Raw genomic sequence first — 72,089 nt, 5'->3', positions numbered from 1 at the left:
AAATGAGTGAACATTTACTAGCTAGATCCATCGAATTACACTGTCAAGGACAGTGTGACTGACTCTAAATTCATTTGAACAGGTGGGTGAAGCCTTGGAGATGTTAGGAGCCAGTGAGTAAAGTGGCTCTCAGACTCTATGGCCAGGAGGTTAATATCTGGAAATAAAATAAATGTCAAGATTATACAAACTGCTTGAGGTTTGCAGTTCAAAACAATATGAATAGATTAAGCAAAGCTTAGTTTTGTATTCCAAAGGTAAGAGATACTAAAAATTATATTTAGCAGTGATACAGAGAAGGGTGGATTGGCTGGGACAGTACCAATTATATTTATATACTGGTGCTAGCTACCATTTTCATCTACTTGCACTGCTTTCTATTGTTTTTGTTTGTTGTTGTTGGGTGTTTTGTTTTTGTATTTTGGTTTTGGGGCCATGCTTGGCTGTATTCAGGGCTTCCTCATGGCTCTGTGCTCAGGGACCACTTCTGGCGGTGCTCAGGAGACCATATACAGTGTTAAGGATTGAACCTGGGTCAACCACATGCAAGGTAAGTGCCCCATCCACTGTACTATTGCTCTGGCCCCTACTTAGACCATTAAAAAAAAAAAGAAACTAATGCTTATGTATTAGTCTCCACTGAGCACCAATTCCCCACTACTCTCCTGGTGTCTGAGTGGAAGAGCTTGTGACCAGAATTCTGCACTGGGAAGGGACAAAGCACAAGAAGTTTGCAAGGATTAATAGGAGCTGCTCTCGGGGAGCGGACAGGGGAGCAGGGTAGTCCTGGGAGCTGTCACTCATTTCCGGTTCTGAGCATCAGGAGGGAGGCAATGGGGAAATCAGAAACAGATCAAAGGAAAAATGACAAGATTCCTCTCCTGAGGGAAACATTTCTAAGATTTTTGAAAACAGAGGGGAGAAGAACAAAACTCCCCAAATGAAACCTGATAGCCATTCCTGGAACTAGGCATTAATTTGACAATGCTTAAAGATTGAGGGGGTGGTGTTGGGCTGTTCCTGGCTGTGCCTAGGGTTTATCCCTGGTTCTGTGCTTAGGGATCATACCTGTAATGCTCAGGACTTCATATATGGTGCCGACAGCATATAAAGCAAGTGCCTTACCCCTTGTACTATCTCTCTGGTTCCAAGACTTCAATAGTCTACTGTTGAAGAGGACATTTAAATTGGGAAAAGCCTTAATAAAGAATTTTCTGGGGGCAGGATGACGCTTAAATGGTAGCACGTGCCTTCTATTTATGAGGCTCTGGGTTGGCTTTCCAGCATTCACTGGCCCACAAGGACCCTTGGGTGTAACCTCCTGTCCCCAGGAGCCTCAAAAGGGAAGTTGATTGAGTTGCTGAGGGGTGAATTTGTCTACTGAGCTTTGGGGTTCCACATGACCCATATATATTTTGTATTTTTCCTTTCTAACTTTAACCTCATGATCCATACTAGCAGAGGAATCAGAGGATAAGGGGAATGGTTTTGTCTTTTGGGAGTGGATGTTGGATGACAATTGGCAGTGCTCAGGGGCTGCTCCTGACTCTGTGCTCAAAAGTGACCCTGGTGGCACCATGTGTGTTGCCAGAAATTCAAACCAGAATACAGGCTCAGCAGGATTCAAGGTGAGAGTTGTAATCCCTGTACCATCTCTGGGTGACTACAATGGTCTCGGCTTAGTCTCTATAACCTACCCTGTGAACTGACCAAATTAGTTGCTTAGTAGTAGATTATTAAAAAATAAAGTATGGTTCAGAGAGACAATATAGTGGGCAAGGCACTAGCCTCACATGTGGATGGCTCAAGTTTGATCTTTGACACCCGATTTGGTCCCCCAAGCTCTGCTAGGAATGATCCCTGAGCACAGAACCAGCAGTAAGCCCTGAATACCACTGGATGTAACACCCCAAACAAAACAAAACAGGTCTTAGTTGTTGGGTTGCAATGAACCCTCCAAGGTAATTTTCCTCTCCTTCCCTACCCACAAATTTCCCACCCTTGTTCCAGACAAATTTGTTGGCAAAGCAATTGGGAGGAAACTTTTCCTCGCATTGCCTTTTACCAGATGGATCTCACCCTTAGTTGTAAACAATTTTAGGGAAACCAAAGTCTTAAATATCTTAAAGTTTCATCAAAATAGGATGAACAATACAGCAACCCTGTTAGGAAGGAAATGACTTAAAAGAGAAGGGAGAGACCAAATAATCAAAGACCTCTGATTGGTCCCTTCTTTACATATACATCAAGATTGGGCTTGTTGGTCCTATAAATCCTCATTTGCATAAGGCATAACCAATTAGATGACTGAAACGGATAAGCTGTGGGATACAGTGATGCATATAAGCTCAGATCAAGGTGCACCAGGGTCGGTTGCTGGGAGGGTTACTGATGACCGATTACCATTGCTGCTGATTCCTTTAAAGCGATAGAGGAGATTTGCTCTTTCAAAACTGTGTCCTTTCTCTCTCCTTTCACTTTTTTCCAGTTGGAGAAGCCTGTATTCTCTCTTGAACGTGTATTCCTCTCTCACTCTTGCCTCATGTCTAAGTATCTTTTGTTCAGTAAAAACTCTCTGAGGGGCTGGAGCCATAGTACAGCGGGTAGGGCATTTGCCTTGCATGTGACTGACCAAGGTTCAATCCAGCATCTTATATCGTTCCCCAAGCACCACCAGGAGTAATTCCTGAGTGCAGAGCCAGGAGTAACACCTGAGCATCACTGGGCATGGCCCCCAAAGCAAAAAAAAAAAAAAAAAAAACCTCTGAGAGAGAGAGAAAGAGGAGCCATGGGGTATCTGTGTTGATTGCTGATTTACAGTTCCTAGGTTCAATATTTTCATGGATACAAATAATAAAAAAGTATATTCAGACTCAGAAGTAAAAACAGAAATGCTTATTGAAAAGTAGAAGAAAAACTTCCTAATGGGTGGACTAAGTTAAATACCAGCTCCTTGTTAAGGTTTCTATAAGAAAATTGAGTGTTTCTTGTCAAGCAACAGAGAAATTACAAAGCATCCGAGAGAGGATTCCCAATTGCTTCTCAGGAATGTTTTGTTAATTTAGGGGCCCTTTTGTGTTGTTAAAATAAGATTAACATCTTGTATTTCCACTCGGACTGGCGGCAGCATTTGATTATTTAAGACGTTGTGGTTATTTAAACATTTGCCTTGGTACAGCTTGTTATCTCTGGTCCAAAGCCTGGGGTATAATTTATGGCCCAGAGAAATGTGGGCTCTGAACAGTGCAGTAATGCTTAGAATGCAGGATGGTGACAGCTAAAATGGCTCCACTCTACAGCTGGAGAGGGGAAACGAGGGTTCCTCTTCAGACCTGCAATCCCAGAGCTCTTGTGGCTGCTTGTGGCCCATCTTTCTGTGCGCAGGGACCTGCAGCCAGTCAGCTCTGCGGCAACCTCCCTCGCCTTCCCTGCTTTCCTGCTGCCTCTCTCAGCCTATTAGCAGAAGCGACCCCTTATTGGATTCCATGGAGTACTTTTGCTTTGTGTATGAGCCACACCTGATGGTGCTTCAAGGGCCACTTGCTTGCTTGGTGCTAGAGGTGTGGGGAGGGTCACCCCGGGAAGTCCTCAGGGGACCATGTGGTTCCAGGGACTGAATCAAGGCCTCCTGCATACACTGTAACCCTCTGAGCCATCTCCCCTGTCCCCGATTATTTTTGAAAAGGTATCAGAGCCCCATCTGGAGGTTTCCACAGGGATGTAAGAAAGAGGTTCTTGGATGCTATTGGTTCACTCGTTCCTATGGTATCATGGGGCATTTTTCTTTTCTTTTTTTTTTTAATCACAGGACCAAGAGCTTTTACTTATAGAACAAAATGTTCCAGCACCAGAAACATTTTTTTAGTGAGGAATTGCTGACAAGTGCAAAATTATTTTTGTATTCTTTAAACAGACTTGTGGAACTTATTCATCGGCCCTAAGGCACGGTTTGCTCTGACAACTCCACTTGTCTTCGCCTGGCTGTTCTCACGAGCAGAAGCCCTCTGCTTGCCCAATTCCTTTATTTCCCTCAATTACTACCCCAGGAAACTCAAGGCAGCAGGACTTTCACAGGATGTTCCAGGTACCATCTTAATTGTGTGATCAAGATACTCAGTTCACTAGCCTTCGGGGAACCTGGTTAACATTTAGAAAAGGAACAAAAACAGTAGTTCCCAAACCTGGATTCTTCATGCTGAGTCAGGCCTTCTCTCAGAAAGGCTGAATCACGACCTCCCAGGGTGGAAGCCAAGATAACTTTATTTTTAATGAGCTGAGGAGTTGATTCTGATGCTCAGCCCCATTTGGGGGCCGCTAAGACAGATTTACATTAGGACCTAAGATGCATGTTTATTTATTTATTTATTTATTTATTTTTCTTTTTGGGTCACACCTGGTGATGCCCAGGGGTTACTCCTGTCTGCACTCAGGAGTTACTCCTGGCGGTGTTCAAGGGACCATATAGGATGCTGGGAATCGAACCCAGGTTGGCTGCATGCAAGGCAAACGTCCTACCCGCTGTGCTATCTCTCCAGCCCCTAAGATGCATGCTTATATGATTCCATGTGACCTTTACTTTTGAGGCCTGCAAGGCTAACACCAAGTCAGCAAAAATAATTTCAGAGACTGACTTTATTATTTTATGTCCATTGTTTATTAGTAATACGGTGTTTGAGCCACCCTGGTGGTGCTCAGGGGACCTTGTAGTGCTGGGGATCGAATTTGAGCCTCCCCCACACAAAGCATGTGCTCAGCCCGTTGAACTCTCTCCAGCCCTGGCCTGTCTGATCTAATCCTTATCATACTATGGATGATTTAACTATTCTCCTACTCTCATCTATGAATTTCTCAACCTACTGTTAAATTTCAGTATGTATTCAGATCCCCCAAGTGCATGAAGCAGCATTGCTCCAACTTCAGTGTACATAATAATCACCTACTAGAGGGGGGTTAGCACTGTAGCACTGTCCTCCCGTTGTTCATCAATTTGCTCGAGCGGGCACCAGTAACATCTCCATTGTGAGACTTGTTGTTACTGTTTTTGGCATATCGAATACGCCATGGGGAGCTTGCCAGGCTTTGCTGTGCCGGCAGAATACTCTTGGTAGCTTGCCGGGATCTCCGAGAGGGGTAAAAGAATCGTACCCGGGTCAACTGTGTGAAAGGCAAATGCCCTATCCGCTGTGCTATAGATCTGGCCCAGAGGGGGATTAACTTTGACAAATGTAAATCCTAGATCTGCAACCTATAAACTGATTACGTTTATATGGGATTAACCTCAGGACTCTCTCTCCTAAAAATCCGCCCCTATAATTGTGTAATCTTTGTGTACTGAATGCCGAGTATTATTTGCATTCTAGTTCTTTCCTCAAGTAATTCTGAGATGATCCGCATACCACCCACTGAAAAATAAGAATACTTTTGTAAGAAATGTTAAGTAGAAATTTTCACACATCTCAAGATAAGATTTTACACAATGCTGAGAGCCATTACCCAGGAAAATAGTACGTGGGCTGACCTACCTGCATGATTACTTGCATTCTTGGCTGTTTTGGTAGCTGGACAAGTCACATGTATACCCAGTTCTTTCTGTTTTGGGATGTTTTTGCCTCGGGATCACGATCACGATCACGACCATCCTGTTGTTCGTCGATTGCCTCGAACAGGCCCAGGTAACGTCTCCTTCGTCCTAGCCCTGAGATTTTTTTAAAAAGTGCCATATTCAAAGCTCTTGCAGGGTTAGGAGAATGAGACCCATCATTGTTACTGGTATTTGGCATATTGGGTATGCCAGACTCTGCCGTGTGGGCAGGTTACATTCGGTAGCCTGTCAGTTTGTCTAAAGTGGAATGAGATAATAAGATGTCATAATAAGATGTCATGTGGCCGCGAATGCAGCCACGCACTTCCGGGAGCTGGGTTTTATAGTCTCTGAGTCTTGGCCATTGATGGGATTACACTGCGCCAGGGGCCAGTTGGTGGGTGTGACCCCTGCCTACTGGAATTTGGAGGATCTGGGTGGAGAATGCTCAGCCCCGATCTGAGCAGGCTCGGAGATCTCCGCCCCGGGACCTGCATGCCTTTGTTCCTCTGCCGGTACCTTCATGCGTGTGGAGAGTGGATTGCCTTGGGATATTCCATGGTTTCTCCTTCTTTTCAACTCCTATCATTGCCGCTTCACAAACAGAATTTTATGGAGACTCCCCTTACAGATAAAGCTCTTATTTCAGTTCCATTTAGCCTAGTGGTATACCTTGTTTCTAACATGTACTTGTTTGCTTGTTTGTTTGGGGGCAATACCCAGCAATCAAGAGCTATTCCTGGCTCAGTGGTCAGGAGTAGCTCCTGGTGGTTCTCAGGGGAACATATGATGCCTAGGATCAAAGCATGCACTCAGCCAGCTGGGCTATATCTCAGGCCCATGTGTAATTTTATTATAGGCTTTTAAGTTATTATTTTATTTGATTTTGAGTTGGGGACCTATTACGTGGTGCTTAGGGCTTGAACCTGGCTCTGTGCTCAGGGATCACTCCTGGCGATGCTCAAGTGACTATATACGATATCAAGGATTGAACTGGGTCAAGTGTGTGCTAGAATAGTGTCTTGTCCTCTATACTATTTCTCTGAGCCTATTATGAGTTCGTTTAAGGTTCTAGGTACGCATGTTTGTTAAAATGTTTGTGGAAAGCATCTCATGGCACCTTTCTAGGAGTTTCTCTCCTGCGTGTCTGTATCCTGAAGTTTGAGCCTATGGGATTTTCCTAATTAAAATCCACAGCACACTTCCAGCATCTTTCTTTTGTGTGGATTCTCTAGTGAATGATTTTCAGTTGAGCCCAGATGATTTACAACAGCACTAACATTTAGGTTTCAGGAATACAGTGTTGCATTGGGATGTAGTTCAGGTGTCAATCTGTAACTACAGCATCAGGATGGAGAACTGCTCGGTCACAAGCCTCCCTACCCACTGAGCTCAGCCCACTTCCTCTGCCTTAATCCCTGCCAATTGCTGATCTGTTCTGCAGCGCTCTGGTTTTGTCATTTCAAGAATGTGCAGTAAAACCTTATCTGATGTTCCCCCGACATTCTTCAGAAATAATTTTCACAGCAATGATGTTTATACAGAAGAGACTGCACAGGTAGAATATTATCAAGAGAAATTTTTCTTCAGAAATAATGAATGATGGTCCTGTTGCATGGGTCAGAGGTGATGGAGATCACTCCCTTCTCTAATTCGCTTTCTTCAGAAATAAGTTTTGCACAGACAGATGGTTACCAAGAGGGACTTTCTCAAGGGAATAGCCGGGAACCCCTGGTCACCACTGCCAGGTACAGATGCTCTCTCATCATCAGATCACCCTTGAGAAGATGGAAATGTTTCCTCTGAAGACACACCCCTGCATCGGAGAGCTAGAACAGTGGGTAGGGTATTTTCCTTATGTGCAGTGCACCTTGTTTGATCCCTGGGTCCTGTAGGGTCCCAGGGTCCTGCTAGGAGTGACTCCTGAATGCAAGCCCAGGAGCAAGCCCTGAGCACTGCCAGGTGTGGCCTTCAAAAAAACAAAAACCAGTCAACCAAAAACTGTCCCTGCCACCTTTCCCCCACAGCACACTCAGAGAAATCTGTCTTTTGTTTCTGACTTGAGTCCATTTTTTTGCCAACTTGCGCAGTACTGTTGACAATATGTATGTAACCTTTCAAGAGTGACTTTTTCTTCGATTTTTTTGTTCTTTCAGAGAGCACAATTCCCTCCAGGTCTATCCAAACTGTTTTTATGATTGAATTGTTCCTTTTTTATTGCTGAGTAGTTTCCACAGGATGGCTATCCCCTGGTTTGTTTAACTATTCACCCGCTGAAACAGATCCCTCAAGGAAGTTTTGACTTAACACTGTAAAGTCTCAGGAGCACTGCCGCCTGAAAAATGGGTTGGGATGAGGGTAGGTGGGGAGGCTGCTCAGTATGGGCCAGCAGTGATGCTGATGTAGCACAGGGTAGCAGTAGTGGAGGTGGGGAGAGAGACATGATGCTGAAAACAGCTGATACACTTGCTGAGGTAATTTGGGGTGAGAGAGAGAGAAAGGACTCAGGGAAATGCCAAGGGATTGGCCTCAGAAGCTGAGAAAATAGTTCCTATTTTACCAGTGAGGAAGAGAAGACTGGAGAAAAAGCAGGTCTGGAGGGGACTAGATCAGAAGATGGTATTTACCACTTTCCAGACAAGCAAAGAGATAAAAACTAGGAGTTAGAGGGAGTGAGATGAATGGGAGCTTCACAATGACAAGTTGATTCAACCTTCTGGGGCAATTTAACAGTAAAGTTAAATATATCATTTCTGGTGCATCAATTCCTTTTGGAGAAGCTGTTTGTTTTTGACCACCCCTGGCTGCATTCAGGGGTCTCTCTTGGTGGGCATGAGGGACCATATTGGGAAGCCAGGGATTGAACCTGGGTCAGCCTCGTGCAAGGCTAGTGCCCTACTCACTGTACTATAGTTCTGGCCCCCTAGAAGTATCCAAACGTACAAGTAAAGAGAACATTTATTTTAGTTATTTGTAATAGAAATTTTTAATTTATTTATTAGTTATTTGTAATAGAAAAACATATCTGACATATCCATCAAAAAGTCACAAGATACAAATTAATTTTAGTAATCAATAGGATTATACAATGGGACGTGATACCTACATTAACAAGATTGGCATGGTTTAAATATTTTGACATGTAAAAAGCTATAACATTAGGGGCATGTGCTGCCCGAGTCCATGTGCTGCCTGTGCCCATGTGTTACTGCCGAGTGCACTTGGTGGCCGCGTACATGTCACCTTCATGTCACGTACATATTCCCTCTTGAGATGTGTGCTTACATATCTAATGCTGGGATGTGCTGAGCTCCCTCTTCACTCTGGAGAAGTTTTTATTCTCTCCTGAACATGAGATCTCTCTCTCTCTCTCTCTCTCTCTCTCTCTCTCTCTCTCTCTCTCTCTCACACACACACACATTGTGCCTCACCCCTTTCTAAACTTCCAAATGAAACCTGTTTTAATTTTTAAAAAAGATATAACACTAACTGAAAACAAAGTTGTAGAGCTAATTTTCATAAGATAAAAAAACTCACACAGATTCAATATATACATATGGGGGCTAGAGATAAAATAGGGATTAAAGCACGTGTCTTGTTTGCAGCTGGGCCTGGTTCAATTTCCTATGTTCCCCCAAGCATAAGCAGGAGTGATACCTGAGGACAGAGACAGGACTGGCTCCAACCACCCCAGGTATGGCCCAAAACTACTCTCCACCAAAAACAACCTCAACAATATGAAATGTGAGTTTATATATTTCTATTTTCATTTTCCGTTTTGGGTTTGGGGCCACACCTGGTTACCTGGTTCTGTTCAGGACTTACTTCTTTTCTTTTTTTTTGCTTTTTGGGTCACACCCGGCGAAGCACAGGGTTACTCCTGGCTCTGCGCTCAGGAGTTACTCCTGGCGGTGCTCAGGGGACCATATGCGATGCTGGGAATCGAACCTGGGTCGGCCCGGTGCAAGGCAAATGCCCTACTCACTGTGCTGTCTCTCCAGCCCCTCAGGGCTTACTTCTGCCTCTGCAACTCAGTAATCACTCCTGGTGTGGCTTGAGGGACCATGTAGAGTACTGGGGATTTGGTTGGATGCATGCAAGGAAAACAGTCTACCCGTTGTAATACTATCTCTCCAGTCCTAGTCTGTATATATCTGTCTATTGATATGTTAATACAAATAAAAGCCATACCAAAGATACGTTTCACTTTATATGCAGTATAGTGTTTTAATACTTATTTAAGTAGAAATCACTGAGAGGTAATGGGGAGTGAGTGCATAGTGGGTTTTCTTTTGGCATGGGAGCAACCCTATCATCACAAAAATGATGAAGACAAAAGGAGTGGGGAAGTTACTTTTGAGAAGTCTTTATCCTTGTGGACGAGAAGTAGCATTAAGGACAGTCTTGGGCACTTTGTTGATGATGAAGGTGTAATAACTTTGTACATCAAATTCATAAATACTATTGCAACCATATTACCTAAATTAAATGGAAAAAAATCCCAAACTATCACTTCAAGAAATGGACCTTTTCCTTTCACTTTTTCAATGTTATATTTTTGGGGGGTGTTGGGTTATACCTGGCAGTGCTCAGGGGACCAAGTGGTGCCAGAAGTCCAACTGGGGTTGGCAGCATGCAAGGCAAGCACCTCAACCCCTGTACCATCTCACGGCTCTCCCAGCATCATTATATATTCTCTTTCCATCACCTTATTTCTAGCTCTCTTCAAAATGAGTCTTTTAAATTACACTCAACATATTTTCAGATTTAGTAAAATAGCTCCAATTGATTTATTCACCAATATCTTTTACATTTTTCCCTCTCATTCTTGGGTGGCAGATGTTAATGACAGTTTTCTCAGGAGAGAGGAAACAGCCAGATGCTTCTTTCTTTATCAGTGATTTTTGGGGTATTTTTTAATAAGCGGTTTACACAAAAAGTTTACACAAAAACATGAGCAATTGTATTTTTAAATGTATTTGTTTCAACCTCAGACGCATCTGTATGGATTTTTTTTAATAAGTAGGAATTTGTACAAAAGAAATCTATTTTCAATACAAAAACCCCACCTAAACTTGAGTAAACCCCCTTTTTACTAAACAAATAAATAAATAAAGGAAAAGCATATTTGAGTGTTCCTGTTAAAGGAGAACAGGAAAAGTGAAAGCAAAAATGAAGATGTAAATTCAAGATGGGAGATGTGAAAAGGCTCTTCCGCTCACATGATACAACACTATTACAGGTATTTCAGACAAACAGACAAAGGCACAGATTCCAAATAAAGAAAAATGGGCTTCAGAAGATGTAAGGTTATGTTTGAGCTGAGTGTTAAGTACATCTTACTTTTATTCTTACCAAAATGGGTTTGAGGTTTTATGGACCAAGAATGAAGTCAGTCATTGAACAGTCTCCATGTAGAAGTACGTGTCAGTACGGCATGAGATGTCAGCTGAGTCTGGGAGTATAGGGGAATAGTTACCATTTTCTTAAAGATTAATGGTTATGCTTGGTGTGTAAAAGTATTTCATTATAGAAGTACATTTTTACAGATGTGTCTGAGGTTGAACCAAATATATATAAAAGAACCATTGCCTGACTTTTTGTGTAAACTTTTCAAACATCTATTTCATTTTGATTGACATTTCACATTTAACTAATTCTTTTACTCTATAATTCTTATGTTTTAAGAGAGCAGTTTTGCTCATGCAACTCGGATCATAATGCCAAATCAAACTCCCATGCTCCTGATTATCTCTGCCATATTGATATACAAAGCCTCTCTTTTTTTATTTTTTAAAAAATTTTATTTATTTATTTATTTATTTATTGGGCTGGAGCGATAGCACAGCGGCAAGGCGTTTGCCTTGCACGCAGCCAACATGGCCGACTCGAGTTCGAGTCCTCCACCCATCTCAGAGAGCCCGGCAAGCTACCGAGAGTATCTCGCCCGCACGGCAGAGCCTGGCAAGCTCCCCATGACGTATTCGATATGCCAAACTTAGTAACAACAAAGTCTCACAATGCAGACGTTACTGCACCCGCTCGAGAAAATTGATGAACAACGGGAGGATAGTGATAGTGATATTTATTTATTTATTTATTTTGAATACCCATTCCTCCACCAGTAACCATTTCCCACCACCACGGATCCCAGTAACCCTCCCACCCCCCATCCCCCCCATCCCACCCTGTCTCTGTGGCAGGGCATTCCCTTTTGTTCTCTCTTTCCTATTGGGTGTTGTGGTTTGCAAAAGAGTTAAGCCTGATTTTCAGGGAGAAACGTAGGATAATTTACTTTCCATTGATCACTTTATATATAAGGAGATGTCACGTGACCACATAAGCAGCCGCACGGTTTGGAGTAAAAGTCCTGGTTCCTGCATAACCGAGCTATGCTTGTAGAGGCTCATGGTCACCGGGGTTTCATCTGGAGGAGGCAGGATGCAGCACCTACCCCATCTGGGACTTCCCGGTCTCTCTTTGGGACCTGGAGCATTCTCTGGGAGCTGTGGATCCCACCCTCCCAGGGAAGGCCTCTCTTTTTAGAGGGTCTCATATCATTCTGGCAGCAACAAGACGTTTTACTGCCTCCCTTCCTGCCCCACCCCGACCCTCCAAATATCTTCTTACAGTCTTAAATGTTGGATTTTCTCAAATTGCTTGAGACAGGATCCCAAAAAGAATTATGAAGGGAAAAATAAATGTTAAGATAAAATGACAGCTTTGAAAGGAAATGGGGGCTAATGAAATGAGTGGCAGAGCACATGTTTGATTTGTACAAGGCCTGGAGTTGGGCCCCAGCTCGCTAGGCCACTTCCCTGGCACTGCCGGGTGTAGCCATGAGTGATACTCAGGCACTGTCGGGAATGGTTCTGTAGAGAGCTGAGAAGCCTTGAGATGTGACTCAGTGGAACAAAGCCTGCCTTGCATATTACATGTTGGATTCCTGGCACTGCTCCTCATCCCCATATGTGATTCCAGGGTCAGTGCCACAGTGGACATTCCCTGACACACCACCGACAAGTGGGTGACTCCTGGACGCTGCAATATCAGCAACAATATGAAAGGGGGGAAGGGAAAACTTTAAGTAGCACGAGAAGACTCAGTAACAGCCACAACTATTATCATAGTTATCATGAAATGATTCACAGAATAAACTTTATTGTACATAAGTAAAGTAAGTAAGTAAAGGCCCTCCCGTTGATCATCAATTTGCTCGAGCGGGCCCAGTAACGTCTCCATTGGAGACTTTGTTGTTACTGTGTTTGGCATATCAAATACTTCATATTCGATAGCTTGCCAGGCTCTGCCCTGTGGGCGAGATACTCTCGGTAGCTTGCCAGGCTCTCCGAGAGGGGCGGAGGAATCGAACTCGGGTTGGCCATGTTGGCTGCGTGCAAGGCAAATGCCCTACCGCTGTGCTATCGCTCCAGCCCTATTGTACATAAAGGTCTAATTATTTCGCTTGTAACTGGCAATTCTATGTATGGTAAACTTAGCCTTCAAAGAGAAATGATGGGGTTTGTAAAACTGCTATTTTACATTCCATTAATATATTTTATTGTGTTACATGTATATAAAATTTGTTATCCACTTTAAGTTAGCAATTTGTTTACATAAAGTACATTCATAATTTGATGGTAAGAATCACCATAATGGCTTATTTTGTTCAATTTCCTGTACTTTACACTGTACAGTGTAAATTAACGAATAGGAAATTTATCTGTAACTTTAAAATGTTTGCAACCTAGTCAATAAAATTGGTAATGTCACAGATTATTAATTTCACAACATTTCACATTTATTATTTTTCCACATTCACAGGCTCCTTTGATGTTGGCTGCAATGTGTCCTTTGGTTGAAAGATTTCCCACAAGTTTTACATTTACTTTGTTGCTTTGCTTTGTGAGTTAATGTTGAAGGAGGCTTTATTTTCTTGATGAAAGCCTTGATATGTTCAGAAATACCCATGGGGCTTCTCATCTGTATGAATTTTCTATTGATGAATCTTCAAAGGCTTTGCCACATGCTCTACAGGTCTCTCTTAGGGGTGGATTCTAGAATGTTTACAAAGAAAAGAACTCTATCTGAAGGTTTTCCCACATTCCTTATATTCAAATGAGTTCTCTAGTGTATGACATTTCTCTTGTTGAGTAAGAGTGCCAACACTGACAGCGTTCATAATGCTTCTCTCCAGTATGTTGTCCCCTGGTGGACCATGAGTTTTCCTTTATGCAAAAATGCTTTCCCTTATGGGCCATGAAGAAAGGATAGTAGGCAGGGCATTTGCCTTGCATGTGACAGATCTAGGTTCAAACCCTGGCAACTCACATGGTCCCTCAAGCCCACAAGGAATGAGCCCTGATCACAGAGACAGGAGTAAGCCCCAAGTACCACAAGGTGTGGTGCCAAAACAAAAAAATAATACAAACAAAATTAAAAAATAAAAAATCCTTTCCACAATCACTGCACACAGAGGGTCTCTCTCCACTATGACTTCTTAAGAAATGAATTATAAGGTGTCCCTTTCTGTTATAGGCTTTCTCATTCACTACATTCAAAGGGACTTTTTTTTTCTTGTATGCTTTATTTCATGTTAATAAGGTGAGAATTCTGCCAGTCCTCTAAGAGCTCCAGCGGGCACCATTTTCTAGAAGCCAGCGAGAAGCACCAGGTACGAGTTCACGATGATGGCAAATCCCAAGTCTCGCAGGACAGGGGAGGAGTGGGTCCTCCTTCCCCCCGTCCCGTGGGATGCCGAGATGATGTCACATCCGCCCACTGTCTACTTAAGCTCCCAAGTGGCCGCGATCCAGAGACACACAAATGAATTTTGGACTCCAGCAACTTGCTGCAGTGATTAATTCAGATCTTAATTATTAAAATCTTAGAATTCCCTGAGCGAGAGCAACTGCACAACATTATATTATATCCATAACAAGAAATACAAGACACATTGTTTAGCATTACATTTTCGGCAGATATGAGGGGTAGAAGGACTGGTCTTAAAATATTGAAGGTAACTGAAGTGGAGAAAGAATATTTTGCAAATTGTCTCTCATACAGGCAGGGGGAGGTGTGGAATGGCGGGGGAGTATCTGGGGATTTTTGTGGTGGAAAGTGTGCACTAGTGAAGGGATAGGTGTTTGATGACCGTTTGATCAAAGTTCAAACATAACAGTTTTGTTACTGTACCTCACGGTGAATTAATAAACATTTTTTAAAAAGATGAGAATTATTTTGGAATGTTTTTGAACATTTATTGCATCAGAGGCTTTTAAAAAAATTCAATGTTTTCATCATAGGGGGAAATTGTCTGCCATAGAAGCAGGGTCAGCTCCCGACACATGGGCACGCGACCCCCATGTCTTCCCTGTCTCCCAGATCCCACAGCCCTACTAGTAGATACAACCCAAGTCAGATCCTCAATCCGCCTTCCTTAGTTTTAGCTTTAGTCCATCAGCTTTTGCAGTCACTGGCTCCCAGTTCTGCTGCTCTGGGTCGATGTCCATGTCGTGTACCCCTTTCAAATGTGCCGTGCGGATCAAGGCTTTTATGGACCCTTCCATCTTGGCTCCAAGGTTCCCACTTGATGGCATCTGACCCCCACTGGATCACGGGGGCTGAAACCGTGAGGTGTCCCTGGTTTGTCCTTCTCCAGTGCGAGCACGGCTGGGAACACTTTGGGCAGCACTGACCACAGCACCTGCAAGGACTGGAGAACAGCACGAGCACTGATCTCAGCCAGTGTTTCTTCCTGGACTCGGGGCAAAGAGGGGGTGGACGACCCGTGATGTATTTGATATGCCAAAAACAGTAACAATAATGGGTCTCATTGTTCTGACCCTGAAAGAGCCTCCAATACGGCAGCGTTGGGAAAGATGAGTAAGGAGAGGCAACTAAAATCTCAGGTCTTGGATGAATGGAGACGTCACTGGCGCCTGTTCAAGTAAATCGACGAACAATGGGATGACAGTGATACAGGTATGGGGGGAGCACCTTGCCTGGAGCAGGGTGAAGGGAAGGAGATCTCCCCAACCATCACCAGTCTCCAAGGTTAATTTAATCAAGGTCTCTTTTAGGGTCTGGTTCATCCTTTCTACTTGTCCCATGCTCTGAGGCCCATAGGCACCTCTAGGCAATTTCCAATCTGTGCCGGTACCTTTTGCTAGGGCTTGTGAGATTGAACTCACAAAGGCTGGGCCTTTGTCTGAACCTATTGCTAGGGGGAGTCTATATATAGGGCTATTTCCTCCAGGAGCTTCTGAGCTACTATGCCTGCAGTCTCAGGGCAAGTGGGGAAAGCATCCACCCAACCCGAGGTGTCTGTTAGTACCAGTAGATACTTATGCCCATACTTTCCTGGCTTCATTTCTGCAAAGTCCACTTTCCAGAACGTCCCTGTTTCCCCTTTCCCTCACCCCCACCCTGCTGAGATCTTCTTTCCAGGGTTAACAATCTGACATTGCACACGTCCGTTACATCCCTAGCCATCCTTCCTAGACGGAGAATTACACAGTGCCTTCCTAGGAGAGCTGTCGTCACCTTTCACTGTCCCAGATGGGTAATCTCATGTATTTGCTATACCAGCTTCCTTCCCAACCCCACCACTCTCCCTTTCTCATCCTTCACCCAAGGCCCTGCCTATGTCACCCCAGGCAGCTTTTCCAGGAACTCCAGATCTTCTTTCGATTAGATTGGTGATTTAGTTAGAGCAGGGGACAGAAGGGTGACAAGAACCGGTGCTGGGCCCTCGGCAGCATCTCTCACCCCGGTGTCCGCTCCATGGTTTCCCTGTGCAATGAGGTCATCTCCTCTTTAGTGTCCAGGACAACGTATCGCAGATACTTGCTCCGGGTTCCAGATGGCAAGGAACAGGCCCAAAATTTCTTCTTGTTCTTGATGCCTTTTCCTTCTGTGAGAAGTTCATGCTTCTGGTATATGGTCCCATGGGCGTGGATTGTGGCAAAAACATACCTGGTCAGGGTAGATGTTCACCCACCTGCCATTGGACATCCTTAGGGTCAGGGCTACCAGTTCCACCTTTTGCGCCAAGATTCCATGGGGCAAGGCTGCTGCCCATGGTGTTTGATCTTTGGTTACGACCACTGCCCCTGCATATCACTTTCCATCACTCACGAAACTGCTCCTGTCGGTGGACAAGGTCAAATTCAGGTGGTCGAGAGGTGTGTCAGTGAGGTCTGGTCTTACCCCTACCATCTGAGTGAGAACATCCTGGCAGTTGTGCCATGTTTCAACTAGCTCGTTGGACAGGAGAGTAGCAGGGTTCAAGGAAGCTTGATGGTAACCTTTGGCTTACCGAGGACGGGAGCATGGTAGCTAGTCACCCTAGCATTGGTCATCCACCTGTCAGGAGGCATCCTGAGCAGTCCCTCAATGGCGTGGGGGTTAAGATGACTAGTTTTTGTCCTATAGTCAGTTTGCTGGAGTCCTTGACTAAAGTGGCCATAGCCGCCACCATCTGCGAGCAGGGAGGAAACCCCACAGACACTGGGTCTAGCTTCTTGTTTAGGTAAGCAACAGGTCTTAGCCACGGGCCAAGCTTCTGACTCAGGACTCCCTTTGCCATGCTCACACTCTCATCCACACACAGGTGGAAGGGTTTGTTGACATCTGGAATGGCCAGTGCAGAGTCCTGTAGCAAGGCTCCCCTCAGTTCCCAGAAAGCCGGTTCAGCCTCCTCAGTCCACTCAAAATCTTTGCCTTCTTTAGTGAGCTCATATAGGGGCTTCATGATTTCAGTGAATCAGGATAACCAGAGCCTACGCGTAGCCCACTGTCCCCAGGAAGTCCTATACCTGTTCCCTGGCCTTGGGTGTCGGGAGATCACCTGCTTTTGGGAGTTCAAGAGCATCCTCATGCCTTCATGCAGGTCATACCCTAGGTAGGTGACCTTGGTCTGGCATGACTGTGCCTTTTTGACTGAGACTCAGTACCCCTTCCCTGTCTGCAGCAGTGCCCGAGTGCCTTCCAGGCACTCTTCATATGACTCTGCCACAATCAATAGGTCATCCACATACTGGAGAAGGGTGACCTGAGGGTGGGCTACGCGATACTCATGGAGCTCAGCATGCAGAGCCTCATCAAAAATTGGGGGGGAATTCTTAAATCCTTGGGGAAACATGGTCCAAGTTAGTTGTCCCTGGAACCCATCCTGAGGTTCTGACCATTCAAAGGCAAACAGAGGCCGCAATTCTGGAGGAAAGGGAACACAAAAGAAGGCATCCTTTAGGTATAGGATGGTGTAGATCACTTGTCTAGGACCCAGTAATGTCAGTAAAGTGTAGGGGTTAGGTAGGATGGGGTGGATGTCCTCAACCCTTCTGTTTACTTCCCTGAGGTCCTGCACTGGCCTGTATTCCAAAGTCTCTGCATTCTGAACTGGGAGAAGTGTGTGTGTGGGGTCCTAAGGGGACCTGCCTGTCATCAAGATCCCTTCCTGCCTGAGCCAGTTCATGTGTTTCCTGATCCCTTCCTCGGCCTCAAATGGGGGTATTGGTGTACCCAGACAGGCTGTGCCGTTGCCTTCAACTGCACTACTACTGGTGGTGGATCTCTTGCCAGTCCTGTCAGGTTCTCCTCTATCCACAGGTATGGGAAATCAGCTTTCAGAATTTTCAGGAGTGCCTTGGATGGGGACTTCTGGAGAATCTGGCCCTCATGGAGCAGATATTCATCTGTTACGGTTAGTAAAATTTGGATTCCCCAGGGTGGTCCAATTGGGTCGGTTGTCCCTGGGGGGGGGTGGTTCAGAGTCACTTTAATATCAGTCTCTGTAAATTGAATCATCACCCTTAGTTTATGGAGGAGGTCTCATCCCAAAAAGTTGTATGGGCAGTCTGGGAGAACCAGGAACTTAAATATTTTACTGTCCCTGATTCAATTGCATGGGCTCAACATTCTTCCCTATGGAAAAGCTTTAGGGGGAGAGAAGTCTTGTTCAAGGAGCTAACAGAGTAGCAGAAAATAATGGGACAATTGAAAGGACTCTGAACAATGGATGGAGAAGGCCCTAATCCATCAGTATCTGGACACTGTTTGGAGCGAAACACAAATGCTGAACTTTTGCATTTACGTTACACTTGTTCCTTAGATCACGGACCTTAACAGCACTCACCTGTGGAGCTCCAACTCAGGTGCTCTCCCTCTACCATTCATGGTTACCATTCTTGCTTCACTCCAAAGAGCATGTTTGTTCTGGTATCTGGACCCCCCCGTTCATGGAAAATAACACAGAACTAAAGAACTAAGTGCCAGAACACAACCACCGCACAGCTCAGGTCTGCCTCCTGGAGTCTCAGGGCCTGCAAAGAATGACAAACAGACTTTAGACAGAAAAGACCCTTCTCCATGTAGGAGGTATAAGCATAAAGTGACTAACTGATCACTCCCCATATTAAGAATATCTGACCAGTACAGTGCAGTTCCAACTTATTAATGCTTCAGAACATTCCCAGCTGCCTTGAGTCTAAAGAAAGGGCATTATTAATACATTCAGTTGCAGTGAAAAGTGTCCTTACCCACTGAGATGAGGTTTCTATGGTTCTCCAGTATCACACCCAATACATGTCTCTCTGATAACAAGGAAGCACTTGCCTCTCTTCTGGGATCTAGTCCACATCCACATGGTGGAATGCCTCTGATTCCTGTAAGAGCACATTTATCTCCAAACTGAGTATGCATCATTTGGGGTCTTGCAGGAGAATCATGACCTATCACATTCATGGTTGACTTTCCAAAAAGTTACAGATTGTAATCACTGTAGTGAGGTGATCCACTGCAACAAGAAGAGAAAAAAATTGGAGCCATACAATTGGGGTAGTCGAGTGACAAACCTATTTGAGGAGCGTACGATGAACTTGGCAGCTTAAAAGGCTTCTGTAAATTGATAAAAATTCAATACATTCAAAAACATTTTCTTATAATAAGAATATCCAATTAGAAAATGTAATTTAAGAAATCCTTCCCATTCTTAATTCGGTAGCAACTTAAAACATGTTAGAATAAACAGTAGGCAATCTAGAGGCCCAGGATTGAGGCTCTGTGGTAGAGCCTTGCAACGAAGCCCTGAGATCCAAGTCCTGAATCTCCCTCTCTGTGTGTGTGCCTGTGTCTGTGTCTGTCTCTCTACCTCTTTGTGTGTTTCTATATCTCTCTGTGTCTGTGTCTATCTCTACCTATAATCTCTGTCTCTCTGTGTCTGTCTGTCTCACACACACACACACACACACACACACACACACACACACACACACACACCACAAGCATTAAAATGCTAAAATTATAAAACTTAGTAAAGGACCTATAAGAAAATTGAACAGAAGGCTCATTGTTTAAGTTATGATTTAACTAACCTAAAACTTAATACAATCATATCTGTAAAAATGCCTCTTTCCTAACAGACCCTGAGACGTTGATTTTAAAAGTGGCATGGAAGAGGCTAGAGAGATACAGCTTGACGTGCTGAACTGCATGCAGGAGGCCTGGCTTTGCCCCTGTGCTACACGGTCTCCTAAACACTGCCAGAAGTCACTTCCCCCAAGGACATATATGGAGTATATGTCCTTTGAGTATAGCCAGGCACTAGAACCAATATAAATAATAAAATTCACATGGAAGAATAGTTAGAGACACGGAAAACTATGTTTTCTCATCATTCCAAAATTAAAAGGCTATATATGCATTTACATATCAAATTCGTATCATTCTGCTTGACAGTAGTTTCTGCTTGCTCTGGGAACATTCTAAAATAATCAGGAAATCTGCTGTTATGTTTATCTGAGGATCGTTGTTGGGGTGTTATTTCTAACATTATCTCTGTTTTCCTTAGAGAATTTTCAGAAAAAAAATGTTACTTACTTGGAAAATTGCTTTGCTTTATGTTCATGGCTAATGCCGATATTCAGTTTTGATGCCTGCCAAATAGACTGGGTGAACATCTGCAGTTTAAGTTTACTCCAATTTTATGTAAACCCCATGATCTTGATTCCAATTTTATAAATTTCCTTTTGGATCTGAAGTATTCAATATACATTTCCCCTCACTGCACTTTTCCTTTTTATATGAACGTTGTGAGATTTAAATAACTGAATAAATTGATCCCTTACCAGGAAGGTGATTATTTTCCATAACTCTCTTGCTCAGAGATCTATGAAGGTAGAAATGAAGGAGATAAAATGGGCAAAAAGAAACAGAAGACCATGTTCACAATGAAGAGCTCTAGAGTACCAGAAACCTAACTGTAGCCTCAGAATATGCCACATTGGGGCTGGAGTAATAGTATAGTGGTTAGGGCATTTGCCAGGTATGCAGCCAACCTGGGTTCAATCCCCGGCATCCATTTGGTCACCTGAGAACCACCAGGAGTAATTCCTGAGTGCAGGGACAGGAATAACTCCTGAGCATTGTCAGATGACCCAAATATCTTTTTTTAAAAAAAGCCACACAGCAGAATAACACTTTGAGCAAGTCAGCAAAGCCCAATATTTCAGAAGTATCTCTCTATACTTGTGATTTTGCTCCTATGACTAAGCTTCAATGGGTACATTAAACTTAGATAAGGTGTTTCATTTCTGTCCTTCTGGTCTAACAGAAAGTTGTTCATCTTTGAATCAGTGACCTTTTTTTTAATCCCAGAAATTTATTCCAAGAAAATAATAAGGAATTATTTCGAAGACTGCTAACTTAAATATCACTGCATGAATAAAAAGATAACTTCATTTTTCAGTGGCAAAGTTTTGGGCTGAGCAGAGAAAGAAGAGTTCTGTTAAGCCACTTCTCCGGTCCCTGATGCATATTCCAGTTTTATAAACTGTTGTGACAGCAGGCCATCTTCAAAAGAGCATATAGCAAAACATCTCTTTTGATGGGCATATTGCAACTTCCAACATCTTGGTTGAATAAGGGAAAAATGCACTTGAAATCTGAGATGTTTCCAGAGGCAGGAAACACTGTAGGTGAGAAGAAATACAAAGGAAGAGATATCAATTCATCATGTGTTTGGATGAGACTTGGCCTGGTCTATCCTATGTCAGCCAGTCTTACTGATGTAGCACTGTCCTATCGTTGTTCATGGATTTGCTCGAGCAGGCACCAGTAACGTCTCACAACAAATTGTGAGACTTGTTACTGTTTTTGGCATATCGAATACGTCATGGGTAGCTTGCTAGGCTTTGCCGTGCGGGCAAGATACTCTCGGTAGCTTGCCGGGCTCTCCGAGAGGGGTGGAAGAATCGAACCCGGATCGGCCGCGTGCAAGGCAAACGCCCTACCCACTGTGCTATTGCTCCATCAGTCTTACTGATGTAGGCCAGTAGAATAGGAAAGGGCCCCATGGCAGAACCCAAATTCAAGTTGGCTTTCATAGAGAAAACCCCACGAAAGCCAACTTGAGCAAAGGAAGCGCATGCCTGTTGCCTGAGCCCAAGTGCTGCGTGTGCCTACATGGCTAAGCAGATTGTCACCAGCATCTCTCCTTTGGAGATGTGTGCGGGGCAATCTCTGCCTTTGGAGAAGCATGTGTTCTCACTTGAGCATGTTACTCTCTTTGCCTTTCTCTTCCTCCTCCCTGTCTTCAAAAATCTTCAAATAAAATGTTTTTACTTCACTGCTGTCTACTCCTGAAATTCTTTTCTGTGAGACGAACAAAGACCTGGAAGCCCTGGGTAAGGCCTAAGACTGACTTTCTTTTTCTGCAAAGACCAATTCCTTACTCCAGCCTGAGTCCACAACTCTCCAAGAAATCAGGTGGTGGGGATTAACCCCTATGCTGGCAGACCAAGTGGACATCCGGTGTGGCTTGACAGCTACCTAGAGGGGTGGGTAGGGCTCAGGTCCGTGCCACACACTTCATCACTTCTAGCCTTCCCAGCTGGTCCCAGCGCGGCAGAGGTGGATAAGGAGAAAGTGGTCATCTCCTCTCCCCCTTACATAAGCCATCCACAGGGGGCCCAATGACTTCATTACCGTGGCCTCAGCTAGAGTCAGGCGTGCAGGCGGGCTGAGCTGCTAGCAGAAAAGCATCTGAGTCACAAAAGGGAAGAATTTATTTCCTCTTTACGGCTGACTAAAATTAGACCTTTGCAGTCTGGAGCAATAGTATAGCTGGTAAGGTGTTTGCCTTGCATGCAGCAGACCTGGGTTCGATCCCTGGCATCCCATATGTTCCCTTGAGCACGTCCAGGAGTGATTCCTGAGCTCAGAGCAAGGAGTAACTTCTGAGCAGAGCTGGGTGTGGCCCCAAACCAAAAATAAATAAAATAAAAACTTTGCAAAATTTCTTTTATGCCCAAATTTTATTCCATAGACTAACTAAAAGCCCAGGATCTGAAGTTCATTATCTCCTGAACGTTATCCTTTCTCTGATCCTCTGGTATTCAGGGTTAGAGATCTCAAATTAAGTTGGTTTTTCTTGAGGAAGCTGGATTGAGGGATAAAGAGACAAGTTTTTGTTTGGTTGTTTTTTGGGCCCTTTGTGGCAGTACTTGGGACCACTTATTGACGGTGCTGGGTATGTATGTATGTAGGGAAATCACGCAGTGCCAGGAATCAAACCTTGGGTCCCTCGTGCAAAGCACAACGTCCAATCTTTGGGGCTCTCTAGATAGCCCACAAAACAATTTGATTTTGTTTTTGTTTTCGTATTTGTTTGGGGACCACGCCCAGTGATGCTCAGGGGTTACTCCTGGCTCTGCACTCAGGAATTACTCCTGGAGGGGCTTGGGGGACCATAAGGGATGCTGGGGATTGAACCCAGGCTGGCCGTGTATAAGACAAACACCCTACCTGCTGTACTATTGCTCTGGCCCCACCACAAAACAATTTTTACCTTTTATTTCTATATTTAAGATAGAGTCCTGAGTTTAGATTCAAAATGTTTCTCTCTTTGAGAACTTTTTATTTCCTCTGGGTTCAGCCCGAGCTTTTAGAAATTCTAACATAGCTGGGACCCTAGAAAAGCTAAAATGAACAAACGAGCCGCAGCTTTATTTATAGTCTTCACTGAAAGACCTGCAGCCTTGCCAAGAGCCCCTTAAGAAAAAAAAAAAACTCATGGAAATTTACTCAGCGTTCCTAGCTCAGATACTTGAAAAAGAGAATAAATCCCAAGTCTGTTTTGCAGAGTGCCATCTTGTGTTAACTGAAATAAAATGTTACTGCTACATGGGTGAAAAACAGAGAACTTAAATTGTCACAGAGATGAAATTTGGGGGTGGGGGCTTGGAGGAAGAAGCCGGCAGAGACTCCTCTGATGAGCTGCCCCGCCATCTCCCCGGTGCAAACTCCAGTTTATTGCCACGGTGTCAGGCAACTGACTCCTCTCTGAAGACAATGTACATATTCATATTTTCAACAAATTAATACAAACAGTTGTCTCTGGTGAGCAAATGGTCTAACATACTAACATGACAAGAAAATTACTGACTTTTACTTGGAAATTTTATCTTTTTTTTTGGCTGGGGGGGGACTCCTCAGCAGTGCTCAGGGCTTACTCGTGCAGGTGCTTGGGGGACCAGATGGGATTGAACAGGGTCAGCTTCATGCAAGGCAAGCTCCTTACCCACGCTACTGTCTCTCCAGCCTGAAAACTGCTTGTTTTTAAGAGATGCTGATGTGAGGCAGAACCATTCACGACGTGAGGAAATATGAAGAGATTAACAAAACTCTTGTTAAGAATTTTGGTCCAAAGGTCCTTTGGCTCCTGCCTCCCAACTGCTGGGGGTAGCCGGTCTCTTCATGCAACCCCAGCAGTGACAGCTGTAAGGGTCTGTGATCGAGTGCAAAACAAATAAAAAAGTTCAGCAGACCTTTATTTCATGCCAAGCACAGAGTCCAGATACTGATTGATCAATCCAGCAGGGCCATTTCCCCAGAAAGTGAGCACACTCTGTGCCCTTTTATACACCGAACCCCAATTGTCTGTCAACAGACCTATTTCCTGATTGGTGGGCCTCAGGGTGGTGAGGGACCTTCCGGCAGGGGCAGCTCGGCATTGGCTGCCTTTTCCTGGGCTAGTTATTTCAATGATTTCCTTCACTCCTCCTACTGGTTCCCCAAGTGCTGAGGTTGACAATCATTCCAGCCCTGACAACAGCCAGCGGCCAAACTGCCGCTAGGCTGGGGCTTGTGGGGCTCTTCACAGCCAACAAAGAGAGGTGGTTTGATTTTTTTCCTCGTTATGGGCAAAAAAGACCTCTGCAAATTCACCATTTCTATAACCAGTTTTATTCCACACTTGTCAGAATAAACTTCGAAGAAGATGTGTCTGTGTTTGAATCTCAGCTCTTCCACTTCCTTACTAAGCTGTGTCAGTCAGGCAAGTAACTTCTCCAGCCTCAGCCCGTTGAGGTCGGCTTCAGTTACTTCACATGCAAAATAGAAAACACACAAACTTCATCTGATTTTTGTGAGAATACACTGAGAGGCTAGAGCAGTTTCTCTAGAAATCTTTTCTTCTTAGAGACCTTGGAATAGCATAAAATTAGCATAGCATAGCCGAGGTCTGGTTGGACCAACGGTGCTCCTGAAACCAGGAAAGGCAAGTTGAATGCATGAAGTCCTGTCCAGTGATTAAACGACCAGCAGCATTACCCACCAAGTCACACTTCGGAGAGCCTCACCCAGCCACCCCCAAGTCCAGCCTAGCTGCCACCGCCTCTGGGCCGCTAGACTGAGATGCTCAAATGTCCCTTGGGCCAGTGGCTTGTAAGAGCTTTTCTAACTTGATAAGACTATAAAGATTTAATTATTTAATTAATTGATTTTGGTTTTTGGCCCAGGCCCGGCGGTTCTCAGGGCTTCCTCTTGGCTCTGCATTCAGGGATTACCCTGGGCAGGCTTGAAGGGCCATATCTGGTGCTGGATATCGAATCTGGGGGGGTGGCATACAAGGCAAGTGCCCTACCTGATGTGCTATGTCTGACCCCTCAAGCATTATTTTCTAAACTGAAGAAGCTAAAGACCAAAGAATTTTCTTTCTTTTTTTTGGGGGGGGGGCTGGGGGTGAGGGGGCACACTCAGTTGTGCTCAGGGCATTAAGAGATACATGGCATCAAGAGATCAAACCTGGGTCAGCCACACACATGCAAGGCCTTACCCACTGTACTACCTTCCTGGCCCCAAGAATCTTCTGTCTTTTTTTTTTCTTTTTGGATCACACCCAGCTATGTGCAGGGGTTACTCCTGGCTCTGCACTCAGGAACTACTCCTGGCGGTGCTTGGGAGGACCATATGGGATGCTGAATAGCTAAATATCGAACCCGGATCGGCCGCATGCAAGGCAAACGCCCTACCTGCTGTGCTATCACTCCAGCCCCAAGAATCTTCTGTCTTAAGAGGGGGTGACTAAAAGAATAAAACATTAAAGGGAAAAATTAGGAGGAAAAAAGTGTATAAAATAGAAATACATAGGAATTCAGAAACAGATGAAATTTATAAATTGGTTCAAACTCTGCAAGGCAGAAAAACTTTCTCCAGAAACCTGTTTTTTATTTATTTTTGTTTGTTTGTTTGTTTCTTGGGCTGGAGTGATAGCACAGCAGTAGGGCGTTTGCCTTGAGCGCAGCCAGCCCAGCAGAGCAGGGTTCGATTCCTCCACCCCTCTCGGAGAGCCTGGCAAGCTACCAAGAGTATTCAATATGCCAAACACAGTAACGAGAAGTCTCACAATGGAGACATTACTGGGCCCGCTCGAGCAAATTGATAAACAATGGGAGGATCAAACTCAGGGCTTCATAGATGTGAAGCCTGAACTCTACCATTAAGCTGTATGTCCAGTTGAGGTGAATTTTTCTTTTTGGATTTTGGACCACATCTGTTGTTGTGTAGAGGGGCCAGTTACAGCTCAGAGCTCAGGGGTTGCTCCTGCTGTTGCTCTGGGACCTCGTGGTACAGGGATTTGAACCCAGGCCTCCTGCCTGTAAAGCATGTGCTGCAGCCCATTGAGCTCTTCCTCTGGCGCATAAGGTGCAATTTTTTTTTTAAAGGAAGCACCTTATTCTTTAAATTTTAACATACTGTTTGGATATTTGACCGTGTATCATTTAATCAGGAAAATATAGAATAAATGAAATAACCATAACTGGCCTTTAAGAATCACTTAGATTAATATTCATTAAAATGGGCAATAAATTTTCCACATACCTTCTGTGTGCAATTACTATCTGTGTAAAATTTTAATATTTTACATATTCACGGCAAAGCCTGGCAAGCTACCCGTGACGTATTTAATATGCCAAACACAGTAACAAGAAAGTCTCATGATGGAGACGTTACTGGGCTCGCTCGAGAAAATCGATGAACAATGGGAGAACAGTGACATATACACAAAAAATGAACAATGAGGACTGGGGAGACAGTTCAGTGGTCAGGAGCACATTCTTTGCATGTGCACACAACATACATGCAAAGTATATGCAAAACTGAATTTGATCCCCAGCACCCAAGTCCCCCCCACCTCCCGCCCCCAGGTACCACAGAATGCAGCCCTGGTATATCCAACAGCACAGGGTCTGAGCAGCTCTGCATCTTTGCACACCAGTACTGAACTCTGAGCCTGCTGGGCCAAGGAACCCCAAGCCTGGGAGGACTCCCACCACCCCCTTAATAAAATGAGCCATATAAGCAGCCAACTCATAAAATAAACTGTCACACACTGTCCTCACATTGTTCATCAATTTGCTCAAGCGGGCCCAGTAACGTCTCCATTTTGAGACTTGTTGTTACTGTGTTTGGCATATTGAATACATCACGGGTAGCTTGTCAGGCTTTGTCGTGTGGGCGAGATATTCTTGGTAGTTTGCCGGGCTCTCTGAGAGGGGCAGAGGAATCGAATCCGGCTTGGCCGGGCTGGCTGCACGCAAGGCAAACTCCCTACTGCTGTGCTATTGCTCCAGCCCTTGCCATCGCTCCAGCCATAAAATACATATTACCGAAAATAGAAGATTCATCTTTCCAGGTTATCTGAACGGTGCACATGAAAGCAATACTAAGGTTAATCCACAGGGAAATCTGAATCCAGATGTTTAATAGTTTTTGTTTGGTGGGACCAGAGATTGGACTCAGGGCATCACCCATGCCAGGTATCTCAAATACCACTAAGCCACATCTCTGGCCCTCAGAAGGATTTCATTGTTTGGTTTTGGGCAACACTAGCCAGTGCTCAGAAGTTACTCCTGACATGGTGATGGTGATGGTGGGATCACCATATGGTGCTCTGGGGGTCCAAGTAGAGCCAGGAAAGGAACTTGGGATGCTGATATTCAAAGCATACACTTGAACCCTTTGAATTCTCTGATATCCAAATGTATTTTTTTTATGAAGCAAGATAATTTTTATTGAATGAAACTTACTTAGAAAGATGTGAAGGGAGAGTGAGAGGAAAAATACGTGTTCAAGAGAGAACATGGGCTTGAAGAGCAAGCCAAGAGACATAGAGTCATGTGAGATATGTTTTCAAGAGAAAGCACAGGCCTGAGAGAGCAAGCCCTCACGTGTATTTAAAATGTGTTTGCCTGGGGCTGGAGAGATAGCACAGCAGGTAGGGCGTTTGCCTTGCACGCGGCTGACCCGGGTTCGATTCCCAGCATCCCATATGGTCCCCTGAGCACTGCCAGGAGTAACTCCTGAGTGCAGAGCCAGGAGTAACCCCTGTGCATTGCCAGGTGTGACCCAAAAAGCAAAAAAAAAATGTGTTTGCCTTGGCGGCTGGAGCGATAGCACAGGGGGTAGGGCATTTGCCTTGCATGTGGCCGACCCGAGTTCTATCCCCGGCCTCCCATAAGGTCCCCCCAAGCACTTCCAGGAGTAATTCCTGAGTGCAGAGTCAGGAGGAACCCCTGTGCATCACTGGGTATGACCCAAAAAGAAAAAAAAATGTGCCTGTCTTTTCCCAAATGCTTGAGCCTAAGAATGAGGAGGAAAATATTAAATACAATATAAATGTATAGATGAATGTTGTGTATATTTCTGTGTATCTCTCTCTACATATCTGTTGAGAAGAGCTGTGATGTACTATGTTCAACCACACATAATACATTACCCAGTTACTGACAGACTAGCATAAAAATATGTCCATGATTAAACATTACTGACACAAACACGATTGAAGAATCTTACAGTTTTCAAATCTTTTGTAAAGTTTAATTTCCACCCTTTCTTCCTGTTGTTGTTGTTTCAGTGACAGGGGTTGCTCATACATTTGGTTGTGGTGCTCACTGGAGATCAGGCATCTGGTTTTGGTGAGCACAGGCTAGGCCCTGGTGTTGCTCAGTTTAACTCCCCTGGAATTTGCTCAGTTTAACTGCAATGCTTGCAAACATGCTCGCCAGGGAGCACACTCTTAGTTGTGGTGCTTGCCATGAACTATACTCTGGGCCATGTGTTGACACATTCTTTTAGCATGGCTCTTGACAGAACCTGCACCAAAGATTAGATGCAGCAGCAAGTTGCTGCAGTCATACCAAGTGCATAAGGGCAGCACTGGGTGCCTTTGCACTCAAATTGGATGCCTCGCCTGTGCAAAGAAGGTGGTTCTGCCACTGACCCATCCCTGCCCACATACCCTAAATCTCGGCTGAAGGGTAGAAATGAGGTCAGTGGAACCGAGAATTGGAGGCTTTGATAATTCTTTTTTTTTTTTAATTCTTAGCTTTATTCGTGCTCCCCACACAACGGGTCCTCACAGATTCTGTTTATGAGGAACTAACAGTGCTAGAATTCTGGAATTCAATGCACCCCATTTTTCAGTTCTTTAGCTCTCTAGCGGTCGTTGCCTCCCTTTTCTCCCAAGACAATTGTCAGCATTTTCTGTGTCTACATTTAAGAAGTCAGCAGTCAAATATGCTGCTGGACTCATTATTACTGATTTCAGGTCCACCTGGGACAAGTTAATCCATAATATGCTAACTTTTATTACATCAGCGCCTCCTCTAGAATCCTGTTTCATTCTGACTTATTTCAATATGCTGAAAAAATGAATCATTGAATATTACCATATCTTAGAAATTCTCACACGTGCTATATAATGCCAATGAAATATGAAGACATTATGCTTGAAATAAGCCAATCACAAAAGGACAAGCATCATCATGTGGTTTCGTTTTAATTAAAGGACCCAAGAATGGTCAAATACAGAAACAGAAAGTAGAACAGTGGTTGGTGTGACTGTTAGGGTGGGGGGAGAGCATAGGGGTTCTACTGGGGAAATTTTAAAGATGCTGATGTTAGAGAAGGATGGGGATGGCACGAATACATTTAATGATACTGAATTACTCACTGAAACTGGTAATTTTTACTATGTAAATTTTATCACAAAATATATTTTAAGATTCTAGAAACGGACGGGGGCTGGAGCAATAGCACAGCGGGTAGGGCATTTGCCTTGCATGTGGCCGACCCGGGTTCAATTCCCAGCATCCCATATGGTCCCCTGAGCACCGCCAGGGGTGATTCCTGAGTGCAGAGACAGGAGTATCCCCTGTGCATCACCAAGTGTGACCCAAAAAGCAAAAAAAAAAAAAAAAAGATTCTAGAAACAGAAATTAAGGACAGGTTAGTTGGAGAATCATCAACTCTCTCATTCAAAACAAAACTTTGGTTTTACATAATCTCTGCCCTATTTACTTTACTAGTTTCGTCCCCCTCTTCTCTTCATCCTATTTTCTAAATAAATGCTGTTTTGCTTTTGTTTAGGGGCCATGTCCAGCAGCACTGGGGGGCCTACTCCTGGCTCACTCCCTGGAGGTGGCTCTTAGTGCTGCTCAGAGGACCACACAGCGCCAGTTATCAAACCTAGACCTCCCACATGCAAAGCACTTATTCACTCTCTAAATGAATGTTGAGCTTCACAGCTGCCATATTCTGCCAGACTGTTGCATATACTCAATCAATGATTGTTCAAACTTTCAACCTAGCTAATTCACTCTGTGCAACTCCCAGCAGTCTTTACTTCTATCAGAAAGCTTTCCAAAAGCCCAATGGAGGTCTCTGTGTATGACTCTCTTGGCCTTGTACCCTATACTACTCTTATCATAGAGCTATCAGTGCATGTTTGTTTGGAATCTATGCTAAACTAGACAAAGCTTGAGAAACTCAATGCCTCTTGACTGTGTCTTCTCAAAACTGCTGTCTTCATTGTATTTCAGAATGCTTAAGTCTCCAAGAAACTCATGGCCTTGGGGCTGGAGAGAGCAGAGTGGATAAGCTGCTTTTCTTGCATGTGCCCAACCTGGGTTCTATGCCCGGGCCCCCATATGGTTTCCTGAGCCCTACCAGGAGTGATCCCTAAGTGCAAAGGCAGGAAAAAGCTCACAGCACTGCCAGGTTTGGTCCCAAATAAAACAAAACAAAAAATATTCAAAACCAAAACAAAAAAGGAATCTTATGGCCTTGATGATATACCTCTTGCAGGACTTCAATATCTTAGCTAGCTATCAAACTTTGAAAACTGACACTCAATCTGATGATGATACTTCTGCTCCAAAATATGACACCAGAGAACTATTGTTCAGTTCAGTTTCCACCTAGCAGGTTGCATCAGATTTTCAAAATTAACGGGACTTAGCTTGGTTGGTTCTCTTTGGGGTCCACATCAGATGGAGCCATGCAGAGCTGGCGATCCCTGGCTATCTCCCCAGTCCCAACGGGATGAAACTTCAAACTGTCATTCTGACATCCTGGTGCCAGAATGGCATTGTGGGGACTAATTAATTACTACTTTATTTTTTTCCCCATGGATGTAGTAGATTCCTTAGCAAGGTAAACAATCAAACAATGCCAGTGGCTGCTGTTCCCGAACAGCCTTTTTTGGGGGTGAAAGGGTGAGAGGCGGGGAATGGCACCTATCTTACCTGGGTCAGTGTTTTCTTAGAACAAAAAGTACCTATTCCAATCCTCCCTTGCAGGTAGCTCTGTGTGAGCAGGTTATCAAGCTTTGGGAAGCAGGCTATACATGAAACGTGTATTGCAAATTTGTAGAGTGTCCTTAGCCGGACAACTTTTTCCTATTCTAGCTTGATCCTGAATGTGTAATTGGGTAGCTGGCACTTCAGCAGCCATTTTGTATTCTGATATCAACAGATCCCTATATATATCAGAAAAATAAAAGAGAAAGAACCTGGGTTCCTGATGCCGTGGGATGCTACATCAGACCTAGACATGTTTGATTCTTTTTTCAGGAGAAAATTTTTTAATGGTTAGTTCACAAATTTTATTATGAACAGTTGAACCTAACCCTTACTTATTCAATGACAGTCTAATCCAGAAAGTTAAAAATATACTTTAAATTTTTTTATTTTTATTTATTTTTTTTTGCTTTTTGAGTCACACCCGGTGAAGCATAGGGCTTTAAGTCCTGGCTACTCCTGGTTAAGTGCTTGGTGGATTGCTCCTGGTGGTGCTTGGGGGACCTTATGGTGCTTGGTCTTGAACCCAGGCCTCCAACTGCCAAGTGTATGCTGCATAGCCCACTGAATGAACGCTCTGGCCCTAGGCCAGATTTTCTTTTTCCCCTTTCATAAGTCTTCCAGTATAACTGAGATGATGCTATAGAAGCAAGTTTTTTCCTTGAGGACTATCATCAGCTTAAGACTGTTTATCTCAAAATGTTCAATGTTCCATTTTTGATTCCAAATTTCCTAGGCTTAGAAAAATACTCTAGGAGATTTAACAGCGAGAAAAAAATTCATAGCATAGTGGTTACACACATAAGCACTACAGTCAAACATCTGGCTGATGTCTACCACTCCAAGATCTAAGATTTGGGGTAAGTTATATAATAACTCTCATAAATTCTCGGTTCCCTCATCAGGAATAATGAACACACAGATTTCATTATTTAAAAGGTGATGAGCTCAGTATCTGGCATATAATACTGAGAAGATGGGGAGAATTTCTGAAAAACACATAATGTTCCCTCAAATGTACATAATTTAGAAGCCTCCAGAGATAACCTATTATTATCTCCTTTGGATGTTCAGGTCTTACCAGTTGACGTATAACATGGATTTTTATGAACAGTATTTTCCATGTTCTGCTGACTCTTGGTTTTCCAATGCAGAAACTCCAATTCTGCCAGCCATTTCTCCACTCTATCTACTTGTACAAGTTTTCCAGTTAGTGTCTCTAGAAACAAGTCTTTACTTTCCAGGTGATGGTAGCTCCCATATCACTTTTGCCTAACCTCTTAGGTGATATTTGCAGTGAATATTTCTTTCCACTATGGTTTTTCACTTTACAAAAATGAAAAGTTTTCACAATTCTGCTTAGGACTAATCCACATCGTTGCATTCCTTGTAGTGATTTCTTCTGGCTACCACATCACATTACCTACTATTAAGACTGTGGGCACTTAGGTACTTTTTAAAAATTTTTTTTCTATTAGTGAAACACCATGAGGTACAGTTGTAGACTTGCAAACTTATGTGCTTGGGTTTCAGTTATACAATGATCGAGTACACATCCCTCCACCAGTGCCCATTCTCCACCATCAATGATCCCAGTAGCCCTTCCACCCCCCACCCCATCTCCCCCACCCCACCCTGCCTCTGTAGCAAGGCATCCCTTTTGCTCACTCTTTCCTTTAGGGTGTTGTAGTTTGCAACAGAGGTATTGAGTGGCCATCGTGTCCAGTTTATAGTCTACTTTCAGCACGCATCTCGCATCCTGAGCAAGTCCTCCAAACATCCTTTATTTGGTGTTCCCTTCTTTATCTGAGTTGCCTTTTCCCCCAGCATGGGGCACCTAAGTACTTTTTATGTTTAGGTTTTACTATGTAGAAGAACCTAGAATATCATCAAGGGTTACACATTTCAAATATTCACATTTCCGGTTAGTACAAGAACTTCTCTTAACATCTACCTAGACATGGTGTAACTGGATCACAGTGTATGAATCTTATATGCTATTTTGTGTTTTACTTTCCAGAACTAATGCTTTTTTAGTGATTTTTTTTTTTTTGCTTTTTGGGTCACACCCAGCGACGCTCAGGGGTTACTCCTAGCTCTGCGCTCAGGAATTACTCCTGGCGGTGCTTGGGGGACCCTATGGGATGCTGGGAATCGAACCCGGGTCACCCGCGTGCAAGGCAAACGCCCTACCCGCTGTACTATTACTCCAGCCCCATAACTAATGCTTTTGAGTTTCAGTTCTTGCCTCATTTTTTCCTTATTTTTCTGAACACATTTATTATGCTAATATTTTAGTCTGCTCAGTGCACTAGATCTACCTCAGAAATACTTTCATGCACTTTGCTTATAAATGGATAGACATGGAGCGTATCATGCTAAGTGAAATGAGTCAGAAAGAGAGGGACAGACATAGAAGGACTGCACTCAATTGTGGAGTATAAAACAACATAACATGAGGATGACACCTAAGGACAGTAGATACACGGGACAGATAGATTGCTCCATAGCTGGAAGCCTGTCTCAAGAGCAAAGGGGAGAAGGCAGCTGGAATAGAGAAGGGATCACTAAGAAAAAGATGGCTGGAGGAATCGGTCGGGATGGGAGATGTGTGCAGAAAGTAGATAAAGGACCAACCAAACATGATAACCTCTCAGTGTCTGTATTGCAAACCATAATCCCCCAAAGTAGAGAAAGACTAGACTATGGGGAATCATGTCTGCCATGGAGGCAGAGGGAGCATGGGAAAGGGGGGTATACCGGGGATATTGGTGGTGGGGAATGTGCACTGGTGGAGGGATGGGTGTTTGATCATTGTGTGATTATAACCTAAACATGAAAGCTTGTAACTATCTCATGGTGATTCAATAAAATTAAAAAAAGTACTTTCATGCATATAAAGGATTGGAATGCTGTAGACACAATTATGTAGAGTGGTGATATTTGAATGACTGAGTTTAAAAGAAAAAAAGATCAGTTCAACTGACTAGGTTCAATGACCAGCAATTCATTTTATTACATAAAATATTTTAAAAAACTTTGAGGACAACAGAAAAGAGATTTCTCAGAAACTGAAGAATCTTCTTAGGACGGCAATGATGGCTGAGGGATTCTTTCTCCCCAACCATGATGCATCTTCTAAATGATCTACAGTGCAGCTCCTGGGATAGCAGACTCCCAAGTCTCTCCCATTCACTGGTGTGTCTTGGTCCTTGATTTGCTTGGTCAGGATTGGAAGAATATAAAAACAACCCAAACCAGAATACTCTAAATGAAAGGCGAGCTCAGGGACGGCCCTCTTTCAGTCTGATGCAGGCATGAGGTGCAGGAACGCTCAGACTCTGCAGGTGTCTGTCCTGCTTCATCTGTTCTTCTTGGCTCTGGGCTCCGGTGTAGCGTTGAGCACCCCACCCCGCTTCCTCCACTCACAGATGTCTGCGTAACTGCACGTGCGGCACTTCCAGGCCTCCTCCACGTCGACCCCACGAGGGTCTCGCTGGCCCGTCCAGTAGGTCATCCAGTGCCTCACCTTGCCTCGCACCTCCTCCTCCTCATAGGGCACGACCTCTGTGCCCAGCACACAGGCCGTCTCCTGGTGAATATACTCAACTTTCAAGCTGTCGATGGCCGGGAGGTCGGACAGCGTCAGGGCTAAGAAGCCCAGCTCCATGAGGTCGCCCAGGGACTGCACGGAGATGCCCCCCTGGCGGGCGTGCCGCAGCACCGCGGGCCCCAGGGGCTTTTCCGGACGCAAGTCTGCGTGGCGGACCAGGCTGGCGGCGGTCACCTTCCCTCGGACCATGGCATCGAAGATGCATTTGTACAGGCTGACTTGGAGAAAGTCTTTTTTTTTCTGCGCTTCCCGAGGGGGCATGGGGCGCCTGCGCGTCTTGAGCTCGGACAGCTCCAGCTCCCCTTTGCAGGTGTAGTGTAGCTCGTCCACGACGCCCACCAGCAGCACCCCCTCCACGTCCCCGAACACCGGGAACTCGCGGACGCGCCCTTCCGACTGCAGGACCGGGATCATGGCCAGGAGGTTCAGGAACTTAACTGCCCACGCGTCTTCTCTAGCGGTGATGGCCACGTTCACCAGATCGTGAACTTCGAGCTCTCGGGCCAGGTGGATGCTGGCACCCGCGTCCAAGGCGGCTTCCTGCTCCGGCGTGCAGAGCTCGGGGAGCTCCTTCCCGTAGACCATTTGTTGTTCACACCAGTTCTGAGCACACAGGTCTGTGACATACAAATAGTTAAGGTGGAGGCGCTCCAGGGGCGAGGAGACATCCAGTTCTCTTTTGCGTGCTGGTGAATTCCTACCTGTGCCATCCTTTGCGGGGAGTTCAGAGGAAGGGCCTGGGTTGCTAAGCGGAGGACTCGCATCTTGGTTATTTTCCTGATCCAGACACTCGAGAAATTCTGAGTCACTCAAGTCAGAGAACCCCGACGCCTCGGCTGACGCGGCCTCCTCTTCTCCAGTCTCTGCCATGGCACAGCTCTGGGTTGGGTGAGGGCCACACAGATCAGGTTAATGAAATGCATTCTCAAAAGAAAAAAAAAATATCTGCGGTGGGGGTCTTGGGGGTCACATCTAGAGATGCACAGGGCTTGACTCCTGGTTCTGCACTCGGGGATCACTCCTGATGGAACTTGGGGGACCATATGAGTTGCTGCGAATTGAACCGGGGTTGGCCACATGCAAGGCAAGAGTCCTACCTGCTGTACTATCATCTCAGTCCACCAAATAAAATTTTCTTAAAATCACCTTCAAATTCCAATGAAATAAAAAGAATCATGACTAATAATTTACGTACAGAATTTAAAGAGGCATATTTATACCAATTGTTAATACTACTCGAGCTCGAGCGGGCCCAGTAACGTCTCCATTGGAGACTTTGTTGTTACTGTGTCTGGCATATCGAATACTCTCGGTAGCTTGCTGGGCTCTCCGAGAGGGGCGGAGGAATCGAACTCGGGTCGGCCATGTTGGCTGCTTGTAAGGCGAATGCCCTACCCGCTGTGCTATCACTCCAGCCCGGGTTGTAGTATAAACAGAGCAATATACAATAACAGACTCTCATTATTATATAGGCTCAGGGGACCCTATGTGGTACTGAGGACTGAACCAGAGCCAGCCGCATGCAAGGCCAGCTTCTTTGTTTTTTTTTCTTTTTTTTTTGCTTTTTGGGTCACACCCGGCGATGCTCAGGGGTTACTTCTGGCTCATGCACTCAGGAATTGCTCCTGGCGGTGCTCAGGGGACCATATGGGGTGCTGGGAATTGAACCTGTGTCGGCCATGTTGGCTGCGTGCAAGGCAAACGCCCTACCCGCTGTGCTATCGCTCCAGCCCCAAGGCCAGCTTCTTAAGCCCTATACTATCTCTCTGGCAGAATTAAAGTTTCCTGACTTTTATTCTCAATTACAAATGGTTCCTGAGAAAATTAGTTTATATCGTGACTTCTTTTAAATCCTTCTCAAGAACAAAGGAGAGCAATTCAAAGGCCACTTATAGACTGATACAAGATTTGCTTTATACATGAAGTAACAACATGCAGTATAATGAGAGGAGATTCACAGCAAGTACAGAAATCGGGAGAGAAACAGAAGAAAAGGTTCTTTTTGGTGAGTTTTAATTGATCCCTACTGACTTTATGAATGATCCTAACATTACAGAGATTGGTGTTTTCCTCTAAGTTAATTCTCTTCCTCCATAAGAAATTACCTTACCATCAAAAGTATCTGTTATCCTGGGGCCAGAGCGATAGAACAATGGGTAGGGCATTTGCCTTCCACTGGGTTGACCTGGGTTCGATCCCCGGCATCCCATATGGTCCCCTGAGTACCATCAGGAATAATTCCTGAGTGCAGAGCCAGGAGTAACCCCTGAGCATCGCTGGGTGTGACCCAAAAAGCAAAAAAAAAAAAAAATCTTCAAACATACAGATAGAAATAATAAACACCAGTGTAAGCACCAAGTAGATAAATCGTTGATGCAATTATTAGCTACGTTCTGATGAGTTTTTTCTTTTTTTTTTTTTGGTGGGGGGGCAAGGATGGGAGGGGGGACAGTTAACAATTTCAAAGTAAATTACAGACGTAATAACACTGGTAAAATAAAAGCTTTAGGGCCAGAGAGGTTAAGGCCTGTGGCCAGTCCTGGTTTGAATCCTGAGCACCATATAGGGTCCCTTAAACACTGCCAGGGGTCACTCCTGAGCAAAAAAGCAAGGAATAGCCCCTGGATGACACTAAGTGTGGTCCAAAATCCAAAGAAAGAAAGAAAGAAATAGAATTATCACTTCCACATTCATTTTCAATTAAGGAGAATCTCCTACATTAATAATCATCTAACCAAAGTAATCATTGTTAATACTCACTGTCACTGTTAATACTCTACTCTTCAATTTTTCCCAACTGCCCTAAAAATGCCCTAGACAAGTTAAACCAGGAAAAAAATTCATGTGGCAGCATGGACAGTTGGCTACTGTCACCAGCAGGCTGCCTGCACTGAGCTTTGCTTGGGAGACATAACAATAACAAAAAGGGGGGAAAAATGTGCCAAAAATAATTTCAAAATAAGTAATTTTATGTGAGCTATGAAATACCTGAAGGTTGGGTAATCTTTAACCTCCACTGAAGAAATGTAAATGACAATCAACATGTGTACCTGGATTTTTAATTTTTTTTTCTCCAGTGGAGTGAGTTAAATCCTGATCAATCTCTCTTGAAAACCTTGATTCGAATAGCTAGACCCGAGCTATACAATATATAGTCACTGGCCAAATGTGGGACATTTAAAGTAATTAAAATTTAGAGAATTTAAAATTTATTTTCTCCATTGCATCAGTCAAGGTGCAAGCACTCAGTAGCCACATATTACTGGCAGGTATATGAGAAGGCAAAAATATTTCTACAGGACAACACTGACTCAGATAATTTCATCTGTTTGTATGAAATCCACCATGGAGAGTAAACTCCAGAAAGGTCTAAATTTTTCTGCATAGAAAAATACAGGCAGCACATCTGAATCTAAAATACCCACTGGAGTGTATTTTCTTTCTTAGATAAATAATTTTCTTTGTGTCTTCTCTAAGGTGTTTCACTTACCTGCTTAGTTTTATCATGTCCTCAACATTGTATAGAAAGCAAATAGAAAATTCATACCACTTTGGAGCATGCAGTGCACTATAATCCAATATGCAGTCTCTATCTTTTTGAGACAAGATGATTTTACATGGCAACAGGGGTCAATGTTTTTAGAAACATCTTAGAATAAAAAGTATGCGGGAGTTTCTTAGGACAAATTTTGGTTTTTAAACAAACATAAGTAAAAAAGTTAAGCCTATAGGAATAATAATACAGGTAGGACATAGGTACAGCAAGGGAAGGAAAAAAAAAAACAGTTGGTAAGTGAATAAACACTGTTTGAGAAACACTGGCATAGTACCAAGAATCTGAAGATCCTACGGATCTGGATTCCAAGCCTGGTCCTCATTCATTCAAGAGCATTTAGCAGTAGCATTTTGCTACTTGCCTTACAAGTAATTTAGGGAAAGTTCTTAGTTTTCTTGCGCCATCTTTAAAATTCAGGAGCTGGAGTGATAGTAAGCAGGTAGGGGTTTGCCTCGCATGCCGCTGACTCTGGTTAGATCCCGGCATCTTCTACGGTTCCCGGAGTCCGCCAGGAGTGATCCCAGAGCACAGACCCAGGAGCAAATCCTGAGCATTGCTGAGTGTGGCCCCCAATGAAAATAAGTAAATAAATAAATAAAAAAAAATTCAGAGTATTCCTGGGAACCCTACTCAGCTATCCAAACAACTGAGGCGTTGAAACGGAGCTCACATATACTAGCAGTCAAAGGATGTGGTCTCCTCCTTCCCGGTCCTTCTTCCTTTTCCCAAGGAAGGGATGAGACAGTGGATCTATGTTTTCGACAAACATTAGATGTTAGGAGAGAGGAAAAGTGCACTCACCTGGCTTTTCCTGCACCCAAGGAAAGGTAGAAGGATGCTGAAATGACAGGCTGGGGGTGAAAAAGCAGCTCCGGAAAGTCAGGTCTGATGGCAGAAGCCAGGTGAACGGCCAGATGAGGTCCTCTGGTCACTTCTCACTTGACCAATCCCTCGCATGGCACAGACAGCGGCACTCCACTCCAGATCCTAGGGAACGGCTGGCCTCTCTCCGGGAGGCAAACTATCCAGACTTCATGTTCCCTGCACGCGGCTCCCTGAAAGTGAAAGGTTCGAAAATAACCAACGGAAGTGACAGTAACCAGATGGGCCGCTTGCCTTGCACCTTGCACGCAGCGGACCCGGGTTCAATCCCCGAACCGCACAAGGTCCCCCAGGGCCCTCCAGGAGTGATCCCTGAGCACAGCCGCTGGAGTAGGCCCTGAGCACCACCAGGTCTGGTTCCAAAACAGAAAACAAACAGCCCCCGACAGCAGGGTCTTGCAGAAATTTTGATGGGGTCCCGGAGCGGCTGGGGACTGCAGCGAGGGGTCGCCGGCGCCGGGGGTAGGGGGTGGAGAAGACCCCAGCCCAATACACGGCCTTTAGAGTCAGGGAGAGTACCTGGCCCGCAAGGGGGGCCACTTGCTACCCGTGGGCTGGGGGCAGCGGGGCAGGGGTGCGGTAGACAGCAGGGCAACGGGGCGGGGGTGGGGTGGGGGGCAGTGGGGTCGGGGTGGGGGGCAGGGGGTGGGGGGAGGAGCGGGGCAGGGGGTAAAGAGGGGCTGCTGGGGGAAGAGGAATGGGGCGGGGGACAGCGGGACCGGAGGTCCGGGGGACAGCGGTGCAGGGGGGCAGCGGGCAGGGGGGCAACGAGGGGCTGCGCGGTGGGGGGCAGCGGTGCAGGGGGGGAAGAGGGGCTGCGCGGCGGGGGACCTGTGGGCAGAGGAACGAACGAGGGGCTGCGTGGCGGGGGGCCTGGGTGCACGGGCCCGGGGGGCCAGGGGACAGCGGGGCAGGGGGGCCGCGGGCAGGGCCCGCCTCTCGGCTGGCCACCCCCACTGGCCGGCTTCCTCCTAACCTCGGACACGCCTCCGCCGCCTCGGAAGAGCTGCAGTGATCCTCGCCAGACCCCGGGAAGCAGAAAAGGGAAAAGGAGCAGGGGGGTGGGCGCAAGGCCAGCGAAAGCCGGACCCGAGACGCCGGGAGCCGCTCCCGCGCGCGCCCCCAGCGGCCCGGAAGCCTCAGCGGCGCCGCCTGGTGGCCGCCAGGCTCCGCCTCCCGGGGATCCGCCTCCCGGTGGGCGGGGCCGAGGCACCTGGGCGGCAAGCGGGGCTTGTTCCAGGCTTGTTCCAGGCGGAACCGCGCCAACCCCCTGCCCTAGGATCCACCCCCCTGCCTGGCCCTCCCAGCCATGCCCAAGCCATGTCCAGAGAGGGACGAACTGGGCATGTCCCTTTCCCGATGCCTCTGGCCTTTGCCAGTTCAGGGCTGCAGATTCTGTGCGTTGCCTTCTGCACCTCGGCTGAGAGCGACCACCAGCTCACTTTCCAGGGATGCCTGTCTTGTTAGTGTTTTTTTTTTTTTTTTAAAAACCTTAGTTTATTTCGGTTTGGGGGCCACACCCGGCGGTGCTCAGAGCTTACTCCCGCCAGGGCTCCGGACCTAATAATTCGGGTGGCAGGGATTGAACCTAGGGTAGGCCACATGCAAGGCTGTACTATCACTTTGCCCCCAAATTTGCTTACTTTTAAATCAACCTCTAATGGTGACTAAAACAACTAATTTCAGAAATGCAGAATAGGGGGCTGGAGTGATAGCACAGAGGATAGGGCGTTTGCCTTGCACGCGGCCGACTCGGGTTCGATTCCCAGCATCCCATATGGTCCCCTGAGCACCACCAGGGGTAATTCCTGAGTGCAGAGCCAGGAGTGATCCCTGTGCATGGCCGGGTGTGACCCAAAAAAGGCAAAAAAAAGGTATAATTAAGCAGATTCATCATTAGAGCAGAACTAGCACTTCTTAAAACTCCCACCTCAGGAAATCACCAGTCTGTCTCTTGTGAAAGTCACTTCTTCTAAAAGCATCTTTAAGAATGAACCACCACTGATCAAGCAAGTGCAAACAAACATAAACAAATGGGACTATCTTAAACTAAGAAGCTTCTGCACCTCAAAAGAAACAGTGACCAAAATATAGAGAGAGTCCACAGAATGGGAAAGAACATTTACCCAATACCTATCTGAAAAGGGATTAATATCTAAGATATACAACATACTAGTAGAATTGTACAAGAAAAAAACCTCCAACCCCATCAAAGAATAGGGAGAAGAAATAATAGAAGTGCCCTCAAAAAAGAAATACAAATGGCCAAAAGGCACATGAAAAAAATGCTCTACATTACTAATCATCAGGGAGATGCAAATTAAAATGACAATGAGATATCATCTCACACCACAGAAAGTGGCACACATTCAAAAGAACAAAAGCAACCAGAGTTGCTATGAATGTGGGGAGAAAGGGACACTATTTCACTGTTGGTGGGAATGCCAACTGGTCCAGTCTTTTTGGAAAACAATATGGACAGTCCTTCAAAAACTGAAAATTGAGCTTCCATGTGACCCTGCAATACCACTTCTGGGAATATATCCCGAGCGTGCAAAAAAGCACAGTAGAAATGACATCTGCACCTATATGTTCATTTCAGCACTGTTCACAATAGCCAGATTCTGGAAATAACCCGAGTGTCCGAGAACAGATGACTGGTTAAAGAAACTTTGGTTTTCTACACAATGGAATACTATAGGATTGGCAGAACACTAGATGAAGGACAACCATGCGAGCAAGCCAGGTTCCGCAAAAGATTCAGCACCATCGACCATATCCACACAATAACCAAGCTCATTGAGGTTTCTCGGGAGTTCAAGATGCCTCTCTGCTTAACGTTCATTGATTTAAAGAAGGCCTTTGATTCTGTTGAGACGGAAGCGGTCATTGAAGCCCTAGCCAATCAGGGCATTCAAGCCCAATACATCAGGATCCTCCGTGAGCTGTATTGCGGATTCACTACCAGGATCTCACCATTCTACAAAGAAGTGATCGTTGATGTCAAGAGAGGGGTGCGGCAGGGTGATACCATTTCACCAAAACTCTTCAGTGCCACCCTCGAGAACATCATGCGACGACTGGAATGGGAAGGAATGGGAGTGAAGATAGATGGTCGGCAACTACACCACCTCCGCTTTGCTGATGGCATTGTTTTAATAACACCAAACATCAGCCAAGCGGCACAAATGCTGGCCAACTTTGACCGTGAGTGTGGAAAGGTGGGACTACAGCTGAATCTTACGAAGACAATGTTTATGAGAAACAGCCTCGTTCCTGATGCCCCATTTGCTCTCAACAGAAAGACCATCTCTGAATGCAACAGCTATGTGTACCTAGGTCGGGAGGTCAACATGACAAATGACCTGGCACCCGAGCTGCGCAGGAGGAAGAGAGCGGCTTGGAACACCTTCAAGAACATCGAAGAAATAGCTAAGAGGACGAAGAACCTCTGGCTCCAGGCACATCTCTTTGATTCCACTGTTCTTCCTGCATTAACATATGCCTCAGAGACCTGGGCCCTACGCAAACAGGATGAGAATGCTATTCAGGTCTCCCAAAGAAGAATTGAAAGAGCTTGGAATATCACGTTTCACTCAAATGAGAGAAAGAATCCAGAGTTCGACATCCGTCGACGATCGAGAATCAGGGACGCTGTCTCGTTTGCCAAGGTGTCAAAAATCAGATGGGCTGGTCACGTAATGAGACTTAAAGACGACCGCTGGACTAGAGCTGTTACGGACTGGATTCCACGGGATGTCAAAAGACCGCGTGGCCGCCCACCTACCAGATGGTCAGACTTCTTCGTCAAGATCATGAACGATCGGTTTGAGGCTCTTCATGTTCCCAGAGCAAACAGATGCCATTGGGCTACACTAGCACGCGACAGGGACAAAAGGAGACGTTACTGGCGCCCGCTCGAGCAAATCGACGACTAACGGGAAGTTAAGTGTGATTAAGTGATCCTATGCAGCTGTTAGGAAAGATGAAGTTATGAAATTTGCTTATAAGTGGATGGTCATGGAGAGTGAAATGAGTCAGAAAGAGAGGGGCAGACATAGAATGACTGCACTCATTTGTGAAATATAAAATAACATAATATGAGACTGACACCCAAGGACAGTAGACACAAGGGCCAGAAATATTGCTCCATAGTTGGAAGCCTATCTCATGAGCTGAGGGAGAAGACAGCTGGAATAGAGATGGAATCACTAAGTCAGTGATTATAGGATGACACTGCTTTGTCCTTTCTCCCTTGCCAGAGGAGCTTAGGTTTATCAGGTTACACCCATCACAGTGCTCCGGAGTCACTCCCATTCCTTTGCTTATCTGTAACCACTTCTCTCTGCTCTCTTCCCCATCCGGTTAATCAGCTTTTCCCTTTAATCAGAATCTGTTAATTATTTGTAAGATCAGATCCTTCTAGGATACTGAAATTGGATTGTAAGTTAATATTGCCTTTCTCCTCTCCTTATGTCCTTTGAATAGTTTATTTTAAAGCAATGTTCTTTTTGTATAGATACAGGAAGACCGTTAATATTATGCTTTGTAATTTAGGATTTAATTGGCTTTGAATATTATTCACTCCCAGGCACCTGATTTCTCAACTTAAGCCTCATTTGCCCTTGGTTCCTACCACCCCAAAAGCAGGGTCCCAACAAGGGACTGAATGGACCCAGGGCAAGCGGTGAGCTACCCTGGCATTAAAATGGGCCAGGCCAAAGTGCCACGATTCTTAACTATAAGAGCTTGATCATAGATAAATGCTGTCATGATACAAAAGTAACAACAAGACTAGGACCCTGCTAGGGATAGGAAAGACTATCTGGCCTGAGCACTATAGTCTGAGATTGACATGGCCCTAAGAGAGGAATTCTATAAGTTTAAGGTATTTCTTACTGTATCCATACAAAATGATTTATATTATGTATGCTTATATGTTTGTTGGACAAGGAGAGGAGAAACACACCCAGGGGATTCTGCTCTAGGGTGGGTCGATCTGATAATGAGAATCTGTCCTAGAAGCTGTTTTCTCCAAGGGAAAGAATTCTACCTCTATTAATTGTGACCACACCTATGTGTAATTGTTACCCCAACCCCTCATGCTGGGGGATATAATGAGACTGTAAGAATAGGCAAGGGGAGGCAGAGGACAGAGACTGGAGTGGATGGAGAGAGGATTCGAATAAACTTCATCTAAGACCAACCAGCCTGGCCCTCGTTTCCTTCCTTCACCTGCCCATCGCCATCCACCTCCCCGGGGTGGAGGAACCCGTGTGAGACTACCTTACGCAGGCAGCGGGAGAGATAGACCTCCGCTGCTGCTGTCTTTTTGAGTGTACACAAGTGATGGTTGGAGGGATTGTTCAGGATGGGAGATGTGTGCTGAAAGTAGATAAAGGACCAAACGTGATAGCCTCTTAATATCTATATTGCAAACCACAATGCCCCAAAGTGGAGAGAGAGTGTGGGGGGAATTGTCTGCCATAGAGGCAGGGGGCAATTTGGAAATGGGGGGCAGTATATGCACTGGTTGAGTGATGGGTGTTCGATCACTGTATGACTGAAACTCAAACATGAAAGCTTTGTAACTGTATTTGACGTTGATTCAATTTAAAAAAATGTCACTTCTTTCCCTTCCTTCATAGTTTTGTCTTTGGTAACTTGATTGATAACAAAAGTGACATTGCACAACTGTGTAGAGAAGATGATGTCTTTAGGCTTATGGAATTCTTAAATAGGTCACACCAGCAGTCATGGTCACCATGATTTGTAATGGGGTGGAATTTTTGGTTTTGGTTGTTTTTTTTTGGGGGGGGGGTCACACCCAGCAATGCTCAGGACTTACTCCTGGCTCTGCACTCAGGAGTTACTCCTGAAGGTGCTTGGAGGATCATATGGGATGCTGGGGATTAAAACTGGGTCAGTCGCATGCAAGTCAACGCCCTACTTGCTGTACTGTCGCTCTGAACTGTAATGGGGTGTTTAAAACAAAAACACAGAAGTAGAGATGAGAGGTAGAGAGAAAGCCACTTGGGTTATACAAAGTGATTCCAATTTTAGTCCCAGCTCATTAGTTCATTTGAAATAAGAGGACCTACTGGGTTCATCGGTGGTGGAGAATGGGCACTGGCGGAGGGATGGGTACTCGAGCATTGTATTACTGAAAGTTTGTAAGTCTGTAACCTCACAGTGATCCACTAATAAAATAAATAAATAAATAAAAAACAGAGAACCATTAAGTGCCAGGCTTTGATTTATAACTAGGATAGTGATTGTGGGGAAGAATAAGGGAAAACCATCCACATTTCAGCTACCATATTGAAAAATAAAACATGTGATCCTAGCTTAGGTGCTCAGTTTTCATATTATACATGTTAACTACTTAATGCCTGTTCATTGATGTTTGAAAAATCTCATCCCTTCTCTTCTTTCTCATTGTGAACTGTATTACTCACTAGCATAACCATACTGTAAAATGTTCTATATGATCAGTCAAACAGTGAAGACCCTGCCATGGTAGTACCGTGACACAATTGTCAGTTTTCCTGCTTCCAAATAGTATGCAGTGAAAAGTTTTATTTACCAAAGGAATAGGTACATTAGTCTCTCATGAGGCTTACAAGTCAGAGATTAGAGCAGTTGGTAGAGCGTCTACCAGTCTTATCCAACTGAGACTTTGAGGGGTGGGAAGACCTGGATGCTAGTTCTGATGAGAATTTCTATTGGCCAGAGGCTAGTTTTGTTCCTGGGGACGTTCACAGGATCTAGTTTGTCATTGGGATAAATTAGTATTTCTTTGATGACTGATCGAATGTATTTCAACACAAGATAAGGCTTTTTATGATTTTCTATCTTATTAGTGGGAAAATAAATTGATCCAAGCTCTATGAAGGTCAGTCTGGCAACCTTCCATCAATTATAGGCATAACACAAGTGCATATACTCTGGTTCAAAAATTTCAGCTCTAGGGCTGGAGTGATAGTAAGGCAGGTAGTGCTTGCCTTGCACACAGCTGACCTGGGCTTGATCTCCGGCACTCCGTAGAATCCCCTGAACCTGCTAGGAGTGATCTCTGAGTGCAGGGCCAGGAGTAAGCCCTAAGCACTGCTGAATGTGGATCCCCCCCAAAAAAACCCCAAGTTTTCAGTTTTAGGAATTTAAACTACATACTTAAGCATGTGAGGAAAAATATGCAACATTGTTCATTATAATATTATATGAGATTGTAAATGCAATAAATTCATTCACAGTTACATCCAAGTCATGGAATACTATATAGGTAAAAGGTAAAGGCCCTCCCATTGATCGTCAATTTGCTCGAGCGGGCCCAGTAACGTCTCCATTGGAGACTTTGTTGTTACTGTGTCTGGCGTATTGAATACGTCACGGGGAGCTTGCCAGGCTCTACCGTGCGGGCGAGATCCTCTCGGTAGCTTGCTGGGCTCTCCGAGAGGGGCGGAGGAATCGAACTCGGGTCGGCCATGTTGGCTGCATGCAAGGCAAATGCCCTACCGCTGTGCTATCACTCCAGCCCCATGGAATACTATGTAGTTGTTAAAGAAATGAGTGAGCACTTTCTCTATAAAAGTACTATGTCGGTAAAGATTACCATTGACACTTAAAATGATAACCTGTATTTTCCTGGATATAAGTGAAAAAGGGAGTGCACAAAAGTTAGTCATTAAAAAATGGTTGCCTGGGGCTGGAGCAATAGCACAGCGGGTAGGGTGTTTGCCTTGCAAGCGGCCAACCCAGGTTCAATTCCCAGCATCCCATATGGTCCCCTGAGCACCGCCCGGGGTGATTCCTGAGTGCAGAGCCAGGAGTAACCCCTGTGCATCTCTGGGTGTGACCCAATAAGAAAAAAAAAAGGTTGCCTGAGGGCTGAAAATAGGTTTAGTAGGAAGAGTGCAGGTCCTGCATGCAGAGTTTGATCCCCAGGGCTAGGGAAAAAAGACTATCTTTGAGTACACTTTGGTGAGGGGAGCGTTTCACTTTTATGAAGTTTTCCATTATCATGCCTTTTATTATTGGGCCTGAGGCTGGCCAAGAGCCTGAAGGACCGTGTGGTACCAGAGACTGAACCTGGCCCCCTCAAACCAAAGCAAGCACTCAGCACATTGAATCACCTCCCTGGTACTACTGCTTTTTGAAATTTATGCCATGTGAAAGTTTTCCTCATTTAAAAAAATTTGATTTTTAAAAATTGGGTGATGATATTTTAAACTGTAGTTTCCCAAATTCTAGTCAGTGAATTCACACGAAAACTAATTTACTATGGAAAAAGGGGAAAAATGTGCGAAATTTCCATATTGCCTTACTTAATTTGAAGGACTATCCTTTATTTTTTTTTTAAATACTTTGTATAGAGATATTTCTAATAGACGGGAGTATTTGGAGTACTTAATTACAAAGTAGTGTTTAGTTATACAATATGGCCATCCCTTAAATTTAGAGTTCTGAATTTTTTTTTATAAATTTATTTATTGAATCACCTTGAGAGCTGTTACAAAGCTTTCGGGTTTAAGTCTCAGTCATACAATGATGAAACACCCGTCCCTTCACCAGGGCATCTTTTCTACCACCAAAAACCCCAGTATACCTCTTATTCCACACCCTCCCCCTACCTGTATGGCAGATGATTTCCACATTACTCTCTCTCTACTTTGATTACATTCAATATTTCCACATCAGACCCACCATTATTATTTGGGATTTTACCCCAACTAGAGTTCTGAAATTTTAAAGCATAAAAACCCTCACTTAGAGGGGCTGGAGAGATAGCACAGTGGGCTGGGGGTTTGCCTTGCATGCAGCCGACCTGGGTTCAATTCCCAGCATCCCTTATGGTTCCCTGAGCACCACCAGGAGTAACTCCTGAGTGCAGAGCCAGGAATAACCCATGTGCATCGCCGGGTGTGACCCAAAAAGCAAAAAAAAACACAAAAACCCCTCACTTAGAATTGGTTTTCACTTCATGTTGAGTAATGTCTTCACATTATTTTGGAAGGCATTCCTCTTATGTATTTCATGATGGCGACTAAGTGATGAATTATAGCTGAAGGATTTCCCACATTCATTACATTCGTATGGTTTTTCTCCAGTGTGGTGTCTTTGATGCTTCTTGAAGGACGAATCGTGCCTGTAGGCTTTTCCACAGCGGTCACATTCATACGCTTTCACTCCCGTATGAACAGTTTTATGGTTGCTAAGGTGTATCCTCTGCCTAAAAGCTTTCCCACATTCCTTACATTTGTAGGGCTTCTCCCCAGTATGGATTCTCTGGTGATGTGTCAGATAGGCTCTGTGGCTGAAGGTTTTACAGCACGCGGTGCAAGCATAGGGCTTCTCCCCAGTATGGATTCGTATATGTTCGCTAAGATGTCTGATCTGCCTAAAGGTTTTCCCACATTCACTGCATGTAAAAGGTTTCTCTCCAGAATGAGTTCTCAAATGTTGGATCAAGCTAATGTTCTGGCTAAAAGCTTTCTGACATTTGTCACAGACATACGGCTTCTCCCCAGTGTGAGTTCTATGGTGCTGATTAAGAGAGGAGCGATGTCTGAAGGTTTTCCCACACTCTTCACATCCAAAGGGTTTCTCGCCAGTGTGGATTCTCTGGTGTGTAGTGAGGGATGCACTTTGACTGAAGGCCCTTCCGCATTCCTCACACCGGAAAGGTTTCTCACCAGTGTGGATTCTCATGTGTTCAGTAAGGTGAATGGGTTGCTTGAAGATTTTTTCACATATATTACATTCATAGGTTTTTGCTCTTATGCAGTTTGTTGAAGGAGTGGGCAAGTTTAATTTGTATCTGTTCCTCTTTCTAGGTGTGTTACCTTTGCGGTGCTTCTTATCGATAAGATTTAAATTCACAATATTTTCCCCAAAGGTATTCGTTTCGTGACCTCTCATGCTGTGAGTCAAAATGGGTTGTTTTGTGTCTCTTCCATGAGTTTCCTCATGCCGTTCTAACTCATGTTTGGACATTTCTCTCAAAGTTGGATAAATGGCATTATCCCTCTTGAATCTTTCCATTACTCTGCCACGACATAACTGCTCCTGTAAAATGCCATTCTTTGCTGCTGATACGCTGGTTTCTCTTTTACTCTTCAAGTCTGAAAGAAATAGGGGAAATGCAAATGACTCACATTTATTTTGCTTTGAAAACTCTGAACATTTATAGTGGGTACTGAACTGAGATTTATTTAACTATGCATATAAAGTACATGGACTTTATCTTTTTTTTGTTATATACAGCCTGGAAATGTATTGGAAACTAAATCAAACATAGTAAACAGGATAAAACTGTGATTTCACAAAGTAAAATCTGAGCATTTTAGTCCTATTATAATTATACTAAATAACAAATTCATAGTTATGCTATAATATGTGAGGAAAGGTTCCAAAGATAAAAAGTCAGACTGCTATGTCGTTACTATAACCATGCTCTATGAAAATATCCTTCAACCTTTAACATATGGTTGGTTTGTACATTTAGGAACAACATTCCTCCTTTTATGTGCAGAGCTAAGGACAGAACTCAGGGTATCAAACATGCAAAGCCGGTGTTCTACCACTGAGCTAGTTTTCTTATTAATAATGTTATACTGTTAATAATATTTCAACTGACAATTCTATATTACTCAAAGACATCATTTTTTTAAATTTTTATTGATTGGTTGATTGATTTGCTTTTTTTGGGTCACACCTGGCGATTCACAGGGGTTACTCCTGGCTCTGCACTCAGGAGTGACTCCTGGTGGTGCTCAGGGGATCACATGGGATGCTGGGAATTGAAGCTGGGTCGGCGGCGTGCAAGGCAAACGCCCTACCTGCTGTGCTATCTCTCCAGCCCCTCAAAGACATCATATTTTAATGTTGCTTTTTGGGCTACATCTAGTGGTGCTTAGGACTTCCTCCTTTCTCTGTGCTCAGGGATCACGCTGGTGGTGTTTGGCAGACTATATGGAGTGCCAGGGATTGAACCCAGGTAAGTGCAAGATAAATGCTTTACCCACGGGACTATCTCTCCAGTCCCTTATACATTTTTAGTAAACACAGAAGAATAATTATTACTACCAAGTTCAAATTCTAAATGAAAAGAGGAAAAATAAAGCCCATGATATACAGGCCCTTGATTCTTGTCCTAAAGAGGGAAAGGATGAAAAAAAAGAGGGAAAGGATGGAGGGGAGTCATTTGTGTGATCCCTCAATTCAGTTCCCAAGTCTGAAGTGGGCTCAAACTATGGAAGCAGAGGAGATTACTCATATGGTAAAGTAAGAGGCTAAGACTACTCAGGTCTATTCTGAAAAGCAGATGAGAGCATTACTTCTACCAGAATTGAAATCTCACATGAAATATAGTAATTAACACAATCAAAATATAGTAATTAACATAACCAAGAATTATTATATGGAGAAATAAAAACAAAATAGAGAATCCAGAAATATATCCTAATGTAAAAGGAAATTTTTCAGGGGACAGAATGGCATTAACTATTAAATAAAGTTTCCTAGATGTGAAAAAGTTAAAGTAGATCCTCATCTCATACCACATGTAAGAAAAATTCCAGGTAAGTCTAAATATAACAAAGAAATTTTTAAAAGTACAGGGTGCAGGGCTAGAGTGATAGCACAGTGGGTAAGGCATTTGCCTTGCATATGGCCAACCCGGGTTCGAATCCCAGCATCCCATATGGTCTCCTGAATACTGCCAGGAGTAATTCCTGAGTGCAAAGTCAGGAGTAACCCTGAGCACTGCCGGGTATGACCCCCTCCAAAAAAAAAAAGTACAGGGTGCTACATTTTTCCTGTAAGTCCTTAATATAAACAATAGACAATAATAGAAAAATTGAAATGGATTATATACAGTAATTTTCATAAGAATCCTGGTGGGATGATTAGTAAGTGAAAAATATGTTCTTAGAAGCCAGCAAAGGCATGCACAAGGTCTGAGCTTGATTCTGGTGGCCCCCTGGTGGCCTCCGTGGGACCAAGCATCATCACAGAGACAGGCCCAACCATGGAACCATCCAGTGTTGAATATTGCCAGGAATAGTCCTAAGGCCTGGAGAAGGGGAGTAAGGGGGAGGGGGGGAAATACATATGTTCCTTCTTGTTAGTCTCAGGAAAATATAAGGAATAACACAATACCATATTTACCCAATTTAGGTGAGGGAGAGGTGTGGGCCACACCTATTGGTGCTCAGGTGTCACTTCTGATGCTTCTTGGGGGACCATATGCAATGACTAGGATAGAACCAAGGTTGGCCAAGCGCAAGACAAGCTCCTTAACTGTGTTTGTTTCATTTGTGGGGGAGTCACACCCAGTAGTGCTCAGGACTTAACCTGAGCTCAGGGGCTCATATGGGGCTCATATGGGGTACCAGGGATGGAATCCGGGTCAGCCACATGACAGGCAAACACTCTATCTCTCCAACCTGCATTATTATTTTTTTTAATCTCAAATTTGACAATACCAAAGATTGACACAGATACTGAATTTTTGAAACTCAAAACTTTTGATTTTTGGAACTTCCCAAATTTTGAAACCTGTCAATGGAAGTGCACAAATTGGTGCTAAAACTCCAGGACCCAACAACTTTTCTCCTACCAAGTATCTTATAAAAACACTTGCACATGTCCACAGAAGGTATTTACTGAAAATTGCTGCAGCATCTTAGTAATCCCTAAGTAAGTAAAAGTAAAGTAAAGGCCCTCCCATTGTTCGTCGATTTGCTCGAGCAGGCCCAGTAAAGTCTCCATCGTGAGACTTGTTACTGTGTTTGGCATATCGAACAGGTCACGGGGAGCTTGCCAGGCTCTGCCATGCGGACGAGATACTCTCGGTAGCTTGCCAGGCTCTCTGAGAGGGGCGGAGGAATCGAACTCGGGTCGGCCATGTTGGCTGCGTGCAAGGCAAACGCCCTACCGCTGTGCTATCGCTCCTGCCCTAAGTTAATGTAATTTTCCTATAAGCACGAAAATGGATACACTGATTATGGTTTATCAATTCAAGGGAAATGAATGAACATGAATGCTGGATAAGAAAATTAAGTGACAGAAGTACATATGTCATTTATGTAAAGAGTAAGAACAAAATAAAAGCATGCAAAACAATACCTATTGTTCAGGGTTATAGATGTATCTAAAAAAAAGATGAAGACCAAGTATTTAAACTCAGAAGAATTGGTTATTTTAAAATAATAGGAAGGAAACCAAAGGACCAGAATTCCATTTGATTTCTTAATCTAGGCGGAAGCAAAATAGAAATTTGCTTCAAGGTCTTTCTAACTTTCTCTTTTTCTTTTTTTTTCTTTCAGTTTCAGTTTTTTTTTTCAGGGGGTTACACCCAGTGATGCTCGGGGGTTACTTCTGATTCTGCTGCATTCAGGGATCAAATCCAGGTCAGCTGCGTGCAAGGCAAATGCCCTCCCCAGCCCATGGCTCTCTGTTTTTTTTTTCTGAATGTTTAACGTATTTCCTAATGAAATGCTGTCTAAGGAGATAGTTAAAGACCGCGAGATTTTGGTAAAGGAATTGCAGGAATTTTCATAAACTAGTTGTTACAAAAAACGAAGACACGAATTAAAAAGAGAGGCAGCATGGAAGCTAGGATTGCAAAATGAAAGTTGGTGAAGTATGGAAATAGAAAAGGAGTAAATTAAAAGTATGTAGAAAGCAATGAAAAATAAAATAGATGCTTCGGGTGATAAGCTCTGTAAATCACTGCTCACTGGACTGGTAACAGACTGGGGGGTCTCTCTGTCTGTCTGTCTGTCTGTCTGTCTCTCACTCTCTCCCCCTTCTTCCCTCCCCTCTCAGACTTTCCAACAGACTGGGTCTCTCTCTCTCTGTCTCTCCTTTTCCCTCCCCTCTCAGACTTTCCTTCTGTAAATCCAGATAGACTTTTTGGCCAGGTGGATAGGCAAACTCATGCCTAGTGCAAGCCACCTCCAGCGACCTCAGCCTTCCCCAGTCTAGGAAGATGTGGGACACTCCGGCCTGCCAAGGAAAGCACTCTGCTCCAATCTCACCTGCTCTGGGATCTCCTGGGCCTTCTTGCTCTGTTGCCCATGGCTCTTCTCCTTTCTCCAGCTGGGAAATCACGGTTGGTTTGGAGAGCAGATATGGTGCTTAAGAAATTAAACGAACGAAAAAAGGAATATGAATGTTTAGGGTAAGGTCTAAGAATAATCATTGGAATTTAGTTCTGAACCCCTGGTAACTTCGAGTTTTAAAAAATGAAAAGGGGAACCACAGCGTGGCTTTCGAGTCCAGCTCCGAATGGAAAGTTGTTCCCTTGAGGAGGAAAAACTAGATAAACCTGGACTTGGTTTTGGTTTTCAAAGGAATGAGATCTCTCTAATCCAGAACCCAAGGACAAACTTCCTGGGAGCCACGGTACTTCTTCACTTAAAAAAAAATGTTCCTGCATGTGGCTGCTTTAGGGGCAGGGGCTGAGTCCATCCTTACCCACTGAGACCAGGTTCCTGTAGTTCTCCAGCATGACCTCCCGGTACAGATCCCGATAAGCAGGGGTCAGCTGTCCCCACTCCTCCTGGGTGAAGTCCACAGACACGTCCTGGAAGGTCAGCAGATCCTGGAACAAAGAGGCTCCTTTTCACTCTCAGACCATTTTCATCAGGATCCAAGGAGCTCTGACAGCATCCTAAGAGATTCTGAACCAGTTTCATTAGGAGTCTTTTCTGGATCAGTTTGGAAAGTCTCTGGGTAGTATCAACTATAATCAACTATACAGAAGGTCTTAGGAAAAATTAAATAGGATAAGCAGAATAGGCAAAAACACAGGAAGTAGGAGGGTCTTTTATGTAGGTGGTTGGGGATGACTGCTCTCAAGGAATGGGGGCTAAGGGGAGAGCATCTGTCTTGCCTGAGGAACAGGGGGATGACAGAAAGACTGCAAGCAGATTGGTGAAGGGCAGAGTGGAATAAGTCAAGACCAGTGCGAGTGGGAGCAGCAAGCCTTTCAGAAAGCATCAGAGCCCTGTTGAAGAAAAAATTCTGCTTCCTGCCAGCGCTGACAACAAAGATGAACATATGGTCCTCCAAGCAGGGGTAATCTCGGAGCACAGAGTCAGGAGTAATAAGCTCTGAGTACAGCTGAGGGATGTCAAAATACAAATTTCAAAATAGATCTCTCTCCTCTCTCCCTCTTCCTTATTTCATCATCTATTGCTCTTCTATATAGTACATAAACTATAACGAATATTACCCATGTGAAGGGAGCACATGAGGACTTTGTATACGTATGTGACCGCATCACTGGAAGTAGCTAACAAGAAATTCAAAGCAACATTAAAATGTTAAAATTTTATGATGATATATAGATAAAAGGGATGAAAAGATGAGGGTAACTAAGGAGAGATATAAGAATGTTCAAAACGAACTAAATGAAAATATAAAACTGAAAAATACAGTATCTAAAATTCATTGGGTAAAGTAGCAGGGGTTACTAGTAGCAGGTAGTAAATAGTAGAGTGGCCCTTATAAGATCTGTGAAACTTAAGACAGGGTGATACATATTACTCAAATTAAATCAGAAAGACTGGATCCCTGGAAAGATTGATACTATCAAGTTATCCAATATAAGTGTAACCATAATTTTGGAAGATGAAAAAACGAACTGAAAAAAGTTTTTTAAAAAATAAATCCTGAGAAAGTACCAATATGAGAGCAAAATCCATCACAAATCTAGGAAACCCAGCAAACCTTCAAACAATAAAATATTTTAAAATAATTCCCAAAGGAGAAGGGAAGAAAGAGTGGAAGGGAGGAACAGAAGAGATAGACGAGAAGCAACAGAGGCCAGGACAGGGGGGTCAGGTACAATGGTGATATTAAGGAATGACAGAGACAAACACCCAAACTACAGTCAACAAAACTGAAATCAAGAGACCCAAACTTTAACAGCCAAACTTAGAAAGGGGCCTGTCAAGAGGATACGGAGAGACCCTGGGAACATTGGTGGAGGGAGGTTGGCACTGGTGGTGGGACCAGTGCTTCAATAGTGTATGCCTAAAATTCAACTATGGATAACTAAATCACAGTGCTTTAATAAAAATTAAGGAAATAAAAAAATAATTCTCAAGCATATTATAATAAAACTGCTGAAGAGAAAAGATAAAAGACTGCTTAAGTAAACAAAAGGAACTAAGAAAAATAGTTTCATACATATATTTGAAACTCATCACAAAATTAGAAAGAATAACAGTGATTTCTCACCCCAAACAATGCAAGCTACAAGATAAAAGACCGCACCAAAAGTGTTTGAAAGAAAAAAGTTAACCTGCAATTCTATTACCAGTAAAAATCCTCAAACTGAAAAACATTATAAATATAAAGCTGTGCAAATTTGTCATAAAAACATTCACATTATAAGAAAAGTTAAATGGATGACGGCAATGAAGCAGGTAGAAACTTGGGACTAAAGGTCCCTGAACTGGTAAATGTGAGCAGATGTGACACACTTGTTTTTTTTCTTTTTTAAAAAAAAGTTTAGGAGGTAATTTTCTATTGCCTCATAAATGTCACGGTCATGGTCCTCCCATTGTTCATCGATTTGCTCGAGCGGGCCCAGTAGCGTCTCTATCGTGAGACTTGTTGTTACTGTGTTTGGCATATCAAATACATCACGGGTAGCTGGCCAGGCTCATAAATGTACTGTGCATTTTATAGCATGTAATGCAACATGTATGATGACAATGCACTAAGAAGAAAAAGAAAATGTAAGAATTTCATTGTATGTATGAAACTGTTAATTAAAGGCAACTTTCATATATATGTGTGTGTGTGCTATGACACATTATTGTAAAGACAACAATCACTGAAAAAATCAAAGAAGTACAGATTAAAGTCACTAGAATACATGGGATATTACAACACTGTTCAGTCCTTATTTAGGCAGAAGAGGAGGAACATGGAGACAAAGATAAGACAAATATAAAACAAAAGAGAATACCTGCACCTAAATCCCACCAAGTAACTGTAACTGCATTAAACAAGCAGAAGCAGCTATATTTAAGCATGGAAGGAAGGAAGGGCGGGAGGGAGGGAGGGAGGAAGGGAGAGAGAAAGGGAGAGAAGAAGGGAGGGAGGGAGAGAGGGAGGAAGGAGAAAAGGAGGGAGGGAGAAAAGTCAAAGAACAGAAAAGGCTTTACCTCATAAACATAAATGAACACTGGGCTGCACCAAATCTAACAAAATGGGACTTCAGGGGGAAAAGAATATTACTAGGCATAAAAAAGAGACATTTCATGATGAGAAAATATTTTTTCAGGGGCCGGAGTAGGGCACAGCGGGTAGGGCGTTTGCCTTGCACGTAGCCGACCTGGGTTCAATCCCTGGCGTCCCATATGGTCCCCCAAGCACCGCCAGGAGTAATTCCTGAGTGCAGAGCCAGGAATAACCACTGAACATCGCTGGGTGTGACCCAAAAAGCAAAAAAAGAAAATATTTTTTCAGTGATGTTCATGAAAAAAACAACAATTCTCGAGGACTGGCCCATGGCTTCCTGCACTCTGCCTGGGACCTTGCCCATGTCAGTTAAACGGACACAGTAGGACCGGAGTCAGAGTACAGAGGGCTGGGTGCTTGCCTTGCATGCGGCAAACATGGGTGCAATCCCTGGCACCCCATCACCAGGAGTGATCCCTGAGCACAGTGCTAGAAGTAAGCCCTGAGCACTGCCAGGTGTAGCCCAAAAACAAAACAAAACAAAACAAAACAACAACAATAACAACAACAACATAGCAACCCTAAGTGTTTTTGTATCCGACAAATCTGAATTTCAAAATAAATAAAGCAGAGCTGACAAAAGGAATGGGAAATGCAGACAAGGCCAAAATCATCATACTTTGGAATACTAGTCTCAGTAATGGGACAAGTACATCAAAATTAATCAAGGACATTGATTTTAATAACCTAACAACCAACTTAAATCCCAAGTTGTGCCTCCAGACCCTACAGCAGGCTCTGATCCAGAGCACCCTGGAGGGACAGGTGAGCCCATCACCTGCCCAAGCAGAGCCCCTGCAGCCGAAAACCTCCACGACACAATCACCGCAGTGCTCAAGGCCGGACTCCAGAAGCTTTGGAGAAGCCTCATGCAGGAATGAATCTGTTGAAAAACTCAGGTGTTCTGTGAACAAAATCTCCAAGTTCCCAAGTAGTAGGGGAGGGGTAACCTCTCCCGCATCCCCCTTTTCTTCCAGGAACCTGGCAGTCAATGCCCATGAACTACGTCTGGCGCCATATAAGCTCATTAACTGGCCATGGTCCAGAGACTCATAAACAAATCTTGAAAGAGATCAACAAGCTACAGAGATGCTTCTGGACCCCAAAGTCACCATCCAGTTAAAAATTTAACTCCAGCTATGTCATCCCATTTAAAATTTTAGAATTCCTGGAGCAACGTTATCAAACTCTCCAACACTGATATACCAGGAGTAGCACACCACATTGGATGGGATATAAAGCAGAAAGCAACCAATCTCAATCAAAAAAATATTACCACATAAGGCTTAACCTGTAACAATATGTTAGTAAACTCTTATGCATGGGCATAGCTGCTCCAGGGTGAGATACAAGATTCTTCACACACTTTCTTTTAAGATAATCTTTTTTGATCATTTTTAGTGAATTATTCATAATAAGAAATACAAAATAAATTATTTAGGGCCTGCTATGGGGCAGGCTTGGGTGGTGGTTGGGAAAATTGGAAATAATGGTGGTTGGCAAAATGTAGTGGTGGTGGAATTGCTGTTGGAATACTGAGTGCAATAAATATCATGAACAACTCTATAAAAATAAAATTAATAAAAAATATAATACCCAAGATGTATTTAAGCACATCTAGCAAAGGCACAACGCATTGTTTCTTTTTCTTCCTTCCATTTTGGGGGTCAGACCTGGTGGTGCTCTGCAGCTGTTCCTGGCTCTGTGCTTGGGTATAACTGGTGCTGGTGCTTGGGAGATTGTGTGGTGCTGGCACTGAACCAGGGCTGGCACCTGGAAGGTAGGTGCCTGAATGCTTGGACTATTTCTCCAGACCCTGCATCCTTTTCTTAAACTTTTTAGTTTGAGACAATTACAGATTTACATGTCTGCGTTAAGAAATAAAATAAGGATCCCAGGTATTCTGAACTGGGGTTGAAGTAATTTTGTGTTGTTGTTTTAAATTTTATTTTTATAGAGTTGTTCACAATAATACATTATATTCAATATTTCAACATCAATCCTACCACCATCATACCATCATTTCGAATTTTCCCACCCCCACCCAAGTCTTCCCCAAAGACAGATGCTAAATAATTTATTTTAATTGATTGTCAGGAATAGATTAAAAATGATCCAAAGAGGTTTCCTTAGAAGAAAGTGTGAAAATTGTTGTTTCTCACCTTGGAGCCATTAAGCCCATAAGAGATCACTAACATGTTACAGGTTGAACCTGTGTGCTAATACATACGTATGTGTGTGTGTGTGTATATATATATATATATACATATATATGTTGGTTACTTTCTACCTTACACCCCATCAAATGCAGTGTGCTACTCTTGGTATACTGCTGGCATAAAATATGAGAAGTCACATGGCCTCTTGTTGCCACATGCCCCCCAAATTCTAAAATCTTAAATAGGGTGCTAGAGCTGGAATTAAATTTATAACTGGAATGTAACTTTGGGGTCTGGAAGCATCTCTGCAGCAAGTTGCTCTCTTCTGAGATTTATTTGTTAAGTCTTTAGATCATGGTTGTTCATGAGCTTATAGGGCCTAAGAGATAGTTTGTGGGCATGACTGCCAGGCTCCTGGAAGCACAGGGAGAAGAGAGAAGGAGGACCATTCCCAACTCAGTGTGAGCCCGTAGATTTCAGTCACAAAACCTGCATACCTGGGTTTTTCAGCAGATTCATTCTCATGTGTGAAGGGCTCATCCCAAGCCTGTGAAGGAGTGAAGTAGTATTTTTTTTTTGCTTTTTGGGTCACACCCGGTGATGCACAGGGGTTACTCCTGGATCTGCGCTCAGGAATTACTCCTGTCGGTGTTCGAGGGACCAGATGGGATGCTGGGAATCAAACCTGGGTTGGTTGCATGCAAGACAAACGCCCTACCACTGTGCTATCATTCCAGCCTCCTGGAGTGAAGTACTTTTGATTGAAAAGAGGCATGAGGGAATAATGGACTGCTAAGTGTGTGATTTTTTAAAAAAAAATTCTAACAACAATAGAGTAACATATTGGTCTTCAAGATTTTATTCATTATGTGTATTATACCAACACAGCCCTATTTGTATGTCTGGTTTCTTTAAGGAGCTGCTTCATGTGGAAATATCTGTAGTCAGTAGCCCACCCCCCGCCCTTTGGTGTGTAATTTGAATAAATGTGTCTATTTTCTGTGAATTGTCCTGAAAGTTATAAACAGTGACTTCATAGTTTAAAAAACATTATTTACCTAAAATATACTAATAGCATTTTGCCCAGCCATAAAGCAGTACATTTCAGTTAAGTCTCCTTAGTTTTGACATTCAGATAAATAATGAGAACTTTTTATTTTAAGGGCATATATCCCATCAATTGGAATTAGTATCTTAACAGATGTAAGGCAGCTCTTCAGTGGAATTACTAGTGATTAATGTTTGATACAGCAGTACTTGTATAGAATAAGATATGTTGGAAATCACTCCCTGTAATTTTTAAAATAAACGGTCAATTATGGTAAAACTGTTAAAACAAAAAAAAAGAGGCATGAGGAACCTTCCTGAGATGGAACTATTCATGTCTTCATTTGGTTATGTTGCATATATGTGTCAAAATGGGCTGGAGAGACAGCACAGCGGTAGGGCATTTGCCTTGCATGCAGCCAGCCCAGCCCAGCCGGGTTCGATTCCTCTGCTCCTCTCAGAGAGCCCGACAAGCTACCGAGAGTATCTTGTCCGCACGGCAAAGCCTGGTAAGCTACCCGTGACGTATTTGATATGTCAAACACAGTAACAAGTCTCAAAATGGAGATGTTACTGGGCCCGCTCAAGCAAATCGATATGTCAAAATATAGGATATGACATGACAAGAAATACACGTATTTCCTGCATTCAATTTATACTTCAATTTTTAACTAGACTAACACTACCATCAGTTTTTCATAAATGTCAGCAATTAAGGAATTCTAGATAAGTGAGATATATCTTCACACAGACTATCATTATTTCTTATTCCATGTTACTTAAGATAACTCTGGAACACACTTAAATCTTAGAAGGTATTAGTATCTGGATTAGCTGATATTAAATTTAAAAACTATTTAAAAAATCACCTAGATCAAACTCAAATAAATTTTGTACGACCTAATTTTAAATACAAGGTTTTTTCACTGTGTGTGTATGGTTGCATTGTGTTTTGGGCCACATCCAGCTGTGCTCAAGTTTATTCCTGGCTCTGTGCTCAGGATCACTCCTGACGGGGCCCAGGGGACTGTATATGATGCTAGGGGTGAAACTTGGGCTGGCTGTGAACCAGGAAAGCCCCTTAATTTCTGTATTCTCTCCAGCCTCCATATTTTCACCTGAAACTCTTCTGCCAATGACCTCACTTCTTGAATAGTCTTCCTTTCTCACATACCAGGGATTCTTTGCCTAGGCTCTACCTTCATTTATGGTTGATAAGCACCCGTATTTCTGACACCCAAGTAACCAGCCCCTGTCCAAGGTGTGCACGGCATATGGCCAGACCATTTTGTCACTCACTTCCTCACTGGTCAAGTTCTGCTCCCAATATCCATGGTGGCCTCAGAGCTCACAGTGATGTAGACATACACACCACTAAGGATATCCGAATTCTCTTCTCACTGGCAAATTCTTTTTCTAATTTCTTTTTGTTTGGTTTTGGGGCCATACTTTGGAGGTACTCAGGGCTATCATACTCATGGCTCTATGCTCTGGGATCACTCCTAGGTGTGTTTGGGGGGAGCCATCTGGGATGTGGGGTCTGAACCAGGATTGGCTGTGTGCAAGGCAAGCACCCTCTGTACTATCTCTCTGGCCCATAAATTCTCTTCACTGTCACTCTCCTCCCACTATTCATCGATTTGCTTGAGCGGGCCCAGTAATGTCTCCATTGTGAGACCTGTTACTGTGTTTGGCATATCGAATACGTCACGGATAGCTTGCTAGGCTTTGCCGGGCGGGCGAGATACTCTCGGTAGCTTGCCAGGCTCTCTGAGAGGGGCAGAGGAATTGAACCCGGGTCAGCAGGGTTGGCCACATGCAAGGCAAACACCCTACCGCTGTGCTATCACTTCACCTGGAGTGATAGTACAGCGGGTAGGGCGTCTGCCTTGCACGCAGCTAACCAAGGTTTGATGCCTCTGCCCCTCTCGGAGAGCTTGGCAAACTACCGAAAGTATTCTGCCTGCACAGCAAAGCCTGGCAAGCTCCCCATGACGCATTTGATGTGCCAAAAAAAGCAACAAGTCTCACAATGGAGATGTTACTGGTGCCCGCTCAAGCAAATTGATAAACGGGAGAATAGTGCGATTCTTCTCTTAAGTTATAATATTTAAAAAAATTGAGGGGCTGGAGTGATAGCACAGCGGGTAGGGCATTTGCCTTGCACGCGGCTGACCTGGGTTCAATCCCCGACATCCCATATGGTCCCCCAAGCACCGCCAGGAATAATTCCTGAGTGCAGAGCCAGGAATAACCCCTGAGCATCGCTGGGTGTGACCCAAAAAGAAAAAAAAATCGAGATGAGGTTTTCTCTTTGATCCCAAATGGTATCTGTTGGTTTTCAGGGGTTAGAAATGCTTGTTAGGCTCACTGATTCGGCTTTTCCTACCGAAAACCATGTTAGGTATTGATGTAACTTAAAAACAAAAATCCCGCAGCCAGAGGGCGTCAGACTTTTGCCACTGCTTCAGCTCAGTTTTCTGTCTCAGCTCAGCCTGTGCTAATCTTCTCTAGTGGACTTTTAAGTCTTGACATGCCACCTCTTCTCCAAAACTTCAGGAAGATTAAAACCTGAAAAACCAAGAAGCACATACCCCTCACCTCAAGAAAAAAAGAGAAAGGGGGAAATTTCAACACACCTGGACTCCTGCGGGCAGGGGTCCAGAGGCCACTTCTTCCTCTAAACTTCTTCCTTCCTGGCACTCATCAGCATTCTGAGACACCAACGCTGGAGAAAGAAAAGAGTAATGGTATGTGCATACCCCCAAGGCCCCAGCAGAAAGGCTGCCTGAGGACCCCTCAGTGGGGCTCCTCTCTCAGTACATTCACACCCAGAGACACTGAGGGTGACGTAGGGGAAACACAGCCATCCTTCCTGAGGATCTACAGAGTGCTCCTAAGATGTCCCAAAGGGCAGCACTGGTCCAGATGAATAGGTCGACTAGGCCCCTCTGTGCTCAAGAACAAGGATGAAAATCCAAATACTTCCCATTGACTTCAAGGCATCTGCCACATGCCTGAAGCACAGTTCTCCATCCTTGGTCTCTTCTAACCACAATCCTTTATACAGAGGATCCTACACCTGCCACTTTCTACACTGTAAGTGGGTGGTACTGTCCTCAGGGCAGCAGTGGGATCATGGGGAGGCATAGATCAAATGCGGCTGAGGGGGCACTTTTTTTTTGTAGGAATACTGCTATTTATTCAGCCACTGATTAGCTGATTGAATTGGGCATGAACTCCACCTTAATTTTTTTTTATTTTTTTCTTTTTATATTTATTTATTGAATCACTGTGGGAAAAGTTACTAAGCTTTCAGGTTTAAGTCTCAGTCATACAATGATCAAACACCTCTCCCTTCACCAGTACTCCTTTTTCACCACCAAGAACCCCAGTATACCCCCCTCCCACCCCTCCAAAAGTCTGTGAGGCAGATGATTTCTACTTAACTCTTCTCTACATTGATTATTCATTATTTCGACAAAAGATGCACCATTAATGTTTAGAATTTCCCCCCAAACAATCAGAATTGCTGAAAAGGCATTGTGAAATACTTTGTTTTCTACAGCTGGTTATGAGAATCATATAATGTCACGTGGCCACGATTTTGGATTTCTGCAAAGAGCCAGATAATTACGAGATTGGTTTCTGTGTATCTGGCGTTATGGCCATGCCGGAGAGCCGCTCGTGGGGGGTAACTTGTGACCTCAGTAGGGTGTGAAGGACGTGCAGGTACCGCCCCCCTTCCCATGAGACTGCAGTTGCCCCGTCACCACTGGCTTGTACCTGGCTTTCCTATAAGCTCTGAGGCGGCGGCCACCTTGCTGCCAGGGGGGAAAAAGGCGGAAGGGAGCAACACCCTTTCCCTCCCAAGGAAGGCATGGCGCCGTAGTTTAACGCATGATCCATTCACTTTTCTTCTGCAAGCTGCTGGGCTCTGGACAAAGTCCTTTTGCCTCTGGAGCCATGGCCATGCCAGAGAGCTGCTTGTGGGGGGCAACTCATGACCTCGGTAGGGCGTGAAGGATGAGCTGGTACCGCCCTCCTTCCCATGAGACTGCAGTTGGGGGGCACTTTCTCTTATCTTATTTTTTTTGGGCACACACTCTGTGGTGCTAGGGGCTTACCACTGGCTCTGCACTCAGAGATCATTCCTAGTGAGCTCGGGGAGCCATATGGGGTGCCAAGGATCAAGCCCAGGTCCGCCCATGCAAGTCAAGCACCCTACTCACTGTACCATCACTCTGGTCCCTAATGAGGCACTTCCTAGCTCTTCACTTAAAGGTAGATTTCCTCAGGACACAGAATTATTTTTTTCCTGAAAAGGGGATGGTAGGCCAATTTAGTTTGAGAACCTCTGATCTAAACCCTCAGTTAAACTAGAAAATTGACCCATTCTTTGAGGCACTCTTCAAGGCCCCCATAATAATGAACTTTACCACAGAGGCCCAGGAAGAGCTAGCTCAGAGGGCACATATATACCTAGCAGGCAAAGGCCTGGGTGTTGATCCCAAGAACCACATGGCAGTGCATGGAAGGGAATAGCCCCCATGCTCCTTGCATACTGCTTAGGAGGCAGTCACCACAATAACCTGAAATTTTTTTTTTGCTTGGTTGGTTGGTTTGGGGGCTACACCCAGCTTTGCTGAGGACTTACTCCTGACTCTGCTCAGGAATCACTGGCAGTATTCAGGCAGTATCCAGGGAACCATATGGAATGTCGATAATTAAACCTGGGTTGGTTCTGTGCAAGCTGACTATTTTAACCCTTAAACTTTCTCTCTCTGACCACCCCCCCCCAAAAAAAAAAGTTTTTTCATTTGTTTTTGGGTAATACTTGCCAATGCTCACTCAAGGATTACCTGGCTCTGTACTCAAGGATCATTCCTGGCAGTACTTGGAATATCTATGAGATGCCGGCAATGAAATCCGGGTCAGCCACATGCAAGGCAAGTGCCCTACTCACTGCACAATCTCTCTGCCAATCTACCTGCCCCCAAAAAACTTTACCAAAGCACTTTGTGTGTGTGTGTGTGTGTGTGTGTGTGTGTGTGTGTATCTGAGTTGCACCTGGCAGTGCTCAGGGCTTATTCCTGTCTCTGCACTCAGGGTTCATTTCTGACCGGCTCAGGGGACCATACGGAGTATCACAGGGATCAAACCCAGGTGTAATGCATGCAAGACAAGTGCTCTACCCACTGTATTATCTTTCCAGTTCCCCCCAGGGCATTTTCTTATGCTACCTACTATCACACTGATATGATTTTGGGCCCAATTCCATCAGTTCCAAGTCAGAACAGTGAGATCATTACTCACTGTTCCACCTGTCAAGATGCGTAGTGCAGTCCCCACTAGACCCAGCTACAGCCCAATCACCACGGGCTGGATCTGAAGTATGAGTTAAGAACTGAGTCACACACAATCCTCTGCCCATCCCTCCTGTCTAGCCTGCCAATAATGTGTCCTCCGGGATACATTTCCCACTGAAGTCACGTATTTTGTGGTAGAATGAATGAAAAACATGAAGCCTGTCAGTCCTTCCTTTCAGCAGCAGATAAAAAAAAATTTTGTGAGAAATGAGTGTTTGAGGCTAAGCTGTCATGGGTGAGCAGAAAACCCACTGGAGGGCTGGAGGGGCAGAAATCTCTGACTCTGCTGAGTCACACTGCCACACTGCTGGCTGGGGAACAGCCCGAATTGTCTGTCTGTCTCTTATTTGTGCTCAGGAGATGAGGGCAGCAGAGAGGAGTCCAACACCTGTGCCGAGAGCCCAGCATTCTCCTCCTCAGCTGTCCACTCTAAGAGTCACAAGCATGGGGACTGGGAGATAGGTCAGTGGCACCTTGGGGACCCGAGTTCACTTCCTGGCACTACATAGGCTCCTGTGCTGGGTATGGCTCCAGAGCAGCCCCCACCTCAAGCACTGCCAGGGCAGCCCTGATGACCCCCAGCATTAATGGGTGCAGTTCTAGAAGCTCCCCTCCACAGAGCTAGGCCCAAGCTCCAACCACATCCTGGGACCCTCTATCATTGAACCATCTGGCCCTGGTGGTCCCTTGACCTCACAGCACAGCTTTGGAGAAACCCCCACAAGTCACAAGCATGAATCTATTTCTCTCCGATTTTCTCCTTGGGAAATACCTCAATGAAGAGTGTCCCTGCATTTCCCTACACAGAGAGATTCCTTCCCGCTCCACCCCGCCACCAGTATTCTCACCTTCTCCTTCAAACATCTTAGTCACGTCTTCCCACAGGGGTTCCCGTACCCTGGCCTTCTGTGGGTGCTGCAATTTCACCCAGGTGCCAGCCTTGGTGGGCAGCGTGATCAACAGCTGCTGCAGCATGGCTCGATGTGAAGCCCAGGAGTGCCCCAAGGCACTGTGTGGCTTTAACAACCCTGGAGTATGGACTCCCCTTTCAGAGGAAGTTGTGTCCTCAGGAGGCAGCTGCTGCTGTTGGGGCTGACGCAAGCCTGGGTTCGAGAAGGGCACTGGGCCGGAGAGGAGGGAGCAGGAAGCCCCAGGTGTCCCACCGATGTGCCAGGAGTTGTAGCAGGAGACTTCAAGCTGCAAGAGATTCCGAAGGAAAGATCTGGTGTCACTTAGGTCTAAGCGATGCTCCTGAATGTGACCTCCCGAGTTCCACACACGTACCAACAGCCAAAGAGACATGAACGTCCCATGGACACAACAGCCACCGCCCCTGCCTAGATGCTCTCCTCCTAAGCTGCACACAGTAGGGCTGCATTAGAATCCTGACACAGAATTATCAGGATTAATAATAATAATTATTATTATTATTAACACTTAAAAGCTCAGTGTGTCAGCTTCCTGAGCAACAGCTCCTGTTCCTGGAGACGATCATGCTTGATACGGAAGCCATGCCGGTTGATGCCATGTTGGGTGGACAGGAAACCCTTCACCAACAAACACTTAATGATCAATCTTAGTCTTTTAAATTTTTTAACAAGCCACTGGATCTCAGAATTCATTTCCACATCTTTACGGAAGGGATTGATTTCTGAATTTCAGCTGAGAAAATTGATTTCAATTATAACTCAGCAGATGGAATTGATTTCTCTGTCTCAATTATGCTGGGCTGGAGCGATAGCACAGCGGGTAGGGCGTTTGCCTTGCACGCGGCCGACCCGGGTTTGATTTCTCTGTCCCTCTCAGAGAGCAAGGCAAACTACCAAGAGTATCCCAGAGTATCCCACCTGCATGGCAGAGCCTGGCAAGCTTCCATTGGCATATTCGATATGCCAAAAACAGTAACAAGTCTCACCATGGAGACGTTACTGGTTCCCCCTGGAGCAAATTAATCGAAATCGATGAATCTCAATTATGCCATGGATGGAACTGCACGGCCCAAGTACCACCTGGGTCAGCAGGACCAGGCAACTGCACCATCCACCCACACCCAGCCACTGGCAAGTTCCCTCAACGACTCTTGCACGGTACTCCTGGTTTCGGAAATGCTGAAAGTTGGGAGGGGGAGGAGGGACGCCAGGTCTGTGTTCAAAGTAAAGCCCACCCCACGTCCCTGGAGGGAGCTCCCCTGCAGAACAGGGGCCTCTGCAAATTCATCAGCTCCTCCAGGCTCTGCCTCCGGGCAGGTGCCTCCACCAAAGGCCAGGTCCAGGTTACCTGGGGTCCCTTCCTCCCTTGGGACAGTAGCTAGCCCACCTTTCAAGTGTGTGAGGAAGGGTAGTGACTGAGGGGCTTCTTAGGGTTTACTGGTTTGTTTTTTTTTTCCCTCTCCGGCTGTGCAGAGAAAGGAATCACATCCAGCTGATTGGACCAAACGGAAAATTCTCCTGCCGCGGAACACAGAAGAAAAAAAGAAAAAGAAAAAAAAAAAAGTGAACGTCTTGTTACCTAAGTGGAGAAACTTTGTAGCCTTAAAAAGGCATCAGTCCGTGACGGAGGGCTTCATCAGGAAGACGCCCTCTCTCACGGCTCCCACGCGCGCCTCCGCCCACGGAGCGACCCCGCAGCCGAGCCCCCTACTCACCGGATCGCGGCGGGCCGAGGACGTGGGCAGGAGCCGAGCGCGGGGGCGTCCCGTGGGGACTCGCAGCTCAGGCCGGCCGGGCGCTAACAGGTTTTGTTCTTCCCGGGTCCCGCGGAGCCCAGCCACGTCCCGATTGCACACAATGCAGCTGCCCCAACGGCCCGCGTTTGCGCCTCCCGGCTCGCTCTGCAGGCGCCGAGAGGCTGCCCGGGCGGCCCCGCATCCACGCGCCCCGCAACCCCACCCACCACTGCCCGCCAGCTAGCTCTCGGGGACCGAGGGGACACCCCGCAGTGCTTGCAGCCGGCCAGCCTGGCCTGGGTCCCCGCCCCTTAGGCCGCAGCGCCCTGGCCCTGCCCGGGGTCCCCCGCGACCCCCGCGCTCACCCACCCGCCCCAGGTGCGGCGCCCTCCAGCTGCACCGCGGCTCCACGTGCGCGCGCCTTTCCCGGCCCGTCCGCACCCCAGCGGCCCGCTCCGCCCCCGAGGGGCGGCAGGAGGGTGGGTGGGGGTCCCCGGAAACCCGGAACCCGGAAGCGGCGGCCCAGTCCCCGAGGGCAGCAGCCACTTAGCACACACCGGCCCGCGACAAAGGGCCCCGGAGGCCACGTGGCCCGCCGCCCGCTCCTCCCCTGCCCCTCACTCAGCCCTGCATCCCTCACCTTCGCGCCCGTATTATTGATGTAGGCTGGTAGGGAAGGAAGGAAGGAAGGTAGGAAGCCCCCTCCCAAGGCAACGGCAAAAGCCAGCCCTGCAGAAATCAGGAACCAAGGCCTGATAAGACCCTCACCTGCTCTAGCAATGGACCCAAAGAAGCTCCTGCAGGAACAAGAGACCCGGAAAGGAATTTTAAAGATCATCACCATTCCCAAGTCCCCTGGTAACCTTGGCAAGGGACTTTGACCTAGGTAGAATCCCCACGTGAGGGCAGGTTGGAGAAACCCTATATTTTTTATTTATTTATTTATGTTTTTTTGGGTCACACGCAGCGATGCACAGGGGTTACTCCTGGCTCTGCACTCAGGAGTTACTCCTGGCGGTGCTCAAGGGACCATATGGGATGCTGGGAATCGAACCCGGGTCGGCTGCGTGCAAGGCAAACGCCCTACCCGCTGCTCTATCTCTCCAGCCCCTGGAGAAACCCTATAAAGGCCACCGTGAACGAAGGAAGCGCTCACATATACTGTCCGAGCTAATTCGCTTATTTCCCTATGTGGTCAAGCCCATGTGGTGCCCATGCACTTGTGTTGCTTGGTATTTCCCCTCTTGAGATGTGTATTTTCATGCTTTCGTGTCTAATGCTGGTGTGTGTGTGTAGAGCCTCTCTCTGCCTGTGAGGACCCACTTAGCTGGAGAACTGCCGTGACAGGCTTTGTGGCCTTCTGAGTGACCTAGGCTTCTAGGTCTTGGGAATGTAACTGTCAGAGAGGTGGGCTGGATGTTGCAGTCTAAAACAACAACAACAAAATATATGTGTAGTAATAGAACATTGCTGAGTAATGCTTGCCAAAATGAAAGTATAAGAACTTGCTGAACTTAGTGCTTGGGGTCCTTGTTGAAGCCTGCTGCGTTGGGCAGATACTTGGACCCCAGCTAGCTGGAACAATAAACCTCACTATGTGATTTGCATTATCGGCTCTGTTCTCTATTCTTGAAGGGTAGTCGACTCTGCACTCCAACATTTGGAGGCCCCAGTGAGATGAGACCCTCTCCTCGAGAACAGATGACCCCAATAACAAGGCTTAAACTGTTAGGGACAAGACCGCGGTAAGGAGGTTTGGCCACCTCTGTCTGGGGGGACTGGAAGGCCCTGTCTGGGTCTGGTTGAAAATTCTCATCTGGGTGGAGAATGAAGCGGCTGGAGACCCTGGAGATTCATTCCACTGCTGGAGGTCGTGGGAGCCATCCCTGACATTAGGAGTCAGTTGAGAAATCCATGAGGAAGGTGATTACCTGTGGAAAATCTGCCATGGAGGTATGCACCCTTAACATCTGGGGGTGGGGTGGGGAAGAGAGAGGAATGTGATAACTTCTGTGTGAATGTGTGTGTGCATGAGCACTCTGATAGGTCCTCCTATCGGGCGTGATTTTGTTGGCTCCACGACCCGGCACTCTTAAAGTCCCTCTAAGTCACAGAACTCGAGTGGGCTGTCTGCGATTCCATGGAAGATGTACAGTCAAGGGTGGCACTGGCATAGATGCTGGTCGCAAGTCACAACACTGAACCACTATGGCTAAGTTTTCCACCGGCCAGGCAAACACCTGAATGGTCTCTGCAAAGAGGCACCCCTCCTTTATCTGTCTCTTGTCACCATCCAGTGTGGGAGGAGCGGGAGGAAAACCCACAATTATTAAGAAGGTTCTGTGGAACTAAGGCAGATCAGCTTCCAGGCTAGACCTAGAAAATCCTTACCCCACTCAGTCCCAGTCTAAAGAGGGGGATCGGTAGCCAGCAGATTTAGCTCTAGGCAAAGAGAAGCAAAAAAAAAAAAAAAAAGTGTAAAAGGCAGGTAAAAAGCCAGGAAAAGGCAGCAGACCTGCAAAAGGCAGGGTAGATGTAGCAAGCTAAGAAAGACAAAGTTTTGCCAAGGAACCATCCTTTTTCATAAGTCATTGCTGGCACTCAGGAAATATGGGAAATTCTACATTGATAACCAAAGATTCTCCTTTAGGTTGCTTGTTAAAACATGGGAGGAATTTCCAACTAAGTAGTTTAAATAAGGAGTGTCTTGTTGACCTCTGTAACACCACGTGGCCTAAGTATAAGCCTGAGCACAGGGAAAGATGGCCAGTGAGTGGCAGTTTGCATTACCAGACCATCTTGCAGTTTGATCTTTATGCCGGAAGTAAAAGAAATGGGATTATCAAAGCAGAGGAGGAAAGAAAATGCAAGATCATATAGTTAACTGTTTGTAGTCAGTTCATTGTCTTTTTGTCTGTTAGAGCCAGGTTTGATGAAATCAGAAGTAGACATTTTTAGACCTGAGCAGAGTATGCAACCCAGCAATTTGAAAGATTTAAGTGGTTTTGGAACTTGTTAGACCAGGTTTAAACAGAGACTTCTCATCAGAATGTTGAGCCTACAGAGAAATAGAAATTCTCAATCTAGATCTTATTGGAATCACTGAAGATTTCTCAGATCCAGTACCTGGGAGGGTTCTGGAGCTGAGAAAAGGCCTGGAGCTAGAGCCAAAAGGAGCAGAAAGATAAGAGCTCTGTGAGACAGTGCAGAGATAACCTTAATGAGAATTTAGGGTTGCGTAGCACAGTGGTAGGGCGTTTGCCTTGAGGGCAGCCAGCCCGGCTGAGCCAGGTTCGATTTCTCCACCCCTCTTGGAGAGCCTGGCAAGCTACCGAGAGTATTCAATAATGCCAAACACAGTAATGAGAAGTCTCACAATGGAGACGTTACTGGGCCCGCTCAAGCAAATTGATGAACAACGGGAGGACAGTGGCAGTGGCTTACAAATCAGAGACATAGAAGATATCAAAATAAAGTTTTCTTATTTTTTTTAATAGACATTGGCGGTTCGAATGTTTTCTTATGCTTATATCAAAGTTTGGTAAAAACGAAGGGCCTCTTTCTGTGTCTGAAAGCATGTTTGTATTCTTGTGGAATTGTTAAAAGTATCTGGTGTAGAAAGTTCATGATTTGAAATAACTAAGGTACAAGAACTATTGAAATTAAGTAAAAAAAAGGTTTTCTCTTGTTTCATAAAAATTGATGGTTCAAAGGTCTTATGCATTGGTTTAGAATATTTGACCTAGAAAATCTTGTGAGTTGAAATAATTATGATACATGAAAACAAGTTGAAAAAGTAATGGTTTAGTTTAAACATGAGTTTCTAGAGTTATAAAACTGGTTGCAAAACTTGTCCTAATTGATCTAATTGATCAGTGCTCTAATTGATCTCTCAAGACTTTTGGTAACTAAAATTTCTAGAACTACTAAGTAAAGAGTTATAAAATGGGTTAATCTCAGATGTCAGCCCTGCTGTAATAGTTTCTGAGAATGGAGAATTTCGTGGAAAATGTGGGAAAATAACTAGTCAACT

At 44.8% G+C, this 72,089-nt stretch overlaps 2 protein-coding genes across 2 annotated transcripts; both read right to left on the bottom strand.

Moving 5' to 3' along the window:
* Positions 1–34,844: 34,844 nt before the first annotated feature.
* Positions 34,845–39,584, bottom strand: EXO5 (exonuclease 5). Its single transcript, XM_056123386.1, has 2 exons — positions 39,474–39,584; positions 34,845–35,995 (listed from the first exon to the last, which is right to left on the bottom strand). Exon 2 carries the CDS (start codon positions 35,984–35,986, stop codon positions 34,865–34,867), a length of 1,122 nt encoding a protein of 373 aa, XP_055979361.1. The 5' UTR covers positions 35,987–35,995; positions 39,474–39,584; the 3' UTR covers positions 34,845–34,864.
* An 8,943-nt stretch (positions 39,585–48,527) lies between these two features.
* Positions 48,528–66,366, bottom strand: LOC130031936 (zinc finger protein 69 homolog). The gene is made up of 5 exons (XM_056123495.1): positions 66,240–66,366; positions 62,662–62,750; positions 54,036–54,162; positions 53,597–53,695; positions 48,528–49,675 (listed from the first exon to the last, which is right to left on the bottom strand). The coding sequence occupies exons 1-5, from the start codon at positions 66,364–66,366 to the stop codon at positions 48,528–48,530; spliced, it is 1,590 nt and encodes a 529-aa protein (XP_055979470.1).
* Between the last annotated feature and the right edge of the window lie 5,723 nt (positions 66,367–72,089).

This window comes from Sorex fumeus, unplaced genomic scaffold (assembly GCF_029834395.1).
Source record: "Sorex fumeus unplaced genomic scaffold, SorFum_2.1 ptg000047l, whole genome shotgun sequence".
NCBI classification, from domain to species: domain Eukaryota; kingdom Metazoa; phylum Chordata; class Mammalia; order Eulipotyphla; family Soricidae; genus Sorex; species Sorex fumeus.
This window is presented reverse-complemented; position numbering and strand designations above follow the sequence as displayed.

What these genes read in the sequence shown, in the direction of transcription:
- EXO5 (XM_056123386.1), bottom strand. Translation starts at nt 35,986, where the DNA reads ATGGCAGAGACTGGAGAAGAGGAGGCCGCGTCAGCCGAGGCGTCGGGG.
- LOC130031936 (XM_056123495.1), bottom strand. Translation starts at nt 66,366, where the DNA reads ATGCTGCAGCAGCTGTTGATCACGCTGCCCACCAAGGCTGGCACCTGG. An exon ending in CCCTGCCCGCAGGAGTCCAG is followed by an intron (nt 54,163 to 62,661) that starts GTGTGTTGAAAT and finishes TCTTTGTTCCAG; the next exon opens with GATCTGCTGACCTTCCAGGA. An exon ending in CCCAGGAGATCCCAGAGCAG is followed by an intron (nt 49,676 to 53,596) that starts GTGAGATTGGAG and finishes TATTTCTTTCAG; the next exon opens with ACTTGAAGAGTAAAAGAGAA.